This window comes from Pituophis catenifer, unplaced genomic scaffold, assembly GCF_029215685.1.
Source record: "Pituophis catenifer annectens isolate HBS135680 unplaced genomic scaffold, rPitCat1.0.hap2 SCAF_3, whole genome shotgun sequence".
In the NCBI taxonomy this organism is placed as follows: domain Eukaryota; kingdom Metazoa; phylum Chordata; class Lepidosauria; order Squamata; family Colubridae; genus Pituophis; species Pituophis catenifer.
The window spans coordinates 107,384,904-107,456,992 of record NW_027256883.1 but is presented as its reverse complement, the minus strand read 5'-3'; the positions used below and the strand labels follow the sequence as shown (position 1 = coordinate 107,456,992).

The following is a 72,089-nucleotide window of genomic DNA, read 5'->3' as shown; positions in this document are numbered from 1 at the left end:
CTACATGTAGTCCAGTGGTGGGTTTCAAATTTTTTTACTACTGGTTCTGTGGGTGTGGCTTGGTGGGTGTGGCTTGGTGGGCGTGGCAGAGGAAGGTTACTGCAAAATCCCCATTTCCTCCCGATCAACTGGGACTTGGGAGGCAGAGAATAGATGGGGGCATGGCCAGTCAGAATTTTTACTACCGGTTCTCCGAACTACTCAAAATTTCTGCTACCAGTTCTCCAGAACTGGTCAGAACCTGCTGAAACCCACCTCTGATGTAGTCCTCTAATGTCAATAGTGTGTCTTGAAATGAATCAAGATTTTTAAAATGTTTCATCCCTATGGGATTTAGTACTGTATTATCTAAATTATGAATAGTATTTATTTCTTGGATAATTGTATGCAATTTTTTTGTGAATCAAAGATGACTAAATCTGTTTTGGAAGCAAAGTATAAATGAAACAATTCTAAAAACGATCCTCCAAAATAAACCCAGAACTATTTTTTTAAATGGAAATTTGTTTGAAAGTATTTATACATTATATTAGGGAATAGCTTAATAAGTAACCCAGAGACATCTATTAGTAATTTGAATTACTCCCGAGGGATACAATCCTACATATCTGTAGTTGTAATCTAGAATTTCTGTTCATTCTATAGTTCCATAAATTTGATTGTTTCAATTGTAGGAATGTATTCACACATTGCTCTTAAACCATCATATGCTTTGTTTGTCTTAACATGAAATGCTAAGAAAAGGTATGAGTATCTAAGTCCACAGTTCCTTATTTTTAAATAAAAGTTTATTTAAAGGAGATTAAATATGAAACATAATAATTTTTGTAATATTTTATATATAATATGTATTTAATTTATTTAAAATTAATTTCAATGGTGTTTTATGCTTTAAATTGTAAATATTTTGATAATAAAATCATTATAGAACAAAATAATTTTGCATCATTGAATATGAATGTATTACACTGTTGTAACCAATAGAGACTTAGTTTATATCATTTTGCTAATATGCTATAAACTCAAAAAGAGTGCTTCCCTTTGATTGGGGTGGGAGATATTGAAGATTCTTCGGTAGATTATGTACTTGATTTATTAAGAAAAAAGACAGTGGCCGGTAGATGGCACCATTTAGACATAACTACTCATTGTTAAGCACAGCATATTACACTATACTTTGAGGATAGGGTATTTAGTAGAGGCATAAGCATTTGACAGATCAGTGAGATGCCAGACTATAGACAGTCTTTCAGGTTGCTCTTTAAAGAAACTTATAATGAGATATTTAGGTAGTTTTTGCACTCACTCAGCAACTCAACTGAAAATCCATTGATTATCTCATTTCTTTCCTTCACTGAAAGACAAAGTGAAAAGAAGGAAGTGATCTTTTTTCCCCATCCCTTTTATTAATTTGGGGGATTTTCCTCCAGAAGAAATGTCAGGATTACTAAATTGGATTTTGCTTTGTTTGTTCATTAAAACTCCTTTGTATGCTGCTCTAAGTGTTTTCTAATTTCTCTTTATACTTTGACATTTTGACTACTTTGAAAAATCAGATAAAATCTTATTTTTTTCTTATTTTCTAGCTTCAAATGATACAGTGCTTCATAAAGTAACCATACTTGCTCCATTCACACAACTCAGTAGGCTAAAGCTTGCTTAGCTTGCTATTCAAAAATAAACCCGTTTGAGTGAATATATGCATACATCTCTGTTTGCAACCATGTCTACATAGCTGTTAGAGAACTGAGCTTCTTTTAAGATGTTATCCTAACACTAAAAGAAAGGATAAAGGGAGACACAAATCTTTACCAGAAGTTGGACATGAACTTGAAAAGAATACAAAGGGGAGAACGGATCACAAGTTGAATTCAGCCTATGGAAAACAAATTATCCTATAATCCTTGTTATGGGAATTTGAGGTTTAAAAAAATGTTGATATTCTCACTCAGCTAGCCAAAAATAAGGAAAGTCAATGTCATCAAATAGAATGCATAGTTCTAGGGACTATATAGACATGCCCGGCTATTTTCTTAGAAACAATATGGTCATGGTTCACTGCTATTTTCTCCTGAGAAGTTCTTTCAATTCTCCTGACAGGTAGTCAGTCCTGGATTTTCCTAGCAGGTTCTCCACCAATTTCTTCTGTCCCTGCCTATTTTTTTTGAGATCAGTGGGGGGTAGACTCTCCTGCTTGTGGGCAGGACCAGGACAAAAAAGGGAGGACCACTTTAGCTGAAACGTAAATTACAATTTAGTTTTCAACTAATTGACTTGATACTATTTATCTGATCAATCTCCATGGCTTTAATAACAGTCTTCTGCCACATTCTTGGATGGAGCAGTGGAAGGAGCAGTGCAGTGGCTGACTGTAGTCTTGCAACTTGATTCCTACTTATATTTAACTGTACATACCACCTATGCAGAAGGTCCCTGCAGTAACAACCCTATTTTTGGATAGAATAACTATAATTTCTTATATGTTAAATTGTTGCTCATTACTTCCCCATTGTAGATTAAGGGGAAACGATTAGACCTTTGTAAATATGTAAGTCTTTCAGAAGCAGTTGGGTTATCATGGAAGGCATTTTCTTCTCACACTGTAGAGAACTTTTGAAATGTGCTACTTTCCTATCTCCATTAAAAGCGTCATTCTTGAAACCAATGTTGTTTGGCATATGAATGCTTTTAACAACTGCATTTCCATAATTGGAAACCAGAGGCTGTTGCTGTAGAAATAAAAGTATAGTCTCTGAGTCAAGTCAGAAAATGAGTTTTATGAAACAAGCCAGGATTGGGAGTGGGGTGGGATTGTTGAACTAACTTCCAAATCAAGCAAGCTTCTTATTTCTTATTTAAGTAGTCAGTCTCTAGACCATTCATTTGCAGAATACAAATAATGCTCGCATCAAGTGTAGCATCTCTTCAGCCTCAAAGGAATTTGAATTATGAGCAAATTGCCTCTTGAACTTTTCTATCCTGTTGGAAAAAATTTTCCTGTCGGAAAAATTGGAGAAGAAGAAAATGTATACCAACTTTCCCCCATTAAGTTTCATTTTTGCTTGTTTGTTTCTTTCACTACCATGCCAATACCTAGCCAATATTCTTCATTTTCAGTAATGCTTTGAACCTGGCATTTTTCTAAGGCATTGGATGGGAAGGGAGTAAATGATGGCCCCATAAATATTCTAGAAAGTGGATTTTTATTCGTTAAAAAAGGGAAAGCAATCCAAAATGTGTTGTACATCATCCAACAGTATTTGCAAAATTTTCTACATATTAATACTTCATCTTTATTCCAAAGATCAGAAGGAATGGAAGATAAAAAATTTACAAAATTTATCAAAATATTGTTATATTTCAGGATTTACTTATTTTCCAAGTTTTGCAAGGCAATTCACTGATACAAATTTAATCAAATATATATATTATCAATGTGCATAATCAAAGAAATGTGCACAAAATGTATATTAGAAAACATTTTTTATTCTGTGTTATGCAATACACACACACACACATATTGTATATTACAGAACAATATTTTATATTAGAATATATATTTGAAGAAATGTTGGTATATAGAATTTGTAATATTAACTGATGTATGATGTATAAATTGGTGACAGTAGAGTTCACAATGCCTTTTGGCTTATTCACTTAACCTGCATGATAGATAGAACTCCAGGGTTAAAACTGGGTGCTGTCTCCAGAATTCCCAACAAAATGTATGGGCGCACTTATGGAAAGTTCTTATTTTCCTCACGTTCATTACAATTCCTTGGGGGAGGGGATTGGTAGCAATCTTGGGCTTAAAGTTTAAGCTGCCCCTGTTCTGTGCTCATACCAGCTTGACTCTAAAATAGATTAAGAAAATCCTGTCTGAACTTAGACACTCTGGCAATAACCTACAAAATGTTCTGAACTGCCAGGTACTGGTATGTACTCTCACACACCGGTAGTAACCTTTCCCCCACACCTCATCCTTCCTTCTTAGTTCCTTGGTTCTTCTAACTCCTCCCCTATATCATAAAAAAGAAACCCATTTTCTTTCAGGTTGGGTTCTGGGTACAAACTTGATGGATAGGGTTTCTTTGGGTTCTTCTAATGGTAGCCCTGAATGAGCATGTTCAAAAATACTATATGTTACAATAAAATTCTAACAGGATACTTGTCCAGCATCTGCCTATGAGTGTGTGTGTGTGTGTATGTTTGTGTGTGTGTTTATGTGTAAAAATTATGAGAAGCCAGCCGTGGCAATATGACTAAAGCCAGATCCTTTTAATAGTGTCATATGCATGTTCAAAGCAGTAGGATGTCAGTCATGTTCCCATGATTGCCATCTTGATATTTTTATATCCCTCCTTTCCCCATAGTGCCACTGGACACAAGCTTTAAATAAAAGAACAACTCATGACAAAAAAAGAGAGAACTACTTAACATATAATCAAAATTGTCTCTGTTTGGAGCCCTTGCTGTAGTCAAAACCTTTTTTCTTCTTCTCAGCGCAGATCTTGCTATTTTTTTCTGTTTTTCACCTATACTTCACAACCCAAAATACTGCCAACTCTCAACAGTTACTCTTTCTATTTCAGAACTTCCTACCTTTTTCCAGTTGTCACAGTGAGGTAGAACAAGTGTTATTCTTTGATTGGTCCCAGTGACCATCTCTCATCAGTCTGGTCTTTTTAACATTCTCCAAATCTAAAAGAAAATTATTTTTTTTAGAAATTAATTACAAATTTAGAAAAGAATTGCAGAAATTAAAGTATATTCACCATTTTTATTTGTACGCTGCCCAGAGTACCTCTTGAGGGAGATGGATAGTTTCTAAATTTGATAATGAACAAACAAACAAACAAACAAACAAACAAACAAACAAACAAACAAGTAATCTATGAATGTGACTTTTAATTTCTTTAAAAATACATCCTCTGACTCATAATGACAAAACATATATTGACACAAACTGTGCTGCCCTTGTGGCCTTTAATATGGGAAGGTATAGAATAAGTGGAACCTGGCTTAATAATAACTGCAAGCGGAATCTAGGAGTCCTAGTGGACAACCACTTATGTAAATATGACCCTGCAGTGGGTTGCAGCTGCCAAAAAAGCCAACACAGTCCTAGGTTGCATTAACAGAGGGATAGAATCAAGATCACGTGAAGTGTTAGTACCACTTGGTAAGCGTACTTGGAATATTGCATCCAGTTTTGGTCGCCACAATATAATAAATATGTTGGGACTCTGAAAAAGAGTACAGAGAAGAGCAACAAAGATGATTACGGAACTGGAGGCTAAAACATATGAGGAACAGTTGCAGAAATTGGATATGTCTAGTCTAGTGAAAAAGACATGATAGCAGTGTTGCAATATTTGAGGGGCTGCCACAAAGAAGACGGGGGTCAACTTATTCTCCAAAGCACATGAAGGTAGGATAAGAAGCAATGAATGAAAAGTAATCAAGGAGAGAAGCAATTTAAAATTAAGGAAAAATTTCCTAACAGTGAGAACAATTAACCAGTGGAATGGCTTGTCTCCAGAAGTTATGGGTGCTCCATCACTGGAGGTTTTTAACAAGAGATTGGACAGCCATTTGTCTGAAAGGGTACAGAGTCTCCTGCTTGGGTGGAGGGCTGGACTGGAGGACCTCTGATGTCTCTTTCAACTCTATTAATCTGTTCTTTTATTCTTTCTATGATCATGTGTACCCATCCCACCAAGCCCAAAGAAAATCCAGAATGATAGCGGAACTCCTGTAATGGGCAGAGGGCTGGACTCCAAAGTCCCTTTCAACCCTAATAATCTATGTACTATGTTCTAACCTCACTTGCATGATTTGTACCATACAACACACTCCGAAGTACAAGTCAGCCAACTCCATTCTGCTTAATATCTTGTGCAAAGCAGACTTTAAAATTTTTCCAAATGGTGACTGTAGTCAATGAAATACTGGTCAGCTTCTTCCTATTCAACTATCCCTTGCAGAAATGAGGGGAATTTTAGTCTCCCTTCCTCCACTTTCATCTAAGCAGGAACCCAATTACAGAATGTAAAAATACAATTTAATACTCTTTGTTTTTCCAAAACCTTTGCACTGATTTCCTTCTTGGTTAGTCCCTCAGCTTTCCTTTCCTTGCACTGCTTCAAATTTTGATAGTAAAATCTAGAATGAAGCTAGCTTCTTAGGAATCTGCTTCTTCTCTCTTTTGTGTTAATGTAGGGTATTAGAAAAGGTGCTTTTATTTTATTTATTTACTTTTATCCCATCTTTATTATTTTTATAAATAATTCAAGGCAGCAAATACCTAATATTCCTTCCTCTTCCTATTTTCCCCATAAAAACAGTCTTGGTGAGTTGGGCTCACCAAGAGAGACTGACATTCCCAAAGTCACCCAGTTGGCTTTCATGCCTAAGGTGGGACTAGAACTGATGGCCCTATTCATTTTTTATATATTTATGAAATTATGAATAATAATATAATATAATATTATGAATATTAATGTGAAAAACTATGCAATTTATTTGCAAATGATCATAAATAAATCATAAATGGTTCTCCAAATTATCACTGAAAAATATATCTGGTTTGGTTCTGCAACTCAACAAGTGTTCTGTCCCCGTCTCACACACGCACACAAACAGATATCCAGGGGTTAAATAAAACTGACAGACAACAAATTCTTTCGATAAGAGGATTGGCAGCAACCCAGTAGCTGCTTGCCAAGAACTTTACCCATAAAGGGAGGGGTTCTTCCTCCGACAGATAAAGCCAAACAAGATACACACAGTTCAAGAATTGTCAAGTCCAGTCCGTATTAAATCCAAGGCAGATATCGTTGTTGCAAAGATACCATGTGACTCGCTAGTAGTTAGTTTTGTCCATCACAGAGTCTGAATGGCCACCTCACCCCCTTATATCCCCTGTGGGGTGTGGTCCAGTGACTCAGCTTAATCTCTGGCACGCCTCCTTTTCTGCTGCGTGCGCTTGTCTCTCTGACGCTGGTGTGGATCCAGCCAAGACTTATCTCCGTCACTGTCCAATTGTGAGGAGATACCTGGCTCCTGGCCAATCTCTTCTCCCTTGGGAGACACCTGAGGCATTGCCAGAGAGGAGGGTCCTGGAGAGGGAGGCCTGGCCAACTCCTCTCCTTCATGTTCAGAGCCTTCTCCCTCCGATAAGTCGGCCTCGAGGGTCGGAGTCACAACAACAAGACAGATACAGACTTCAGAGGATAATTAGAACTGCAGAAAAAACAATTACTACCAACCTGCCTTCCATTGAGGACCTGTGTACTACACGAGTCAAAAAGAGGGCTGTGAAAATATTTACAGACCCCTCACATCCTGGACATAAATTGTTTCAACTCCTACCCTCAAAACGACACAATAGAGCACTGCACACCAGAACAACTAGACACAAGAACAGTTTTTTCCCTAACGCCATCACTCTGCTAAACAAATATTTCCCTCAATGCTGTCAAACTATTCACTAAGGCTGCATTACTATTACTATTAGTCTTCTCATCGTTCCCATCACCCATCTCCTTTCACTTAAGACTGTATGACTGTAACTTTGTTGCTGGTATCCTTATGATTTACATTGACTGCTTCCTAATATGATTTGATTGCTTATTTGTTCCCTATGACTATCATTAAATGTTGTACCTAATGATTCTTGATGAATGTATCTTTTCCTTTATGTACACTGAGAGCATATGCACCAAAGACAAATTCCTTGTGTGTCCAATCACACTTGGCCAATAAAGAATTCTAGTTTAGTCTAGTCTAAAAAAAAATAGCATATTCTCCCAACAGCAGAAATTAAATGACTAATTGAAATGTGCTTGCTGACTGGAAGACGTTACTGTAGGGTGCTGTCTGGACTTCCTCTTCAGTCTTGCTTTGCCCTAATATCTCTTGGTGGCCTGGGCTGTGCAATTTCCCTTTCTCATGCCCAGAGGAGTCTCACTCAGCTTGTGACCTGTTCTGAAAACCAAGAAGTGGAGGCTCCTTTTCAGAGATCACACTGGGCTATTTCTCCTCTTTCTCAGGAAAGTTTGCCTCATGCTTTTCCATTACGTGCCTCTTCATGACCTTTCCTCTCTGGCAAGGAAAAGAGGGCAGAGCACATAGACTCTGATTCTTCTGCTCACACAAAAGATGGAATTGTTGGCAATCTGTGGCTCAGAGAGCATCGAATTGACTCAGCTTTCCCTGCCTGAGCTCTGAATGTGTTTTCTTCCTCAGGATACATCTCAGCATTACAGTGGTTCTCTTTTTCCCACCTCCCCCACTTTCACGCTATTTGCGGTGGGGGGGGGAAGTGCATTGTTCAATCAGAGGCTGAGACCGAATGAATGTGCCGGCAGCCTCTTGAATAACTCTAATCATATTCGGAACAAATCTCTCACACAGTAATGCTGGAAAACAAAGGATTCTAAGTGAGCCAAATACACTGAATGAAGAACATGGATGAAACGGAGAATCCCACAAAGTCCGTTACTTTTCCTTCTGCTCCACTGCATGAATGTCAAGAAGTTGGCACAGAACGCAGCTACAAACAGTACAAATATTTTTTGAGGCAAAAATCAAAGTGGGATGATGAGGAGCAGGAAGATGGTCTTAAATGATTCTTTGCATCTCACTTAACTGTTTTTCAACAGCAGCAGCTGGGCAGCCTCCATTCTTTCCCTTAGAAGCATAATGATCAACTATAATAAGGCATTCAAATATTTTTCAGTAAATTGATTAAATGAAAAAGTGTCTTATTCAGATCTTTTGGAGCCTGAGGGCATTACCAATATTAGCAGTATACAAGATAAGTTATGTTCTTTGATATTGCCACATACAAATGCTTGCAAATGAGTGATAAAAATGGAGCCAGCATTATAGTATATTATAATTGAAATGTTGGTGCCTATGTTTTGCATCCAAAATTTCCAATTTAGCTCCAACTGAAAATTTCTCAAGCAAAAGTTAGGTCAGTTTTTTTGCTCTGAGATTGCTAACCTTTTCATTTTCCATATTTCTTCCATAAAAGGTGATTAAATTATGCTGCTGCTCAGTTTGTCACTTCCTGAGTAATCAGTAGTGAAAGTGGTGAATATGAGATGTAGACCTCTATCCAATCTATCACTTGCTGGACTCACACTGCTTGTGTTTACATTGAAGATGATGCTGTGGAATAAACCTTGTGTCTGGAGGATTGTTCTGTGTACATGCTCAAAAGAAGTGAAATCAATGTGCTATTTCTCAATTTCCATGCATAATTTGGTTCCTTTTATGATGTGGATATTTTCAACATGACCTTGTCATAGATATTAGATATTTTTTAACAAGAGGAGGAAATAATTATTTCTGAGCAAATTCTCTGCAGTACAAAATGCTATACTTTTTTTGTCTCAAAGTGCATGCTCTTAATTAAGCTATCATCATAATCTGGTGCCAATATAAACTAGCTGCCCACAGAACAGTGTCAGTGGACTTTTATGGCTCTTGACTAATTATGTGGGTAAACATTAAGGGGAAATCATAAAGACAAATGTAATTATGTAAACTGGACATAATGCAGGGGTGAAATGCTCCCGGTTCGGACCGGCTCAGGCGAGTAGGTAGCAATGGCGGCGGGCAGTTCGGAGAACTGGTAGCAAAAATCCCTGCCCCCGCCCCCCATGCCCAGCTGAGCTGCACGATCATCAGAGCCTTTTTTTTTTCTTTTACATGGCTCTGATGAGCCAAGCTCTGACCATCCCAGCTGAGTTGCCTGCTAATCAGGCAACTCAGCTTGGATCGCCAGAGCCATGTAAAAGAAAAAAACTTTTTTCCTTTTAAATGGCTCTGATGATCCAAGCTCTGACGACCCCAGCTGAGTTGCCTGCTAATTGGTAGCAAAAATCCCTCCCCCTCCCCACCTCAGCTTGCTTACTTTAGCTGCTGGTCGTAACGCCTTGGTGTAATCCCTGCAATCCATTGCATCAGCAAGCAACTGAATCTCCCTGCCTGCAATCAAGCAGACAGGGAGTTGTGGACTTCAACTCCCAGAATTCCTCAGCCAGCAAAGCAAAGCTGGCTGAGGAATTCTGGGAGTTGAAGTCTACAAGTCTTAAAGTTGCCAAGGTTGGAGACCCCTGTTCTATTGGGTAACTTTTTTTCCCCTTTGGGAGCTTTAAAAAAATAGTTAATTGGGGTTTTTTTTAGTTGTTCTTTTTTTAGACCTAGCCATTTAAAGTTTAGGAAGTTTTAAATTTAGCTGCTTTAATATAAAAATAAAAATAAATAAAAATAAAATAATATTTGTGCAGCTTTCTGAGATTTAGTGTGTTTCTGTAGTGTTTCACTCTAACTACACAAACACACAAAATCTCACAAAGCTGTATGTGGAATTTTGTGTGTGTAAAGTGTGAAAGTTGGTTTTTTGGGGCTTTTTGTGACTGTGTGAGGTTCCTGCTTGTTGCAGGGGCCATTTTGGGTCTAACACAGCTGCTTTTACATTGTGGGTGAGCCAGTTGTGTTGTGTTGTGTTGTGTTGTGTTGTGTTGTGTTGTGTTGTGTTGTGTTGTGTGTAAAGTGTGAAAGTTGGTTTTTTGGGCTTTTTGTGGCTGTGTGAGGTTCCTGCTTGTTGCAGGGACCATTTTGGGTCTAGCACAGCTGCTTTTATATTGTGGGTGAGCCAGTTGTGTTGTGTTGTGTTTTGTAGGTTAAAAAAGGGCAAAGAAGTGACATTGACTTGGCTATGCCCACCTGACCAACAAGCCACGCCCCCCCAGTCACTTTACCACCAAGCCATGACCACTAATTAAGCCACGCCCATAGAACCGATAGCAAAAAATTTTAGATTTCACCCCTGACATAATGTAATTCTAATCTCAAGAAGAGAATGGTGAGTATCAATCTATTATCTATCTATCTATCTATCTATCTATCTATCTATCTATCTATCTATCATCATTTAATTTGAAAGAAGGAAGGAAAGGGTTACAATCCTAATTATTAGGACTCATATTAAGATTCATATCTTTTGTTGTTGTTCGGTCACTAAGTCATGCCCGACTCTATGCAACTCTATGGATCACAGCATGCCAGTCCCCCCTGCTCCCCCTCCTCCACTGTCTCCTGGAATCTGCCCACTGTGTTGATGACACTACCTAACATCTCATCCTTGGCCATCCCCTTCTCCTTTTGCATCCAATTTTTACCAACATCAGGATCTTTTCCAATGAGTTCTCTCTTCTCACCTGGTGACCAAAGTATTAGAACTTCAGCTTCAGTATTTGTCCTTCCAAAGAACAGTCAAGATTGGTGATCAGCCTTCCTTATGGTCCAACTCTCACAGCCATTTATTACTATTGGGAAAACCATAGCTTTAACTATACAGACCTTTGTCAGAAAGGTTTTGTGTCTTTGTAATATGTGTCTAGCTTTCCTCCCAAGGAGCAAGTGCCTTTTATTTCATGGCTGCAGTCACTCTCTAGAGCAGTGATGGCTAACCTTTTTGCCATCGCGTGCCAGGAGCCATTGGATGCCATCGTATGCCGGGGGGGTGTCGCACGTGCATGTGCCCACACCCATAATTCTATGGACCCTGCCCCCACATGTGCGAACCCCCCACTCCCCCCGCTCCTGGCACATGATGGCACGCTAGACCCGTTTTTTGCTCCACCTAGCCTCCAGAGCCTTTCTAGGAGTCTGGGGAGGGTGAAAACAGCCTCTCCCCCCCGGAGGCTCTTCGGAGGCCAGAAATGGCTGTTGGCAAATGGGCCATTTTCGGCCTCCGGAGGGCCTCTGGGGGTGGTGGGGAAGGCCATTTTCACCCTCCCCAGACTCCTAGAAAGTCTCTGGAGGCTGTTGAGAGAGAAAAACAGGCCTTCCCCTCTATTCCCCGAGATCCTCTGGAGGCAGGAAACAGCCTGTTTCCATACTTCTAGTGGGCCGAAAAGGCCTGAAAATCAGCTGGCCAGTGCGCACATGCGTGCCGAAGCTAAGCTCATGTGCCCACCGATATGGCTACATGTGCCACCTGTGGCATGCGTGTCATAGGTTTGCCATCACAGATCTAGAGTGATCTCAGAGCCCAAGAAAAGCCTCTAGAAAGAAAGTGTGAAAGAGTGTAGAGAAGAGCAACGAAGATGATTAGGGGATTGAAGACCAAAACATATGAAAAACAGTTACAGGAATTGGGTATATCTAATTTAGTGAAAATAAGGACTAGGGGTGACAGGATAGCAGTGTTCCAATATTTAAGGGGCTGCCACAAAGAAGAGGGGGTCGACCTATTCTCCAAAGCACCTGAAGGCAGGACAAGGAGCAATGGATGGAAACTAATCAAGGAGAGAACCAACCTGAAACTAAAGAGAAATTGCCTAATGGTGAGAACAATTAACTAGTGAAATGCTTTGCCTTCAAAAGTTGTGTGTGTTACAGCACTGTAGATCTTTAAGAAGAGATTGGATATACATTTGTAAGAGATTATATGGGTTTTCCTGCTTGAGCAGGAGGTTGGAGTAGAAGACCTCCAACTCTGTTATTCTGTATTCTGTAAAATAAAATCTGTCACTGCTTCCATTCCCTCCCCCCTCTATTTGCCAGGAAGTGACGGGATCAGATGCCATGATCTTAGTTTTTTAATGTTAAGTTTCAAGCCAATTTATGCATTATTTCATCCTCATCTTTATGTCATTGCAATATGTTATGATAATAATATGAGTCCTAAAATGAATCCTAACATTATTATGACTCACTGTAGAGCCTAGGCAGTAAAAACTTTGCTAACACAAATAAACAAAACAATTAAGCTGCCACTCCCCCCCTCCCTATGTCAGAAGTGACTGATAATTTTCAAGGAAAAATAGGCAGCTGTACCTACAATAAAGTACATCTGTTGAAAATTCTTAAGTAGGTCTAAGATGACTCAATGACGCTACTCATTAATGTTCAGTCTCATTAAAGTCTTAGCATTACAACTAAAGATCTCTTGAGGTTTAAATACCCTGTAAATTGGCTTGCTTTCTGGGGACAGATTGCTCGGGAAGTGCATTTTCTAAGGTAGGAAATGTTTAACATTTCTCTAGCATGTTATTTTATTTACGTACTTATATCTGAGAGTTTTGTTCTAAACTAGGATGAGTAAAATAGGAAGAGCTCTATTAGTAAAGATATACTTTAGCAGATAGGTACTCAGAGAGAAGTGTATTCTGCATGTGTTCTTAGGATGTCATAGTTTCATACTTCCCGCCTGGACTACTGCAATGCTCTCTACATGGGGCTCCCCTTGGGGTGCACCCGGAGGCTGCAGTTAGTCCAGAATGCGGCCGTGTGGGGGATTATGGGAGCGACGGGGCGTTCACATATGACACCTCTCCTGCGCGAGCTGCACTGGCTTCCTGTGTGTTTCAAGGTGTTGGTGACCACCTTTAAAGCACTCCATGGCTTAGGGCCGGGGTATCTGCGAGACCGCCTTCTGCCGCCAATAGCCTCCCACCGACCGGTTCGCTCGCACAGAGAGGGCCTCCTCAGGGTGCTGTCGGCCAGACAGTGCCGGCTGGCGACCCCCAGAGGGAGAGCCTTCTTTGTGGCAGCACCTGCCCTCTGGAATGACCTACCCCCTGAGATACGCACAATATCAGACCTCCGGACTTTTCGTCGGGCCCTGAAAACACACTTATTCCATCTAACTGGGCTGGCTTGATCCCATCCTCTCAGTTTTAATTGAATTCGGTTTTAATTGGGTTGTTTTAAATTTTGGGCCAAAATTAGTTAATTGATTTTTAAACTGTTTTTAAATTTTATATGCTATGTTTTATCTCGGCTGTACACCGCCCTGAGTCCCGCAGGAGAAGGGCGGTATAGAAATAAAATAAAATAAAATAAATAAATAGTTTAACATATCATTCTTGGTAATTGAATTAGTTGCTTAGGTTTCTGGGGTTAATTTCATTAATGTTCCCAGCAGGTACATCTTTAACACCCACATTTTAAGTGTGTTAAGTGGAAGGAAAAAGCAGGCTCCTCTGAAATCAAACTGTGTGAAAGCAGACATATAAATCTTAGACTGCATCTACTATCCTACTTATATTTTGTTTCTGTGCTTTCACAACAAATTCAGTGGCACAAGCAAGTAGCACACTAGCTCTTTCCTTTAAGTGTTACTCTTCTAAATAATCAAGGACATATTATTTCAAAACAGGTATTTAATATATCCTTTTTTCTTTAATTTTTTTTTTTAAATTTGATTTATATGCCGCCCTTCTCCGGAGACTCAGGGCGGCTTACAATGCGTTAAGCAATAGCCTTCATACTTTTGTATATTTATACAAAGTCAGCTTATTGCCCCCACAAACTGGGTCCTCATTTAACCTACCTTAGAAAGGATGGAAGGCTGAGTCAACCTTGAGCCTGGTAAGATTCGAACCTGCAGTAATTGCAGGCAGCTGTGTTAATAACAGGGTGCTTTAAACCACTGTACTACCAAGGCTCTTTTACCAGCAAGTCAGCTACGGGCCTGCTGGGCAATTGAATGGGGGGGGGGACTATCAGGAAATCTAGGGCCATGGACTGACAGGGAAATTGAAAATATCCTGAAAGAAATCTTACAAAATCTTAAAGAGTAGCTTAGAGAATTTAAAAGCAGGGGTGAAATCCAGCAGGTTCTGACAGTTCTGGAGAACCGGTAATGGACGTTTGAGCAATTCGGAGAACCAGCAAATACCACTTCTGGCTGGCCCCAGAATGGGGTGGGAATGGAGATTTCGCAGTATCCTTCCCCTGCCACGCCCACCAAGCCACGCCCACAGAACTTGTAGTTAAAAAAATTGGATTTCACCATTGCTTAAAAGCAAAATCTTACAAAAACTTAAAGAGTAGCTTAAAGAAAAGAAGGAAGTGGGAAGACATGATAAAAATATTTAACTTCTTTTTAACTTTCATTATTTCAGGTTTAATATTTAATTTTAGTAATGATAAAATGTTCCAATCAGGGTCAGCAGCTTTAAAAAGAATCATAAAATAAAATGCAGTACTTCAGAGAAATCACAAGATGGTGCTGGTTTGCTACAAATATCTAAATTCTATGCAGAGTTTTTCTACAAAAGAGACTGGAGAAGGTTCAAAACATAATTACGGATCTTAAGAACTTTGTACAGAAGACAGTAAATCTTCTTTAACATAGTTGAGGTTTGCTACAAGACTGACTTAAAACCCAATTTTCTATTTGTAAATACCAATAGATAGAATGAGATTTAACCTAGCATCTAACCTAGATAGAATAGACATTCCTTGCTTGACTTGGTTATCTATATCTTCAAAGGTAATGCTACCTGAATAATAGGGCTGAATGGGACTTTGGAAGTTTTCCAGTCCAACTCCTTGCTCAAGGCAGGAAAATTTACATTATTCCAGTCAAATGCTTGAAAACATCAATTTATCAGTTTATCAATATATTGATATTATTGATATTGATTTAAAAAGTGAACATAAAAACCCTGGACACAAACAGATATACATTCATACATGTATATGTATATGTATATGTATATGTATATGTATATGTATATGTATATGTATATGGTATATGGTATATGCATATGTATATGTATATGCTATATGGTATATGGTATATGCATATGCATATGCATATGCATATGCATATGCATATGCATATGCATATGCATATGTATAAGTAAATGTATATGTATATGTATATGTATATGTATATGTATATGTATATGTATATGTATATGTATATGTATATGTATATGTATATGTATATGTATAAATAAACTATTTCCCCAAAATTATGACAAAGGATCTTGTGTTCCCTGTTCTATTCATTGTACTTTTCTTTGGCAACTCTCATGGCCACAGAGAGGTAGGACAATTCTAGTAAATATGTGATTCCAGCAATACATCATCTTCTAAAAAATTTCTTTTACATTATAATTTAGTGTAATTTTTAAACCTTTAGTCCACATATTCTCCCATTGTTCAAGCATTGTATTATATTCAAAGTTCCTTATCCACTGAATCATGCAGTGCTTTACATATTCATTTTCCAAATTCAAGTTCAATAACAATTTGTAGAAATATGTTCATTATTACCATACAGTAGGTATGGTAGTAATTCTTTTTTAACAGATTCAAACCCATAATTCTTTTTAATCTAATTTAAAACTTTTTTCCAATTGTAAATATGTAAACCAATGGCAGACATCCTTCTGATTCTAACTCGTCCTTAGACTTGAGGATCATAAAATTAAAAGATATTATTTGACCATAAATCCACCAGTATGGCTTTGCTACCATTTCTTTTCTACAAAAAGCTTCTTTGGACAACATCCAAAGAGGCATCTTCATAGAAAACCTGACAAGTTGTCAAGTATTTAACACCAGACAAGTTGTCAAGAATGTATAAAGGCACTTCAGATGAACATTAGAAATGCAAATGTAAAGAAGAGACTTTTTATCATTTATGGTGGACATGTGATAAAGCAAAGAAATTTTGGGGTAGGATTCATATCCTAATATAGATTCTTAAAGTGAATATAAAGGTGGTGGACAAATTGCTGTAAACATTGATGAAGTTAACAGAGATGGCTAAGGACTGCTTTGATTAAAGAAAAAAGCACATCTACTTTTGTTTCTACTTGGAAACCGCTTCTGGACTTTGTGCTTGAGATGGGAAAAAAATGAAACTTTGATTTTGGGTTTTACTGATTAGATAGGTTTGTTGTTATAGAAATGGCTAGTTTATATTATTATGTAAAAGTAAAAAATTGAGGTTTGATATTATTATCTTATTCTACTGCACCAAAGGGAGTCAGAAGTCAATGCCTTTTCTTTCTTTTTCCCTTTTCTACACTTTTTCCTTCCCTGTTTATCCTACTATTTGCTTTTGTACTTTTGCATTTTATATTATAAACTAATAAAATAAATAAATAAATAAATAAATAAATAAATAAATAAATAAATAAATAAATATCTGACCCCAGCTACTCAACTAAAGCAAGAAGACACCTATATTGGGTAGCAGAAGTATGACAATAGCAAAGGCATCAGTTCATATTGTGTGGTAGAAGCAAATTGTAAACCACTCTTGTGTTTTACCAAAGAAACCACATGGATAAACAAAGTAAGGTGATTGATGATACAGTGCCATATGCTAGGTTCCTCAGGTTGGAATACTCGACATGTTTTTCAAGTTCTAGGTTAAGGTAAAGTGGAAGAAGAGACTAACCAGTTTGCATGATATAGTCTTGAACATATATTCACCATTTTCAAGGAAAACATCAGGAATCACTTTAAAGTCCTAACCTGATTTTAGTGGCAATGAGTGCACTGTTGAGAGACAAGGTTGGGGACAAATCAAGGTTGGGGACCTGAAAAAGGTCTAAGTGATTGTTAAGAATCAACACCAACTTGAAGGTACCTAACTAATCAACAAATTCAACAGGTCTACCACTTCTAAGCAAGCAGATGCAAATTGCAATGGAAAGGGTTTCCTGTTAATTGCAGTTCTGTTTTGTTATCAGGCAGAGAAGTCCATCTATCAAATTATGGCAATGTCAAAATAAAGTCTCAATCTTACATTTTAAAAACTCCTTATTGGATAATTGATAATATTATCTAATTTGTATCTCACAGAGATCAGCAAAGAATTACCTATTTATAATTTTAGCTATATGTCATTATTATTTACTCCACAAAGCACTGAACATTTCTGAAAACAAACACACTGAATAATATCCAACCCACTCTTATTCCCCCAGCTTTTGATTTGAGAGCTATACCAGTAAAGCGATACACTGATTGGTCTTCTCACTAATGAATTCAGCTATCAGGATACCATAAAGTAAGAATCCAGCTCCCTTTGAGGGAGATTTTAAGTTTGCTGCAAGCGAAGAGAAGGAGGGAGAGCGGGGAAGGAGGGAGGGAAAAGCAGCTCCAACTGTTTCTAACCAGCCAGCCAGCAGCTGCTGTCGCTATCTTGTGGTTAACGAAGATTTGCTTGCACATAATTTCTTCTCCACTTGAGGAGGCTGCTCTACCCTGAAATTGCTGGAAACTGCTGTCTTTGGGTCACGTTTGATCATGAGAAGAAAACATTTTTAAGGATTTTTGAAGCTGCAGGCACTGTTACTGTTCCAGTGAGGTGATGGATTGAAGATTAAACATGTACGGGGATCATCCACACTTCATGAAGTTTCACACAGACTTTGTGAGTAAGTACTACATGCACAGTTCTGGATTTCAGGTTTTCAACACAAATAGTAAGTTAGGTGCTTCTGTGCAGATGAACACTAGGTGGGAGGATGGGAACAGGCACTGGATTTATGTTCATGTTGAGGAAAAGAAAATGATGTTCCTACATCTACCAAGCTACTTGCTCATTCGGAAGATGCTCCTTCATCATTATATTACTGGAGCTCAGGAGATGGCCTTTTTTTTAAAAAAAAAGTTAATTCATAACCCTTCTTTTAGTTAGCTCATTGTGAGTTTATCTTTCAAAATTCAGTTGAATTATGATTCATGAGTTTAAAATCCCATATGAATTCTGTTGTCAGAATATAGTTGCCAGAAATGCATAAATAAAAGTCATTGCTTGATTATATTTTATCTCATTCAAACACTTGTAACATTGTTTTCAGCATTTATAGTGTCTATTGTTGATCACTGACGAATCGGTGCCTCATATTTTATAGGATGCACCCTTCTCTATTTCTCTATCTCAGATGCACACACATCAGAAGAAAAGATCTTACATCTGCAAGGGTTTCATTCACTTTTATAGGTCAGAATTCACTCTGATGATCTTGAAGTAGGGTAGCCACATAGTGGTATAACTTCTCAGTAAACTTAACAAGATAGGATAATGGGCTGTATGAGTATGCAACTTGCTTGCCTCAAAAAACAACCATCAGTTTAACCATTGTATAGTGTGAGAGATGGAAACACATGTACTATTGGACTGAGATATCAAAGATCTGCATTTATATATCTTTATATTTAGATCCAAAGTTGGATCTAAAATGTTAGCTTAATAATTGTGGGGCTTGGACTGTGGTTTCCACTATGTCACTCTCCTCTTTTTCCTCAAAAATGGAAGACACATTGACAGCATGCAGTTAACAGGGACAACAAAAATAAAATGACATTGTCACTTCTTAGTTTTATGAGGGTCAAGTATGGAGATAGCTAGATGGTGGCAGATCTGCATATTTCATAACATATAACTTATTCTTAATTAGCTATCTTGACTCTGTCTTATTCATCTTCAGACTATCAACCTGAAATGTTACAATAAGTGAGTGCTAATTACCATTTCAAATGACTGTTTTCCACATCACAAAAGTTACATAAAATTATACCAGTACTATGGTATTTTTCAGTGGTGAACATTGGGAGCTTTGTGAGACAAAGCATGGTTTTAGAAATGGTTGCAAACAGTTTCACCTGATAACTTCTGAAAGAAATTGACTCAGACTGATATGATGCTAATCACAATAGATAATCTAATTAGTGGTGTATTTAAAAAGGATTACTGTTGATGTTCAAGTCTAAAAGGCAGAAACTATCCACCATTTCAGGGCCTTCCCCATTCCTTCTAATGTTGGTTGCTGCAGTTGTTGCAATTAGTTTTGGTCTATATATTTAAATATAGTTCCAATTTTTCCACTGACCTTTATTGCTAGAACTTGGAGTTCATTTTTCTATTTTCAGCTAGGAGAGTAATGTCATTAGCACAGTGCAGCTTGTTGATATTTTTTCCTCCAGTTTTAAAACCATATTATCTTCTTCCAATTCAGCCTTTTTCAATAAATATTCAGCATATGTGTTTAATAACCAGGGACAGATTACAAAGTTTATGTCACTCCTTTGCCCACCTGGAGTTAGTCTGTTTTGTGAACATTCTGCCCATGACTTCAGACCTGTGCCTAGGTGTCACATAAGTAGAATGAGATGTTATGGGATTTTTATTTTACTGTGGACATTCCACAGCTTTGCATGATCAAGACCTTTCTGAAATCAATGAAGTACATATTGATTTATTTGGGGTTTTGCTTTTTCAATTATCCTGCTTGCATCAGCAACGATGCCCCTCTGCTCCTTGGCTTTTTCTAAAACCAAATTGATCATCTGGCACCTTCCCTGAAAACAGTTGCTGTCATCAGGCTGCAGTTTATAGTTGTTGATTTTGTGTATTGTTTTAACTGTATAATTGTAAGTTTGGATGTGTTGGGTGATTATAGAAATGAAGGAAGGAAGGAAGGAGGGAGGGAGGGAGGGAGGGAAGGAAGGAAGGAGTATTGCAGTGCCAAACTGAATAGGTTCTCAGCCCGCTTGCTTGGTCTAGGCCACCTCTGTAGAGTGTCCTGACAGCTGCCAGAACCAAGCAAGCATTGCTGCCCCTTCGGCATTTTCATGGGGAAAGGGAAAAGCTGAAGAGGTGCTACTATCCCTGAGCCACAGTATAAACCACTTGTGCTAAACACCACATTCTGGCAATGGCAGACAGCTGTGAAGTCTCTTTTCTTCCTTATATAGAGTTAGCCTGAGTGGTAATCTTAAATCTTAGACAATTGAAAACTGTACAAGGGCCATACAAAGTTTTATCAACTTCAAAGAATAAAAATCACTTTGCAATTCCCATAATTTGAAATCTTAGATACAGAATGTTTCCGAAGATATTTACATGAAATATAACAAAAGAAATATAAAAACAGTGGCTGACCATCCTTCAGTGTTTGTATATCAGTGCTTGTGAGAAGTAGGCATACATGGGTGCAAGTCTGTGTGTGTAGATATGTTTGTATGTTTGTACATTTATGCATGTATACAAGTCTCCTTTACATAATTCTTAGTTGTTGTTGCTTACATGGAAGAGTTTCATGTAGAGGTCAAGCATGACTGTCAAAATATGTTAGTGTTAGGGTACACTCCCTTCTTTAGTAAAAGCCACACTACATTAAGGACAACTAAGAAATTATTTGGAGGGTTTTTTTTCTGATATCCTGAAGAATATAGAAAGGGTTAATTCACTGTATCTTAACATGAAACAGTGCACAATTGTTTTATCAAATTTATTCCCCAAAAGCTGCTTAACAGAAAGGTTAGAGCTGGCCTGCTTCTTTTTCTGGTGAAGAGACGCAAGTCACATTCATCTCTTTCTGCCCTATCCACCTATTAATTTACTGTAGAAATTGTTCCTTTGATTGTGTTTTTACCTGAGATAAGAGTCAAATCTGATTTAAAAAATATATATAAGAAAAGATAAGAAAAGCTCAGCTTGCTAAATCACATTAAAAACATTTGTCAGAGTCAATGGAGTCTGGGCAGGTTTAATTCTGCACATGGAAAGACTATGCTCTATGTTCTAAGTCTTCATCTGTTTATTCCTCTCTCTTAAATTCTTTCAGTAAGTATGAGCAGCAGAAGATATAACCACCATGCCCTCCCTGGAAGTCTAACTCTTTAGTACAGTACTAGATGGAATGTAAATAGCACAGAAGGCTTACTTTTTTAAAAAAAGTTTTATTGGGTCAGCAAAGAAGATACTTTATATCATTCAGCTTAATTCAGAAAGCATGTAATCTGTCTTCCCATATGTTGCCTGTGCTGTTATTTTCTTTAAAGGTGAAACATTTCTTGAGAATTTCCCTTGGGAAATCTTGGCTGAAAAGCATAAAAGGAACACTTACTTGTCCATGAGTTGGAATGCCATTAGAATCAGAAAGCTGGGAACAGCAGGATCTGTGTCATAGGAAGGTTTCTGTAGGTTTCTTACCTCTAAACTTGTCTTTTTAAAATATTGGTAAATAATCAAAGATGACAGAAGTCTCCAGCATCCTATTTTTCCCCAAAAGAAAACTAAACCCTGTACTTCTGCTCATGAGCTTCTCCCTACTAAGGAATAAGAGAACATTTGATATAGAAAATATGCTCTTGTCTTCCCCTTTTTCTTTTTTCTTTCAGGTTTCCCAATTCATCCCAGGTCTGTACCTGGAAATCTGTCACCAAACGGGAACTCTGTTATAAACAGCAAATCCAACCAGCTGGAAGCATCTCTTGATGCATCAGAAATTCTGTCCATCCCCATGAGCTCCATAGGGTCTGGCAGTACAACAGGCTGTCCGCTTAGGAGAATCACGAGCCCTGTTGCGTCCCATGCTGTTCCTTTGACTTCTCCACCAGACATGAGTTTTGCTGTGCATACCAGCCCACAGGTAGGCACCAACTCTCATCATTTTTGTTTAGTATAATAAAATTGGCTTTTTTATTATTTCATATCCTCAACATAATTTTAATCCATGTGTGGAGTTCTTTCTATCTATGAGTTCTTTTTCTAAAATAAAGATTTAAATGTTCTTTTTCTGTTCTAGATTCAAGCCTGCCTTGTGCTTATATTTCTACAGATTACATCAATAAAAGGTTATGCAGTCTGGAAATAAAGAATAGCAATAGCAGTTAAAGACGCTTTATAGATTTATACTGGAATACAGGTTCTGTCTCTTTTTTACCCACTATTTACCAAGGCTCTTAATTTTTAAAGGTATTTCTTTCACAGTTGTTGAATGACAAAAAATAACTAGGGATACAGATGCTTTTCAGGATGGGGACTGATGGTTAAGATCACAAGTTGTGATACTCTCAATTATGCTAAATGGGTGTTTCCTGATCCTGACTGGCCATGTGGGAACAACGTCTAGTTCAACAATCTAGTTAAACAGGTAGTCTTCAACTTATGACCACAACTGAGCCCAAAATTTCTATTGCTAATCAAGGCAGTTCTTAAGTGAGTTATGCCCCATTTTATGACCTTTTTTGCCCTAGTTGTTAACTGCAATTGTTAAATGAATCATGCAGTTGTTAAGCAAATCTAGATTTCCCATTGATAGAATTGACAATCCAGACAATTTTATGTGACTGATTCTGCCACTGGAGACCAGATTCTTTCTGTCCTTTAGGCCACCTGAAGTTCCCCCAGCTTTAATGCCTGAGGTGGCATCTAATCTTTTATGGGATTCCATGTAGCAATATCCTAATAGTCGCTTTGTAGAACAATTTGGCTGAAGAGCAATGAAGTATAGAGTGGGGGCATAATATAGAATGTAGAGTGGGCCAAATCAGGGTCCATCCATTCTTGCATCCTTCTGCTGAAAGTTGCCTTTCAGTGGTGCTAGGGAATATGTTTTCTAAAGGATAATTGATTTCTCAACATTTTGTGAAATAAAAAAGAGGAGAAATAATAAGTAGGAAAAGAGTGGAACTGCTCTCTAACTATCCTCACTCAAAGATTTTATTTTTTGAAATTCTCTTTTTCATGTTATAGGCACATAGTTAATTAATTTACTTATTTATTTATTTGTCTAGATTAATTTATATGTTACCTTGTCTTATGTAGCTCACAGTAAAATTACTTTTGTCTAAATAGAGATTCAGCTAGGATACTGGGCTAAACTAATATTAGTTGATTAATCAACTAGTAGTAAAGCCAAGTAACCGGCCTAGGCTTTATTATTAGTTGATTAATCACAATGACTGCTGTTTGTATTTATTTATTTTGTAGATGTTTTTATTTTTTTTTAATGTTTTTCAAATTGTTTAATTTCTTTTATAATTCTAAGCCACCCAGAGTTACTTGGTTGACTTGGGCAGCTACAGAAATGAATGATGAATGAATGAATAAATAAATGTAGACTGAGAACTTCTGACTTATGGAACATTTTTGTCTTCTGAACGTATATTGTCCCCAAATAACCCCTTCCCCTGCCCAACCCCTTCCTCAACCTGAGGAAGAAAACAGTAAAAATTGTAAATGTGAATATAAAAATATATATTCACCAATGATGCAATGCAAATCTTGTATTGTGTAATCAAATGGCTGGTGATAATTCAACCACAGGCAGAAAATGAATGAGGTTTTTTTTAAGGGAAAGGGGAAAAAAAGTTAAAAGTACACTATGATAAGTTAATATATTTTTATTTTCATTCAGTTTCAGAAACCTGATGAATTAAAATGCAGCTTGCTAAATAGAATTTATCTCCACAGAACTCTTCTGACAAAAATCAAGAGCCCTTCCCTGGGGTAATTCTTTCTAGCACTGACGTAACTTATTTTTATGCTGTTTTGATAGCCCAGCAAGTTTATATTCATTTTTCTCGCTCCTGTTCTTCCCAGTGCTGAATCACTTGTGTGTGGAAGATACTCAAACAAAAACAACTCTGTTTACCAAATTTAGGTCCTTCTAGTTGTCATGAAATGGCTTTCAGAACAAGGTTGTAATGCCAAGCTGTCGTGTTGAGTAGTTCAAAGAAGTGTGCCACATTTGCTTTTCTGCTAATGGGATGAGGCAGCTGGTCCTAAGGGATTAGCAAGCAGCCAGCTAATGGATTTGGATTCAAGCTGCTGTCCCAAATGTCATACATCATTGAACTTAGCATGCGGGAACCAGGCTGCAAATATTTTTTTTAAGGAAACACTAACACCCTCTATATTAGAATTTGGAAATACAACCAGTGGTGGGTTGCTACCGGTTCGCTCCAGATTGGGCGAACCGGTAGCGATGGTGGGAGGCTCCGCCCACCCACCCAGATTGCACACGCATGCACAAACAAACCGGTAGCAAACTAAATTGAAACCCACTACTGAATACAACATAAGAGAAATGATAGGAACAAAATTAAGCCTCCTCTTCCTTCTTTTTCAAAGTATTAAAACACATCCTAGAATCAATGCAAAAATAAAGCAGGAGTCCACAATCAACTAAAATGGATTAAGTTAATAGCTATTTAACATTTTCTATCTCTGCTCTTGATTCTCTTTTGCTCTCTTTCAAGAAAAAAGGTATCATCTTTAAGGAAGACTAATTTATAAATTTACAGGCATTTTATTATATTGCTCATTTGCAACAATGTTTAAAGATGCTTCAATGGCTTTCTCCTTGTTGCCACACAGAGCAGTTCTGTATCTCATCTGCTATATATAGGGCACCAGATGCCCTAAGAAAACATACTACCATAATTTCTACACCCAAGCCTTCAAAACTATTTGGGGTGTAATAAATACTACTTTTCTTTTACCAGTGAAAGAATCACTGGCCCTGCTCAGGGGTGGGTTCTAAACTTTTTTATTACCGGTTCTGTGGGCGTGGTTTGATGGTCATATGACAATTCTTTAGGATTTAGCAGAAGTACTGGTCTACTAGGCTTTTAACTGCTTGCAGAGCTATACCGGTTTACCCATTTGTTTTTGGAGGCACTGGTCCCAAACAAAGAGAACCGGTACGGTGACGACATATCGTCACTGCTACCAGCTTGGCCGAACCGGGCTGAACCGGGAGGAACCCACCACTGGCCCTGCTCAATACTGCCTTTAGACTTGGAAAAGAAAAATATGACGTAAAGTGTTCACAAAGCTGTGAAGCTAATTTTTTTCTTCAAAGACCTCCTGAAGGTACAGGGGCCTGCAAAGGGTTCCTGCAAAGAAGAAAATGGATTGCTTATATAGAGTCCAGTCTTTCAAAGAAACGCTAGTTTGTTATAATTTGTTATAATTTCAAATATAAGACAGCTGAGTAGGAAATAAATCAGCTCAGCCAATGTAGTGAAATCATAGAGGTCCAAAGCTGCTTTCTAAGAAATTTTTTATAAGAAAAGGCCTTAATTCAGTTACAATTAAGAAAAAATATCCAGAAGAAGCTGCCAGTCAGGGATGGATTACGTATACTGAGCTGTCTCCTTGGATGGAGGAAATGTAGAGCTCTTCCTCCTATACTCACAGCAAATAGAATCAGCCCACAAGGAGCTACTACTATCCTTCTCACTGCCAGAGAGCCTGAGGGAAGGTATGGAATGCAAGTTCCCACTAGTGGTGCTGCTCTGCCATCTCCTGATCTCCTCCACTTTTCTGCCATCAGTCAGACTGGAAACCAAGTTATCTTGTTTAATTAATATAAAGAATAAATCTCTGTTTCCATGTCAGAAGCATAGTACAATTTTCCTTCAACCCTATCTTTTTAAAAAAAATCTTTGGAAAATGGAAGGTAACCTATCCATACTGTTTCACCACTGTTGATAGGGAAGTATATACAGGATATAGAACATACCATACTCATATGCAGAAGGGAACAGCCAGAGGATTGTGGCTGCTGCCTCCCAACCTCAGTGATCAGGAAATTCCAATTCTAAGGGAAGACTAATTATGTGCCTTACAGTGGGATGACTTATACCAATCAGGATAACAGTACTTCAGAAGGGAAACTGCTGATAAAATGCCATGTTTTCAATCTTGATTAGATTTTGGGATACTTAGAGTGGCACAGTAATTAGATTGCATTACTGTCGGCTAACTATGCTCACTGCCAGGAGTTCGATCCTGACTGGCTCAAGGTTGACTCAGCCTTCCATTCTTCTAGGCTAGTAAAATGAGGATCCAGATTGTTGGAGGCAATATGCTGACTCTGTAAACCACTTAGTGAGTGTTGTAAAGCACTATGAAATGGTATATAAGTGTAAGTGCTATTGCTATTTAAGCTGTAGAAAAGAAGGATGACAGGTTCAGGTACAGTGCCATAGGGAATATGGTCAGAAACTATTTCCCACTGTTAAAGAAACTTGGACCAGAAATAATGGGTAAAAGTTTCAGTTACCTAGATTTTATTTAAATGTAAATGCATTTAATTCTTATAATACTTGTATTTTGACTCAATATAATTATAATTCTTGTATTTAAAAGAATTACAATTAAATTGTGAAGGCACACTATCAAAACAGTCTACAGTCTGTATTCGTGGAAGCTTCTCCAAAAAGATCCAATCTAGAAGAAAGGAAAAATTTTCTGACAGCAAGACCAGTCAACCAGAAAGATGGCTCTATGCGCCTGGTGGTTGATTTTAGAGATTTCAATGCTGTTTGCGTACACAACTTATATCCCCTTCCCCTCATGAAAGACATGCTAGCTCACCTGGCCAAAGGGAAAGTTTTCACCAAACTACACCTCCGCGAAGCCTACTACCAGGTACGCATCAGGGAAGGAGATGAGTGGAAAACAGCATTCAACTGCCCCCTTAGGGACTTTCCAAGCCCTAATAGATTCAGGTTGCACAAGGTGCCTGATTAACCTACCCACAGTCCTAAAATTAGGGATCCAAGTAAAAAAGCTCAACCACCCAATTCAATTTGAACAAGTTGATGGGTCTCTAGTGGGGGGAACTTACGCCACACACCTGACTGAACCGTGAAGCTGGAGCTAGCAGATCACTGGGAAATCATCAGGTTCATAATAGCCCCCAAAATGACAGATCCAGTCATACTGGGACTCTCTTGGCTAGACAAATGGGGCCCCATCATTTCCTTTGAAGTTTGAATCATGGCTCATGAATTAATTAGGGCATCTTTCGGAAACTTGACACAATGGAATAGTTTGCCCCCCAAAAGTTGTTGGTGCTCCATCACTGGAGGTTTTAAAAAATAGACTGTAAAACCTTTTGACTGGGATAGTACAAGGCTCCCAACTTGAGCAGGGGTTTGGACTAGAAAACCACCCTATGATTTTATGTTCTAAATTGTGTGTTTACCATCTTTGAAGATTTGTAATCCTAGGCAAGCCCAGCACTGCTTTCACTACTACATTCTGTGCCATTTAAAGCTTCATCTAAATATGACTAAATGTTACATTCTTTATGCATTTCTAAAATATGTTTCATTCTGTAATACACAGTTTTAAAACGTTCTTTGGTACATTTGTTCATGTTAAAAACCAGAAAAATGGAACTCTGGAAATTAATTATATACAGACTTGCACATCATCCTAGGAATACAGATTGGGTAAATAAATAGCAGAATTCATAGTAGCCAAATTCCATGAATCTGAATATTTTTTTGAGTTATATTTGTTTTTATGGCCACCCCTTGCTGCTCTAGGCAATGTTAAGCAGACTATGGCAGGAAGTGGATTTTGAAGAAGCTAGACTGAAGGGGACTTCTGGCGGTAATGTCAGCGCAGCTGGATCTAGAGAACGGGGCTCCATTCTTGAAAATCCAGGATTCCCACCCAAGAAGCTGTTTTAGGCACTATTGATCTTGGAGAGATCAATAGAATAAGGAGGAACTTCCAAGGACCTCAGAGGGAAGGCAACCACTCCGAAGGTTCAGGAGAAACCTCCTAATTCGGGGCGGGAAAAAACCAGCCATTTCGGCTGGCCTGAGGTGTTGAAGCCGCACAGCAGGGAGGCAAAGATCAAACCAGGGAATTGCAACTGTATCCAGTGTGATTTGGAATCGATTGAAACAGAAACAAGTGAGTAAAGCACAGCAACAAGTGTATTAGAATAACGGAAAGAAAAGAGTGACCCCAAAGAAATTAGAGAGCGGCGACTGAAGATGACAGGGCGAAGGAAACTGACAGGCGGTGACTACGTGAAAGTGAGTGAGACTGTTTAAGATGAGGGATTTTAAACAACTTTAAGAGGAACCTACCAGACTGGGGATTCGGACTGATAGGAGAAGGAAGGTGCTTGGACTGCTTTGATAAAGAATTGCAGAGCGATAGATGAAAGTATCCAGGAAGGCATAGACAGGAAGACATAACAGTGAGAGTGAAAGTGAGAGCGGCGGCGCCATTGAAGCGGCGAGAGCAAGTGAGAGTGATGCATCAGAACAGCAAGAAGAAAAGCGGTGATTCGAGACAGCAGCGGAGGTTTTAAAACATAGATTTATGGACTAACTGATTAAAGACAGTGTATGGACAGTATTAAGAAGATAAAATTTGGATTGAGATTCTTGGCAACCGGGACTTTTTGGCTATTTGAGAAACTCGAGAGATATCAAGAAATCTGAGAGACATTAAGGACCTTATAATATAAGAAACCTACCACAAGAACTTTTTGCATTTAAGAGTGGAAAAGAACTATATAGTGACTATTGAGACTCTTGGCAACTGGGACTTTTTGGCTATTTGAGAAACTTGAGAGATATCAAGAAATCTGAGAGACATTAAGGACCTTATAATATAAGAAACCTACTACAAGAACTTTTTGCATTTAAGAATGGAAAAGAACTATATAGTGACTGTTGAACACTTTTATATTTATGCCAGATTAACTCTTTTAGTAAGTGCAAACTCTGATCAACTTTTTTGTGATTGTGTGACTCTGAATAATTGATATTTATTTAATTAAGGACATTTTAGGAATTAATTGATTAATTAAAATTAATAGAATCTCTGGGTGAATAGTAATACCTGAATAATTTAAGTAAAATAAGACTAAATATTTAATCCTTATTTATATATCTATATTAAGTATATAAACTTTTATATATTTATACTAGCAGTATCTGATTTGATAGACTTGATTAAATAGATTGATTATTTTATTGCATTACCTATACTAAGATTTAATGAAGTGCTAAAATCCTAAATTTTTCCCCTTGACTCCTTTACGTTATCTTCCCTACTCCCTCATTAGAATATATAAGAATATATAAGTTATATTGATATATTTAAATACTTAATTATTTATCGGGGTGTTAAGTGCTGAGAATATACATAGGAACAATAGATTAACTAACTTTGGAAGACCCATATGATTTAAGCTTTAGATACTATTATTGCCTATTGACAAAAAATATTAACACAAGTAACACTAACTGAAAAATAAAAAGATTGCTTAATCGTATGAAACTTTGTGAGAACCTATTAAAAAGAATTAACATGACAAGCACTGGTACAACCACCATAACCAAAACAACTAAAAAAATAACGCCAATCCAGTCATCCTCTAGGGCTTCTCCAGCTCAGCAGAGATCTATAGACACAATGTTAGGAACGGAAAAAGAGAAGACAGTTTCCATTTCCAGTATGCATAATATCCAATTAGCTCTGGCAATGATACAGGAAACGATGAGTAAGACCCAGGAAATGATTACCAACAATCATGAAGAAACAAGACGAAATCACGATGATTTGAAGTCCGATGTAGGAAAGATAAATGATAATATACAGAAAATAGACGATAAAATAGAGCAGATCCAGGAAAATATTATTAAGAACGAACAAAGGATTCAAAAGACGGAAATTAAAATGGAACAGACAGTGAAAAAAGTAGAAATGCTGGAACACCAACAGTTGGCAAGTAGCCGAGAGATGGAAGAGTCACTTACATTTCTGGAAATGGAAAAAGCCTCATTCTATTTAAGGTTCCAGAATATAACAGAGACCAAAGAGGAAGACTTGGGAGAGATTATGACGGGAATTTTTGCAGAGGCACTACAGAGAGATAAGAATGATATAAGAAGGGACATCGACGAAATCTACAGGGTGCATACTAATTATGCCCGCAGGAACAAACTCCCAAAAGAGGTACATGTCCGATTCACAAAAAAAAACAATAAAAGAGGTGATATACAGAAAAATGAGGGAAGAGGCGATGTACCACAAAGGGAAAGAAACAATTATATTAAAGCAAATCCCAAGACGTGTGAGAGACCAGAGGAAAAACTACAGCTTCCTTACATCACAACTGAACAAACATAAAGTGATGTTCCGTTGGTTATTACCAGATGGCATTTTGATCTCATGGCAAGATAAGAAAGTGAAGATAGATAACTTAGAGGGAGCCCAAAACTTTTTTGATCAGTATTTTGTCATGGAAGAAGAGCAAGAAACCAGAATAGGAAAATAAGAATCAGGAAGAACAACTCATAGAAGGAACGGAAGAAGAACAAGAGGGAAGAGAGAAATTGGAAAGAGGAAAATTGGAGAGAGAAGGAGCAAGGGGAAAAACACAACGAATAACAAGGAACACAAGCAAACAAAAGACAACTAATAAATAAAGAGGAAGATGGAACAGGAAATAAAAATGATTTCGATTAATATAAATGGATTGAATGCACCAATTAAAAGAACACGAACATTTGCCAAACTACATAAATTGGAGATGGACATAATTAGTCTACAAGAAGTCCACATTAAAAAGAGCCACCAAAAAATATTAGAAAACACAAGACTAGGGAATCTTTATACCTCACTATCAGACCAAAAAAAGGGGGGCATTGCGGTTTACATCAAGAAACATTTTAAAACAAAACAGATTTACTTAGATGATGAGGGAAGAATTCTAATGATTGAAATACAAACAGAATCCAAAACGATATTACTGATCTCGATCTATGCACCAAATGAAAACCAACGGTCCTTTTATAAAAATGTACACAATAAAGTTAAAGACTTTGACTATGAAAACATCTGCCTTGTAGGTGATTTCAATGCAATCTCAGACATTGGAAAAGACTACAAGAGCATCAAGAAAAATAAAACCAGGAAAAAAACCTTGTCAGATACTTTTATGGAAATGGCACAAGAGCTATGCCTACAAGATGCATGGAGAGAAATAAATAAGGGAAAACATCAATATACATTCTATTCTAATCCACATTTATCCTGGTCCAGGATAGATATGGCCTGGATGACAACAGACCTTAGAAAAGATTTGGAAGAAATAGAAATATCAACAAACATATGGGCAGACCATAACCCGCAAAAAATAATTTGGAAAGGATACCGGAAAAAAAAGAGATGGATGATGAATGTCGAAATCCTAAAAGAGAAAGACTATACACAAATGATAGAAAAAGAAATGAAAATTTTCTTTGAGATTAATTGTAAAGAACAAACCTCTCTCCAAAATCTGTGGGATACGGCAAAGACTTACATAAGAGTTCTGACAATAGCATACCTAGCGAAGAAAAATAAACAGCAGAAAAGAGACAAACTGTTTAAAGAACTTAAGGAACATGAACACAAATTACAAAATGAACCACAAAACAAAAAAGTCAGGGAAAAATTAGGTCTGATAAAACATGAAATAAATTTGATTACACAAATTGAAATAGCTAGGAAAATTAAATTAGTGAAACAAAACTATTTTGAACATGCTAACAAAACAGGCTGATGGTTGGCATATAAACTAAAGAAAGAAAAGGAAAAACGGACCATACATCGATTATAAGACAATACTGGAGAGATACAATACAGGAATAAGGATAAGAAAAACATAGCAAGAGCATTTTTCCAAAAACTATATGCACAGGAAGAACCTCCAGAAGAAGATATTAGACAATACTTAAGAGAAGCTGAGATTAAAGAACTAACAGAGACACATAGATACCTATTGGATAGACCAATTACAATGATAGAACTGAATGAGGCGAGGAAAAAACAGAAAAGAAATAAAACTCCGGGACCGGACGGAATACCAGCAGAGTTCTATAAGAATTGCCAGCACTCAATAGATGGAATTATGCTTGAAGTATTTAATGACGCAATGATGGAAGCCCAAATTCCAAACTCCTGGACGGAGGCTATCATTACGCTAATACCCAAAGAAGATGCAGATCATACACATATTCAAAATTATAGACTGATATCTTTGCTGAATGTGGACTACAAACTATTTACAACAATTATCACAGAAAGAATTAAGAAAATAATTAAAGATTATATACACCCGGACCAAAATGGCTTTATCCCAAGAGACAGCTAAAAAACAATATGAGGCTAATAATTGATGTACTAGAATACTATGAATCGAATGTAGATAAACAAGCGGCCTTAATTTTTCTAGATGCCCAAAAGGCATTTGACAATCTTAACTGGAAATTTCTTACTTTACAATTGGAAGCCATGAAATTTGGAGATAAATTTATAAATATGATAAAAAGAATATACTCTTGCCAGACAGCGAAAGTAACAATCAATGGTGACCTAACAGAACAATTCTCAATATCAAAAGGGGTGAGGCAGGGATGTCCCCTGTCCCCCCTATTATTTATATTAGCCCTGGAAACACTCCTAAAAGAAGTTAGAAGAGACAATGAAATAAAAGGCTTAAAGATCAAACACGAAGAGTATAAATTCCAAGCCTTCGCCGATGATATTGTATTTATCACAGAACATCCAATAACAACTGGTACCAAATTACTAGACAAGGTAGAGAAATACGGGAGAGTAGCTGGGCTCAAAATTAACAAACAGAAAACAAAAATATTGACCAAGAACCTCACTAATCAATAAGAAAAACAATTAGAAGAGAAATTAGGCATACAAATGACAAAAAGAGTAAAATACTTAGGGATATGGCTGACCAATAAAAGTTCATCAATCAGAGAAAATAATTACGATAAATTAACAAAACAAATTAAGAAAGATCTAGAAATTTGGAAAAAGTTACAGCTATCTCTTTTGGGAAGGATCGCCTCTATCAAAATGAATGTGTTGCCCCGAATATTATTCCTGTTCCAAGTGATCCCAATAAAACCGGGAAAGAACTTCTTTAAAGATTTTAATAAACTGATTACAGACTATATATGGCAAGGCAAGAAGGCAAGAATTAAACTAAAGCACCTACAAGACTCAAGAGAGAGGGGAGGTTTGACACTGCCTGACTGGGAAATATATTATAAAGCATCAGCATTAATTTGGATCAAGGAGTGGATGGAGCTCAAAAACCATAGATTGCTAAATTTGGAAGGATTTGATCTTCAGCGAGGATGGCATGCCTTCCTATGGGAGGGCACAGATAAAAGGCATGAATATTTTCAGAGACATACAATCAGACACGCACTATACCAAACATGGCAAAGTATTAAAAAGATACACTACAACAAAATCCCGGAGTGGTTGTCAACAATGGAAGCCCAGATCTATCCAAACGCTATGGATTATAATAAAACAAAGACCTATAAGGATCTGTTAAACAATCGAGGGGAACTGAGAACGAGGCAAGAACTAAAAGAGATGGGTACAGACATTGACTGGTGGCCATATGCACAAATAAAATCAAGATATAACAAAGATTTGGCTCAATTTGAATTCCAAAAAGGCCAAACCGATTTAGACAAAATTTTGCAAGGGACACAAGATAAATTGATTACAAAAATTTACAATTATTTACGAGGATACAAATTAGAAGAGGAGGTAGTAAAAGAAAATATGATAATGTGGGCAAAAAATTTCGGTTATAGTATTCAATTAGATCAATGGGAAAAACTATGGAGAATAAACCATAAATTGACAATGTCTGTACCGTATAAAGAAAACCTCTATAAAATGTTTTATAGGTGGCACTTGCCACCAGCCAGATTAGCAAGAATGTTCCCCGGCACCCCATCAACATGTTGGAAATGCAATCACCAAAAAGGCACCTATTATCATATGTGGTGGACCTGCCCAATGGCGAAACAATATTGGCAAAGGATTAAAATACAAATAGAGGAAATAATACACCAAAAAATAGAGTTAAGACCAGAAACCTTCCTACTAGGCATACTAAATGAACATTACGAAAAAGAAACAGCATATTTAATTATACATATCTTAACAGCAGCACGAATAATATACGCGCAACATTGGAAGAGTAGCGATATATCAACACCAGATAAAGTAATCAACAAAACTATGGAATGTGCAGAGCTAGATAGACTCACCAAGGAATTACAAAACAGGGAAGAACATGATTATTACTTAGTATGGGAAAAGTGGTATAGTTGGTTGAAAGAAAGGAAAGAGATGAAGTAATAGGAAGTAAATAAAGTGACCAAATAGATAGTATAAGTCGAAACAAAGGATAGATATAGGTCAATAAAGATTTATAGTGGACAGCAAGAAGGGAATGACCAAAGAAGGAAGAGTCAAATACAAATAGAAATGTATATTACAGTTGCGATAAACTGGACATGTATAGAAATTGATATTTACATATTTTTATGTTTTGTACATTTCACTGTCTTGTTTAGTTTGTTTTTATAAATAAAAAATTATTTTTTTTAAAAAAAGAAGAAGCTAGACTGAAGGAATATTGATAACATTTCTTCCTTCTGGGAAAGTGCAGTATTTAGTAGCACTTCCTAATCACTGTTGGTCTGTTCTGTGCTTAATGAACTCTGAATTGATTAATGGATTAATTAGTGCATGGAGGATATTTCATTAAGACTATACAGTTTTTCCATCTGTATACATTAATAGGATAAAGTTAATTTATCACTCAATCTTGCATCTGGACAAAAAGTGCAAGCTTTGAAATTTGAAAAAAGTGGTCTTCAAACTACTTTCCATAGAATGGTGGTTTTTTTGAAATCTATTAAAATTAAATTGAATTAATTGAATTTGGCCAAGTATGATTTGACACATAAGGAATTTGTCCCTGGTACAGAAGTACTCAGTGTGCATGCAAAGCAAAGCAAAGCGAAGCAAAGCAAAGCAAAGCAAAGCAGAGCAGAGCAGAGCAGAGCAGAGCAGAGCAGAGCAGAGCAAAGCGAAGCGAAGCGAAGCGAAGCGAAGCGAAGCAGAGCAGAGCAGAGCAGAGCAGAGCAGAGCAGAGCAAAGCAAAGCAAAGCAAAGCAAAGCAAAGCAAAGCAAAGCAAAGCAAAGCAAACAATTCCTCAGTGGGGCACTACCTTGACATGGTTGTGAGGCTTGTGTGCTCTGAGGAAGATGAGAGGTATGCCAGAGTTTCGACCATACCGGGCAGGTCTCATCAGAGAAGTCAAACAAAGACTGTCTCTCCCATAAAAAATATAGTGAGACGTAAATTTCAGAAAGCCATACTGGCTCAGATGTTACCGCTAGAAGTTGGAGTTGGAGTTCCTGGATACAATATCTGGTGAAAAATGAGCTACAGTACCCAGGACTGTTGGCTGAGCAATCAGGGCCAGCAGCTGTAGAACTACTGGAAGAAAAAATGTTTACCTATTGCAATGGTACAGTGATTGAAAACAAAGAAATAATGATCTGTTATTACAGATCAAGTCCAACACAAGAGAATATTTGCAACAAATGCATCAATTCTGGAAAGAACAACATCCAGAATCAGAAATAGCAGAACAGAGGTCAGAAGATCAAGGTTGATTTATAATACAAAATAAAGTATTCACAGAAGCAGAATTGGAAGAACTGCAAAGGTTCACCCAGGGCAAAGAAATTAAAGCCTTGTCAGAAGTAACTCAGAATGTAGAGGCAAACCAGGGGAGTTGGTAGTAGAGGAATCCAGCAGACATATACAATTGTTTTCATTTGGAAACCAGGCACCCACTCCTCTGCCTTAGGAAGTAAAGAAGTAAAAAAACTGAAACAAAGATTAACTGAACATCTGGAACAGCACAAAAACATCAGAATAAGGCTGCCTGCATTGAAGCTTGTTCTAAAGAAACAGCTAGCACAAGCGTTAAAATATGCAAATACTGCAATATCAAGTCTAAGCACCAACTCACTGTATGAAACAAACCAACTAATGTACAGCAAAGCTGCAGTTGTAACTGAATACCTTGGATGCAAAATCAAAGAGAAGGAAAAAAAGCACCTCAAAAATGGAAGATTAGACTGGAAAATAAGTTCAGTAAGTTGAGATCAGATGCAAGCAAGCTAGAACAGATGAAAGAAAAGAAGCTGAAGAACAAGAAGACCAAAGAATACTTAATCAAGAAATACTTCTTAGAAACAAGGAAGATTAAGAAAGCACTAGAAATAATAAAACAGCAAATAACAGCAATAGCCAAGAAGTTTAGCAGATACGAAACTTGTTAAGTTGGGCAATTGAGGAGGCAGAAGCAAGGCAGTGCATGACAACAGCTCTTTTATTCAGTGTGAGACTTCAGCAAAAACTACAGTAAGACAGCTCCCTTTATATACTTTGCTGGGCTGGGAGCTGACCAATCACAATTGACCCATTGTCTTTCAAATCTCCCACCAAAACCCCATACTTTACAAAACTTGAACTGCAAATTATAGGCAGAACCTCCAATTTCAATCCAATCAGAAACATTTCTACCAATCCATCAATGGAGAAACTGGTGAATCAGTCAGAACCTGACAAGGAAGAAAAGTGCAGTTCTGGGCACAGATATGGGATAACTCAAAGAAATACAACAAGGATGCAGAGGTGGATAAGAATAAAAAAGAAGTTGAAATGAAAGAACTAGTAATAACAGCAGAAATGGTACAGAAAAGAGCAAGAAAGATCAAGAATTGGTCAGCATCAGGTGAAGATAAACTGCATGCTTTTTGGTTGAAACATCTAACTGGTCTATATTCACTCATTGCCAAGCAGTGTAACAACATATTACAATGAGGTGAAATTGAAGAATGGCTAACATCTGGCAGTCCCTACCTAATAAGGAAAGATCCAGCAAAAGGGGCAGCACCAGGCAACTACAGGCCAATTACCTGTTTACCAACAACTTTCAAATTGTTAACTGGTTTGATAGCTGATGCAGTCCAATAGCATCTAGTTGAAAACAATCTCTTTCCACTTGAGCATAAAGGAAACTGCCCCAATAGCAGAGGAATAAAAGATCAACTCCTAATTGACAAAATGATTTTGGAAAATTGCAAGAGAAGGAAGACTAACCTGAATGTAGCATGGATTGACTACAAAAAGGCATTAAATTCTCTGCCACATGACTGGATAATCAAGTGCCTAGAAATAACAGGAATCAGTAGAAACATCAGAAGATTTGTGCAAAGATCGATGGCAGTTGCAGGTCAATGAAGAGCGCCTGGGAGAGGTTAATATTAAGAGAGGAATATTTCAAGGAGATTCACTATCACCACTACTGTTTGTCATTGCACTGTTGCACTGTTTCCTATGTCAACAATAATGAATAACTCAGTTATGGCTATAAAATATCAGACATCTGCTAGACTATGCCACCTCCTTTACCTGGACGTTCTGAAGCTATATAGAAAACTTCATCTGAAATAGAATTGCTGTTCAACACTGTCCATGTATATAGCCAAGATATTGCAATAGAGTTTGGATTGGACAAATGTGCCACACTCACTATCAAACAAGGAAAAACAGTGAAAACTGAAGGAATCAAGATGCCCTACGAAAATAACATTAAGAGTCTGGATGAAGATGATTATTACGGACTCTGGGGGAAAGGGGACTGTTAGAATGCCCTCTAGTGAGGGCTTCTCTATTAACACGCTGAGTAGGAGGGGCAGGTATGACGGAAGCAGGGGGCCATATCATGTGGTGGGGGGCACATGCTCGCTATCTCCGAGCGATTGCATACCCCGGTCCCCTTAGTTCTTCCCGTTCCCCAGGCTGCTTAGAGTCTCAGCGCCTGAGTCTCCGGCTGATGTTATGTAATGCCAGGTCCGTAGTAAATAAAGCCCCCCTCATTTGTGATCTTATTCAGGAGGGGGGAGCGGACCTGGCAGGTATCACGGAGACCTGGTTGGGCCATGAGGGGGGAGTTCCCCTCGTGGAGATGTGCCCATCAGGCTTCCGTGCATTTCATCAGCCGAGAGCTCAGGGCAGGGGCGGGGCAGTGGCGGTCATTCTAAAAGAAGGTCTTGATCCAAGGGAGACCACTGTACCTCAGATAGCCGGATGTGAGTCCCTTTTTGTGAAGTGGGGTCGTGGGGTGCAGATGGGTCTGTTGATCACGTACCTGGCTCCCTGCCACGTGGCAACGACCCTGCCCGAACTCCTCAATGTTATAGCCGAGGTGGCGGCTGATACCCCCAGACTTGTGGTCATGGGGGATTTCAACCTGCCATCCAGTGGTGAAACATCTGAGGTAGCTTGGGAGTTCATGGCTTCCATGACGGCCATGGACCTGACCCAAGTAATTCACGGCCCTACTCATATGGGGGGACACACTCTGGACTTAGTTTTTATCTCTGGTCAGTGGTTGAGTGGCCTTAATATAGGGGATGTAGATATTGAACCCTTGTCATGGTATGACCACTCACTCCTTTGACTTGACTTTCTGACCGCCGTACCCCATCGCAGGGAGGCAGAACCGACCAGGTGGTTCTGCCCCAGGCGCCTGATGGACCCTGATAGGTTCCAGATGGAGCTTGGGCCATTTCCTGAGACTCTAGCTCATGACTCGGCTGATGACCTGGTGGCCGCCTGGGATAGGGCAGCTGCCGGGGCTTTGGACCGGGTCGTGCCTTTGCGGCCTCTGACCCGGCACCGAACTCACTTAGCTCCTTGGTTTTCCGAGGAGCTGAGGGAGATGAAGCACCGGAAAAGACGCCTAGAGAGCGGTTGGAGGGCCAGTTGTTCCGAGTCTGACTTGACACTGGTAAGGTCTCATATTAAGACCTACCTAGTGGCGATAAAAGTGGTGAAATCTAGCTATTTTGCCGCTCTTATCGCATCATCAGATAACCGCCCAGCCGCCCTGTTTAGGGTGACCCGCTCCCTCCTCCATCTGGGAGCGCGGGAGGACCCCTTGCAGGGCCGAGCTGAGGATTTTGTACAGTATCTGGATGATAAAATAACTCAGATTCAGGAAGACTTGGCCACCGACTGGGTTAGTTCAGACGAGATGACTGAGGCAGGCCTTGAGAGTGTTATCTGGGAGGAGTTCGATCCTGTGGCTCCCGAGGACGTGGACAGGATCTTGGGGCGGCTGAACGCAACCACATGTTTATTGGACCCGTGTCCCTCCTGGTTGGTGCTGGCTTCCCGGGAGGTTACACGAGGCTGGCTCCAGGGGATTATTAATGCTTCTTTGAGCGAGGGTGTCCTGCCGGCCGCCTTGAAAGAGGCGGTGGTGAGGCCTCTCCTCAAGAAGCCATCCCTGGATCCGGCTGTTTTGGCTAACTATCGTCCAGTCTCCAACCTTCGCTTTATTGCGAAGGTTGTTGAGAGTGTGGTGGCGCGACAGCTTCCCCAGTACCTGGATGAAGCTGTCTATCTGGATCCACTCCAGTCCGGCTTCAGACCTGGGTACAGCACGGAAACGGCATTAGTCACGTTGGTGGATGATCTCTGGAGGGCCCGGGATAGGGGTTATTCCTCTATCCTGATCCTATTAGACCTCTCAGCGGTTTTTGATACCATCGACCATGGTATCATGTTGCGCCGGCTGGAGGGACTGGGAGTGGGGGGCACCATTTTGTGGTGGTTCTCCTCCTATCTCGCCGACCGGTCGCAATCCGTGTTGACAGGGGGGCAGCGGTCGACCCCAAGGCGCCTTGTTTGTGGGGTGCCGCAAGGGTCGGTCCCCTCGCCCCTCCTGTTCAACATTTATGTGAAGCCGTTGGGTGAGATCATCCGTGGTTTTGGGGTGAAGTTCCATCAGTACGCTGATGATACTCAGCTGTACATTTCCACCCCAGACCATCCCAATGATGCCTTGGAAGTGATGTCCCAGTGCCTGGAGGCCGTGCGGGTCTGGATGGGGAGAAACAGGCTTCGACTCAACCCTTCCAAGACCGAGTGGCTGTGGCTGCCGGCATCCCGGTATAGCCAGCTGACACCATCGCTGGTTATTGGGGGCGAATCATTGGCCCCCATGGAGAGGGCCCGCAACTTGGGTGTCCTCCTGGATGCGCGGCTGTCTTTAGAAGGGCATATGACAGCTGTGGCCAGGGGGGCTTTTTGTCAGGTTCACCTGATACGCCAGTTGCGCCCCTTTCTGGACCGGGACTCCCTACGCACGGTCACTCAAGCACTCGTCACTTCTCGTCTGGACTATTGTAACGCTCTCTACATGGGGCTCCCCTTGGGGTACACCCGGAGGCTCCAACTGGTGCAGAATGCGGCTGCACAGGGGATTATGGGAGCGACGGGGCGCTCCCATGTGACTTCTCTCCTGCGCGAGCTGCATTGGCTTCTGGTGGACTTCCAGGTGCGCTTCAAGGTGTTGGTGATCACCTTTAAAGCGCTCCATGGCTTAGGGCCAGGGTACTTACGGGACCGCCTTCTGCCACCAATAGCCTCCCACCGGCCGGTTCGCTCCCACAGAGAGGGCCTCCTCAGGGTGCCGTCGGCCAGATAATGCCGGCTGACGACCCCCAGGAGGAGAGCCTTCTCTGTGGTGGCACCTACCCTATGGAACAATCTACCCCCAGAGATACGAGTGATCTCCGACCTCCGGATTTTTTGTCGGGCCCTAAAAACTTATTTTTTTCAGTTAGCCAGTCTGTCTTGATTTTAGGGTTAGTTTTAAAATTTTAATATTGATTTTAATTGACAAGTTTTAAATTATGGGCCAAATTTATAAATTATTTTAACTTTATTTTTAACTGTGATGTTTGTATAGATGTTTTTATCTTGGCTGTTCACCGCCCTGAGTCTGAAAGGAGAAGGGCGGTATAGAAATTTGAATAATAAATAAATAATAAATAATAAATAAATTACAAGTACCTGGGTATCCTTCAAGCTGATAACATCAAGAACACTGAAGTCAAGAAAAAAAATTAGAGATGAATACATCAAGAGAGAGAAGAAGATCTTAAAGTCCAAACTCAGTGGATACCATCAAGGCAATCAACTCCTGGACAATTCCGGTCATTAGATATACAGCTGGAATAGTGGACTGGACTCAAGCAGAACTAAAAGCAATGGATAGGAAGACCAGAAAAATAATGACAATGAATCATGCCCTTCATCCTTGCATCAACATTGACAGACTCTACTTACCAAGGTAAATAGAAAAAGGGACTTTGGAAGAATATCTGAAGGACAATGAAGAAGATGCACTGAAGGTTAGTATGCCAGGAAGGCTTACTGATACTGGAGAGACCAAATTGGCCTACAAGAAAGACCAAATAAAAAATAGAATGAAGGCATGGGAAAACAAAGCACTATATGGCCAGTACATTAAAAAGAAAGCAGGGAAAGCACATAAAACCTGGCAATGGTTAAGAGCAGGAAAGTTAAAGAAAGAGACTGAGGGACTAATTCTGGTGACACAAGACCAAGCCTTAAGGACAAATGCATACAAAGCCAGAATTGAGAAGACAGCAAGTGCCATCTATGCTGAAGAAACAATGGACCACCTGGTAAACTGCTTCAAGGTTGCCCAGACTGACTACAAGCAGCAGCATGACAAAGTAGCAACAATGGTGCATTGGAAGATCTGCAAGAAATATCATTTGCCTGCAAGCAAGAACTGGTGGGACTATAAAATAGAGAAAGTTATAGAAAATGAAGAAGTTAAATTGCTCTGGGACTTCAAACAAACAGGCACCTGCCACATAACACCCCAGACTTAACAATTGTCAATAAGAAAAACAAAAAAGACAGGATAATGGATGTGGCAGTGCTTGGAGATAGCAGAATAAAAGAGGAAGAACTAGAGAAGATAACAAGCAAGGGTAGTACCAATAGTAATAGGAACCTTGGGTGCAATCCCAAAACAACTGGAGCACCACATGAACATCATTGGCATTGACAAATTCACCATCAGTCAATTGCAGAAGGCAGCTTTACTGGGAACAGCTTCCATCCTGTGACAATATCTGTAACACCATCAAACATCCATATCTGCCTATCCCAGGTCCTTGATTAAGGACTCGATAGGTAGACAAAAATGCTAAACCCAATCTGAACATCTGGCTGACTATGCGATGATTAATAATAAAATAAAATAAAATAAAATAAAATAAAATAAAATAATAAAATATATAAATAAAAAATAAATAAAAAAAATAATCAACTGGACTGTGGCTGAACTGGAAAACCTGGACTGGAAAACACATAAACTTTTGAACATGTACCACACTTTACATCCACGAAGTGACAGAGACAGGTTGTACCTGCCAAGAAGAATAGGGGGCAAAGAGCTATTGCAAATCCATCAAACTGTAGAAGAAGAAAAACAAAGTTTGAATGATTATGTGAACCAAAGCACAGAAAGATTGCTGCAGGCTGTGAAAATGGAGAACATTATAAAAACAACAGAAACAAAGGCAGAATATAAAGAAAAATAGTTAGATGACAGATTAAATGGATGGAAAACCAAAGCTCTGCATGGACAGCACTTGAAAAACATTGAAGAAAAATGTGATAACAACTTGACATGGGCATGGCTTAAGAGAGGAACCATCAAGAAAGAAACGGAAGGTTTAATACTTGCTGCTCAAGAACAAACACTACAAACTAATGCCATGAAAGTGAAGATACAAAAATCCACTGACAATCCAAACTGCCAACTTTGCAACGACAAAGTTGAAACTGTTTCACACTTAATATGTGAATGCAGCAAAATCACGCAAACTGATTATAAAGCTAGACATGATCGAGTTGCTAAATTAGTCCACTGGTCATTATGTAAACAATATGACATACCTGTACCTGAAAAGTAATGGGAGCACAAAGTGGAAAAAGTTATTGAAAATGAGACAGTGAAGATCTTGTGGGACTTTCAAATGCAGACGGATCATCATTTGGAATATAACATGCTAGATATCACGGTTGTTGAGGGCCGAAGCGTACAATTTTTATTGATATCATTGTACGAGGAGATGCCAGAGTCAAAGAAAAAGAACTGGAAAAAATCATGAAATATCATGACCTGGCCATCAAAGCTATGTAATTATGAATGAAACATGTAACAGTGATACCCATTATCATCAGGGCACTTGGTACCATGTCAAAGAATTTTATAAAATGCATCAAAAAATTGCACCTTCCTGCAATAACACCAGCAGAACTGCAAGAAGCTGCGCTACTTGGAACATCATACATGTTAAGAAGATACTTGGCTGATATCTAGGATGCTGGCAGCAACCTGTATCAACCATCAGCGCCAGTCAGTGATATTTGTGATACATTTTTAAATGTTCAGTTGACTGAGTTTCATATTTAATGAATAAAAGAGACAACAACAACAAAAATACCAAGAAAGGGGAGGAGTAAAGAAGATAATAAGGATAAATAATATTAGTACAGCCATACTACATAGGTAAATACACATAGGCATTAGACAGCACTGTAAGAATTAGATGTTCAGCAGAATGATGACACCGGAAAAAACTGTCTCTGTGTCTAGCTGTTTTGGCATGCAATGCACTATTTTGCTGTCCTGACAGGTGGAATTGAAACAGTTTATGTCCAGGATGTGAGGGGTCTGCAAACATCTTCCCAGCCCTCCTTCTGACCCATGCAATATACAGGTCTTCTATGGAAGGCTGGTTGTGATTGCTTTTTCTGCAGTCTAAACTATCCTTTGGAGTCTGTACCTGTCCTGTTTGGTTGCTATACCAAATGAGATAGTTATAAAAGTACAAATGACAGATTCAGTAATTCCTCTGTAGAACTGTATCAACAGCTCCTGGGGAGTCTGAACTTCCTGAGTTGATGCAGGAAAAACATTCTTTGCTGTGCCGTTTTAATGATGGTTTGTTTTTTTTTAATTTGATTTATATGTTGCCCTTCTCCGGAGACTCAGGGCGGCTTACAATGCGTTAAGCAATTTTAATGTCAAGGTTTTAATGTCAAGTGTCCCTTTCAAGTCCTGGGAGATTATAGAACCCAAAAATTTGAAGGACTCTATTGCTGATACTGTCCTGCCTAATATGGTAAGAGATGATAGAATAGAAGAGCTCCTCCTAAAATCCACTCTCACCTTTACAGTTTTAAACATGTTCCAGATTGTTACAGCTGTATCACAGGGCTGTTCAACCTCCCTTCTTATAGGCAATTTCATCACCATCTTGAATGAGGCCAATCACTGTTGTATCATCAGCAAACTTCAGTACTTTAACAGAGTTCCCTTGTGGTGCAGATATATATAGAGAAGAGCAATAAAGAGAGCACACAGTCCTAAGAAGCACCTGTACTAATTGCCCTGGTACTAGCTGTTTTTTTCTCTTGCTTCATCTGTTGTAAAAAAAGTGGAAACAAGATTTCTGGGACAAATAAAAACTCTCTGGTTTTATTCATGTTTATTTGTCTGGATTTTTAGAATATATATCATGTCATATCAGTGTTACTAAAAGAACCAAGCACACACACACCCTCGTGTTCTATTATCACACAGACACATTTAGGGTTTATATCAATCAGCAAATAAAGTACGTAAAATACTTCTTTTTCTTCTTTTGCCCTGTCCAACCCCTTTCAATCCCACATTGTTCCTTGAATTGCCAGGTTATGGTGGTTATTTTCTAAATTTACGTTAACAAATACTTTGTGAATGAAGTCTGCTTGATCACCGAAAGTATGATGCTCACATGTTCAGCTCCCATATGGAAATGCCAACAGGAGACTGATCCTTAATATTGGATCACAGATGGAACATCAATCTGAGGTTGTGTAACCCATTTTGCTCCCCCCCTCCATATGCTCCCATTTTAGTCCAGTATCATGAACAGCGCTGGAACCTCTGACGATACCAAGCCTTTGCCAAATTTCCAACGGATGGGAGCGATGAATTATTCATCCCCAAGTCCAGGATTCCTCACAAAGCATGTCTGCGCAATTTGTGGAGACAGATCGTCAGGTACCCACAGCTTGCATGTTAAGGGGACTGTCTGGGAAGTATTAAATAACTATTACAATATAATATTGCCTCAGGATTCTTTCCTCTTAGTTGGTCGTGCAGAAAGTATCTCTTGTGTTTCTTCATTCAGGGCAAAATCATTTTTAATGTATAGCTTTTGAGAACATTGGACTATTGTTTTATTTGAGGCCAAATTTCCAGCTTTTATGACCTGATGAGGGGGGTTAGCACTCTTGTAGTGCTAAAACATCCATGCCTCATATAATTACACCCCTTTCCCTGGTTGGCTGCTATTCTGATCACATCTGAGTTCTTCACAGTATTCTGTATCACAGTCTGGTCTGTTTCCTATACAGTTTTCTTAGTCCTCTCAGGCATATTGAGTGGTTCTGTATTTAACCATTTCTGAAACAAAATGCTCTGATAATTTGAATGCCCCAACTCAAAAGTGCAGAAAACATTTAAACTTGCTCATATATCCCAATTGGAATGTGCTGATGTGTATTGCTGTATTGCTAGGGAAGCACTATGGGGTGTACAGTTGTGAAGGCTGCAAAGGATTCTTTAAGCGGACAGTAAGAAAGGATCTTGTCTACACATGTCGAGATAATAAAGACTGTCTGATCGACAAGCGTCAGCGAAACCGTTGCCAGTATTGCCGTTATCAGAAATGTCTAGCAACAGGCATGAAAAGAGAAGGTATGTTGCTAAGATATACACATTCATACACATATGTGAACATATTATATATTAAGTATATACTTATACTCAGTGGTGGGATTCAGCCAGTTCGCACCACTTCGGGAGAACCGGTTGTTAACTTTCTAAGCAGTTTGGCACACTGGTTGTTGGAAGAAATCATTAGGGCAGAGAACTGGTTGTTAAATTGCCTGAATCCCACCACTGCTTATACTTAAGTATATACTATACTAAGATGTGCATACACAAACCATCCTTAATTACATCAGAAGAAACTCTCATAGCCCCATTGTTTTTGTTCTTCATCTGGAATAGATGAATCAATTCTTCATCAGTTGAAAGTCAGGCCACTGCTATGCAGTTTATTCTATATGTTTGATAATCTGCCACTTTGAAGGATATAGGAAATGTGTTCTGAAGTGCCACTGTGGCAGTCACAGAAAATGAAAGAAAACAAGATGCAATTCATAAATTAAAACTCTATCCAAGCAGGGCACTAGCTATAGAGATATTTGCCAAGTATTAAATTGATGTGGTTTTTTCCCCTAAACTGTCATTTTCCACAAGGAGGGAGGGAGGGAGGGAGGGAGGGAGGGAAAGGGCTATAGTTGTATAGTACAGGCCACTTAACCCAGCAGAGGAAGTAGATGAATGTTTTTTGCTGATCAGTTAAATAAGGTGTGCAGAAAACATACCTCTGTAGGGGGATTCTAATTATCCTGACATCAACTAGGAGACACCCTGCAGCAAGCGGAGCCGACTTCAAAATACTAAGAAGGAGATTAAGAAGAATTCCATGGGTAGAAATCCTAAACAGAAAAGCAATATTTGGCCAGAATTCTACAACTGCTGGGAATAATGATGGCTCAAAAACCAACATCAACACTCCAACAAGAGCTGTAGAGAAGACTGAAGGAAGAGAACAGCAATGTAACCTGCAAGATCAAATGCAACAACTGTGACCATCTATGTTGGGCAAAGAGGATGACAACTAAAAACAAGAATCCATGAGCACTGACTAGCAGCCAACCAGCATGACCACAAATCCCTGATCTTGATCCACAGTGACACCAAGCAACATCAGTTCGACTGGGATGGAACAAAACTCATTGGCCATGCCACCACATGCCATGTACACAAATGGTTGAAGCCTGGTATTCATCAAATAGGTCACTCAACAAACATATCGATCTGGAACCAGCCTACAAGCCCAAAAGGAGCCAGATTAATTGGACAACTAAGCTATGACAGCACCAACCACCTCCTCATTTGGTGACCTTCACAGGATGTGACTATCCAGCCATGTGACCAACCAACCATGTCTCCACTCAGGATAGACAAAAATGAACAATAATTGAGATAAGATTCTTCAACCAAAGTTCCGCTGAAGATGTTGTCTAGTCTGGCAACGAAATGTTTGGAAGCCAAACAGCAAGCTCGAAGAACAAACCACTTCCAACAAAAAGGAAAGTATTAAAAAAATGGAAAAAGATGCTCATAACTACAACAGAACTAGAATATAACCTACTTTGTAAGTTAGAAAAATGAGGTATAGATAGCATCGCCATTAGATGGATTTGTAACTGGCTAACAAACCATACTCAGTGTGTAGCCCTCAACAGAACTACACCTACATGGAGGGAAGGATGCAGTAGAATATCTCAACATTCTGTCCTTGGCCCAGTACTCTACAACATCTTCATGTCAACCATCTGATTAACAGACCTAATAAAAGCAGGCATCTTCAGGAACTTTAAAATCCCAAAAGCAAAACTTTATTGAGTACATTATTTTGGCACTGAAGAAAGCAAAACCAAGTTTTCCCACACAACCCTGCAGAGTTAAAATGAGTTTCATCCCCTCCTCCCATGGAATGGGTCACATTGTCCAACTAGGAATCAGCCTTTTGTTTTGATAACAGTCCATGTCTTGGCTGACACCTGCAGAAGTGTCCTTGACTCTCACAGTTGAAGATTGTAGCCTCCACATTCCATCTCACCCTTCCTTCCTCCCAGTTCTTTGGTAAGTTGAAAAGCAGTAATAGTCAGAAGAAGCTTAAGCGTTTTTCAGTCTTGACACTTCATAAATGACTTAGATGAGGGAATAGAAGGGGAACTCATCAAATTTGCAAATGACACCAAACTGAGGGGAATAGCTAAAACTTTAGAATCTAGACTCAATATTCAGAAGAATCTTGACAGACTTGGATATTGGGGCCTAGCCAACAAAATACAATTCAGTGTTGAGAAAAGTAAGGTCCTGCATTTAGGCAGGAAAAATATTCCTCACAGTCATTGCTGAGGAAAGTCTTATTAGAATAACTGTCTTAACATAGAAAAAAAATCTAAGGAAAAAGAAAAGCCTATTTTAAACTTAGACACCCTGCTGATGGGTGAGAGTCAGAGAAAATGTAAGGAAGTCACAGTATAATTATAGGATTACATTTCGGGACACAGAGTGGAGAGTGACAAAATTCTTGTGGACTTTTCTTTGTGCACTAAGCGGTTCAAGAAGAGAGGCAGAGAAGCAGAGAGCGGAGTGAGAATGAAGTGGAATCTACAAGCAGCAATGGTGGGAGTCTTGAAGATATGCCTGTAGAAAGGATTCTAGAAGCTGAAATGGCAGTTGAACCAAAGTCTGAATCATACAGTGATGTGAGTGCAGAAACTTCGGTAGGTGCAATTCATTTCAGTGCTGTTCCTTAGGCTGTAAGTAACTGTGAGTAATGTGTATAACATTGAATATCCTGAATACAAACATATGACTTAATGCACGTTCAGAAAAATGACTGTTTGGCAAGTGCACTATAGATTCATAATCTAAAATATTTTTTAACAACTGGTAATGATAGACATCTGGGGTCTTCTTATGACACATACAAGCAGAAACTTGAAAGTTAGGGCAACAGAATCTGTCCATTTTGGTTTCTCTTTGTCTAAGAAAGTACTAATCTGAAGTTGTTTGTTCTAGCTCTTTTTCCAGACATGTTCAAAGTGAACATATGTTGTTTGGATTTCCTCCTGATACACTGTATTTAGCTAAGTGTTAAATTACTAGAGTGTATTTACTTTAAATTTTTTTTTTTTGCTTTACTAACATTGCTTGGGTTGAATTCCCAATCTCAGGAATGTTCATATGCAATTGCAAATGTTTTCCTATTTATTTATTTCCTGACTATTATTTTTATAAGTAGCTCAGAGACTTCATCCTCCTATTTTCCCACAAAAACAACCCTGTCAGGTGGGTTGGGCTTCCAGCATGATAAAACCTTAACCTCTGCTCCTTCCCTCCCCTCACCAAAGCAAGAAAACAGAAGAAAAATAAGAGTTCAGCTTAATTCTGATCTGTTAATGCCAAAGAATTTTGTGAGCAAGCACTGGCAAAAGGGAGTAGTTAAATTCACAGAGGTCATCACCCATCCTGCTCAATGGGAGAGTTCCTTGCTTGGAACCAAACTGTCTTGAGCTGATCTCCTAGGATGAAATAGAAGAAAGATGCCCAAAATTCACTGCCTGGGCTGCTGTTCCTACAAAGTGCAAGCCTGGCATTTGGGCAGTGTTTCAGATTCTTAAGATGCAGTTCTGCTTGATATGGGTATGACTATGGATTGGATCTGCTTCAGATCCTGCTCTGTATTTGGCTTTCCTGCAGGGTCTATGATAATTCACCACGGCCAACTTGCCATGGCCATCTCACCGCAGGACAACTCGCTGCGGGACAAAAGTTACATTAATATCAAAGAAATGGTGGAATAGAATTATTTTAAAAAGGATGCAAAAGGAGGGACAGAATAAAATGTGAATGGCAAAAATTTAAATATTTTTTATTTATTTTAAATAATTACATAAAATTGTTACATTGTCCTGCAGCAAGTTGTCCTATGGCGAATTGGCTGTGGCGAGCTGTCCCGCAGCGAGTTGGCTGTGATGAGTTGGCCACAGCAAGTTGGCTGTGGCAAGTTGTCCCATTCCCTTTCTGCATTCCTAGTAGCCTAGCAGCAAAAGAAGAGTGAGAAGTTTAGGAACTAATGATAAATAGGCACCTCTGGCAAGAGGAGCATTCAAAAATCCTTGTAGCATCAGAATACACACACCTGATTTGTAATCTAATCCTTATATGATTAGTATGGAAATCCAGAAAAGCCATTGGCTAAATCCCTGAGCAAGCACAATTCTCTCCCACAGTTAAATGGGGGATTTCTAATACTTTTGTTTTTGGAAAACTTCTGGAGTTAACAGCAGCAGGGGGGAAATGTGCTCCAGGTTATCAGTTAAGTAGAACATCAGGTTTGCGCCACAGAAATCAGGATAATTCCTAGATGACATTAAATAATTATAGAATATTCCTTTTGCAGCCATATAGGGGTCTTAATGGAGTGTTACAGTCCATATGCAGTAGCTCAAAGGTAAGACTTTCAGAATTCAGGAAGCAAAATCTGGCACACCTAATTTACAGATACAGTAGGAAGTCAAACAGCGTGCAGTAAAGATTTTATTCTACTTTTATTTCTATTTATTCTATTTTCTATTCTATTTTAGATGCTTCTTACTCAATCCTTACAAGCTAGTTTCCTTGAAACTAGTTCTGCATTTTGAAAAGATCACCCTTATTTAAAGTTGCTCTCTCAATCCTTTTTAGTTTAAGCCATGAGAAACGCATCCATGATTCTTTTTGCTGTTCTGTTCCCTAATAAACAAACTACTATTTTAAACATACATTTTTGGTGCCAGGGTGTGTTTTATAATCTGCTTCAGATTCTGCTCTGTTGATTGGCCACCAGTTTCATGTCATAGTCTGACTTTTAGTCTTTTCAGTTGACAGAAAGGCAATTTTATTCTTTTTTTCTTCTTCTCTTTCCCTGGATGAGGAGATGGGGGAAAGGGGGCAGAAAATACCAATTGAAGACAAGAATTGCCCCATCACCCCAGACTGTCCTTGGGTAGATAGGCAAGATGGAAAGACTCTTACAATAGATTTAAAAGGGAGACTCTTGGTTTCTAAAATTAGGCTTATAAAAAATAGCCCAAACAAGGTGTTTTTGCTGGCTTATGTACTTGTTTCTCCCTTAGACCAATGATCCTGTCACCAATATTTGCCATGCAGCTGATAAACAGCTCTTCACATTGGTTGAATGGGCCAAGCGGATTCCGCACTTCTCAGACCTGACATTAGAAGACCAAGTTATCCTCCTCCGAGCAGGTAATGACTTGTAGGCTTCTCTTTGCCATTGCTCTCCTTGAATGATCAACACAGCACCAGGAACTGGAAAACTTGCATTATGTAGCTGTAGGTTGTAGCTGATGAATTATCCACTTGCACATTATCTCGTAAAAAGAAAATATACTTTTTTCTAAATTTTGCAAGGCGTTTTGTTCTCCCAGAAGATAAAGCATCTTCCCATTTTGGAAAAGAATGTGAACAGAATATAGCTAGAGACAAGGAATTGCTCAGCCCTTCAGAATTTGGGCAGCTATTCCGCTGCTTCACATTTTCATATGATCCAATCTTCCTACTTTCTCTATATCTAGTTTTCAGCTTAAATATTAGTACTTTTCAGCTGGTGGTCTGTAGAGATTCTCAGTCATTCAGGTCATGGTTTTCTGAATCTTATTTCATGCTGCATTCCTGAAATAAAGCCCAAGGTAGATGGTGGCTTTTCGAATTGTGAATGCAAACGAGCCTCAGAGATAAACAAGACAGAATGGTAGGATCTGTCCTGTCTCAAGGCTGAAAAGAAGTTCTTCATCTTGCCAGCCAGAGGGTAGTGGAACAGTTACTACCAGGGTGGTTAAGAGTAATATTGTGAACCTCTAATCTAATCCTCTAAATCAGGGGTCCTCAAATTTTTTAAACAGTGGGCCAATTCATGGTCCCTCAGACTGTTGGGGAGGTGGACTGGCTGGGTGGGCGTGGCCAGGTCATGTGACTAGGTGGGTGTGGCCAATTTAGCAGTCCATTAAACAAATGCACACAAATTAAACTTTAATTTGTTTTGCTCTTGGGAGTGTTTTATTTGCTTTTGTTTGCATGTTGCTCTTTTGGTTGACTTTTCTTTTTTATTATATCGTTTTTTCAGTTATTTAGGAGTCTAGTGGTCCACTTCAGGAAACTCAGTTTTGCAGCAATTCTTCTCAGCCCCAAGGAGCTTACAATCAACAAGTCTCTCTGTGTGTGTGTCTTGCTTCTCCCCCCCCTCTCTCTCTTTCTCTCTGTCTCTCTCTCTCTCTCTGCCTATCTTTTGGAGGCAGGGGAGGTAAAAAACAGGGCATGAGGATGCCCCGGAAGGCCTCTGTGTGCCCCATTTTTGGCCTGCAGAGTGCTACTGGAGGCAGGGGAGGCCAAACATGGGCCCATTTTTGGCCTCCAGGGGCATCTGTGCGCCCCGTTTTTCACCTCCACTGCCCCCAGAACCTCTCTGCAGGCCAAAAATGGGCCAAAACATGCCTTTTGGCCTCTTGGGGTGTCCATGCACCCCGTTTTTCACCTCCCCTGCCTCCAGAACAACTCTGCAGGCCAAAAACGGGCCAAAACGGGCCATTTCTTGGCCTCCCAGGGCATCTGCACACTTTGTTTTTCACCTCCCCTGTCTCCAGAACCTCTCTGCAGGCCAAAAATGGGCCAAAAATGTTGGCCTTACCTTCCAGTTCCAGTCCGTGGGGCTAGTGAAGGTAAATCCTGCGGTCAGCCAAAGGGTGGGGGCCGATGGGTGGGGCAATGTGGGCGGGAAAGCCTCGTGGTCTTGCACGGGCCGGATTAATGGCTTCGGCAGGCCATATATGGCCCACGGGCTGTAGTTTGAGGACCCCTGCTCTAAATTCTCACTATCTATGGACCAAAGACAGTCCTAGACTTACAACCATTTGTTTAGTGGCCATTCGAAGATACAATGGCGCTGAAAAAGGTGACTTATTGGTCACACATATGACCGTCGCAGCATCCCTGCAGTCATGTGAACAAAATTGTTTCTTATTTATGACTGTTGGTGTGAACCAGGCTCATGTGATCATCTTTTGCAAACTTCTGACAAACAAAGTCAATGGGGAAGTCAGATTCACTTAACAACAGTGTTTACTAATAACAACTGCAGTGGTTCACTTAACAACTGTGGCAACAAAGGTCATAAAAATGGGGCAAAACTCATTTAACAACTGTCTCACTTAGCAACAGAAATTTTGGGCTCAATTTGTGATCATAGGTCGTGGACTACCTTTATTTGGAAAAAAACATCTCCCTGATTGGATGTGATTGCACAACCCCCATGGATGCTGAGATATTGTCATGCTGGTTGTGTCATCCACGATCTGTAGAATCACACATCAAGTAAAATGACTGTCCTTTGTGCATTTCTTTAAAATGAGATTGAAAAGTATAAAAATAAGAACAATTTGATGGCATGTTAAAAAACAAATAGTTTATAGTTGAACAGTGACTATGCTGGGAAAAGAGTTTAATTCAAACAATTCCTCAACATACAGGTTTTCAATGGTTTGTTTGTAGGTTTGCTTGTCTTCTTAGTATTGGAAAGTAGTAAAACACATTTTTCTGCAATTGCACTGTGAAGTGATAAAGCCCAATAACTTCTTTTAAACATTTACTGGCTTACCTAGTATCTGCTGTCCCTACACAGACAGATTTTATTCAATAGCAAGTCATGTATTTGAATTCCCTGCAAAGTTTATGCCATGAGATACAAACCTTTTCTAAGAATGTGCAAAATGAGAAATAGGTTTTCAATAGCCATGCTATTACTTCAGGATCGGGCTATCTTTTGCCTTATTACTTATTTCAGTTTCTGTTTTTAAAAGGGATCTTCTTGATCTTTGTTGCTTATAAGCAATACCGGATTACTTGTTCTTTTGCAAACAAACTGTTACAGGGATGAAATGAAATAAATAAAACTTTGCATACTCTAGTGTAGCATAAATTGGTCCAGTCAAGTTAACAGCCAGATTATCAAGCAAAAATTTTTTAAAATTTTTTTCCAGAAAAAAATGTGTATATCACTCTTATTTCCTCTTTTAGGTTGGAATGAACTGCTGATTGCCTCTTTTTCCCATCGCTCTGTTTCTGTACAGGATGGGATCTTACTGGCCACCGGCTTACATGTGCATCGGAGCAGTGCACACAGCGCTGGAGTGGGCTCCATATTTGACAGGCATGTTTTTATTCTTAATTCCAGCATTTGCATTTTCCTAAATGACTTCCGGTTAGTTTTGATAGAGTAAGAAAAGCTTAAATAAATACTTCTGAAATTTGTAGGAAAGGAAAGCTGCCTGGATTTATGCAGGTCTAAATGCAATTTATGCAACTTCTCTGCTCTAATTTTGTTCCCTTCAAAAAAAATTTGATTTTAAGAAATAGCCTTGGGATTCATTTACACACCAATATATACCAAGTTGCTAGTTCCCTGGTTCGCATATTATTCTGCAATTTCTTATAGATGGCTGGTTTCTAGCATTATTTGTGTTACTTTTCTGCTGTAAAGCTCAAGGGAAATTTTAAAAAAATAATAAAGTGATGGTGACATTTTTTACCGACTATCCATTTCTTCTTACTATGGCCAAGGACAAGTATAAAAAACAGAAAGAGGGACACATAACTAAGACAGGATATCAGTAGACAGCCAGAATCTGCAAAGACGAAGTCAGGAAAGCAAAGGCTCAGAATGAACAAAGACTTGCAACAAAAGTCAAAGATAACAAAAAAAGTTTCTTCCAACATATAAATAACAAGAAAAAAGAAAAAATATCAAGGAAACAGTCGGTCCACTAAAGAGAGAAGATGGCAAGGAAGTAACAGGCAACAGAGAGAAAGCAGAGCTGCTTAACTCATCCTTTTCATCAGTCTTCATGCAAAAAGAAACTATAGCCCAACCTACAAGAAACATAACTGTAAAAAAACAGACTGGAAATAAAAGTTAAAATAAGTAAAAAAATAGTAAGAGAACACCTGTCTGATCTTGATGAATACAAATCACCAGGACCTGATGGATTACATCCCAGAGTTCTAAAGGAGCTGGCAGATGTCATCTCAGAACCATTGTACCACATCTTTCAAAAATTCTGGAACACCGGGGAATTACCAGAGGACTGGAAAAGAGCTGATGTGGTTCCCATCTTCAAAAAAAAAAAAGGGGGGGGGAAAGCAGACCCAGGAAACTACAGACCAATCAGCTTAACATCAATAACCGGGAAGATACTGGAAAAGATAATAAAAAAACAGATCTGCCAACACCTAGAAATGAGTAAAGTGAGTAAAGTAATAACTAGAAGTCAGCATAGGTTTGTTAAAAACAAATCATGCCAAACCAATCTTATTTCATTCTTAAACATAGTGACTACATTAGTAGACCATCAAAGTACTTTGGACATAATATACTTAGACTTCAGCAAGGCATTTGACAAAGTAGACCACAACCTACTTCTTTGTAAACTAGAAAAAAGTGGGATAGATAGCTTTATCACCAGATGGATTCACAACTGGCTAATAAACAGTACTCAACGAGTAGTACTTAATGGGTCTAAGTCTACATGGAGAGAAGTAAGCAGTGGGGTGTCACAAGGTTCCATCTTAGGCCCAGTACTCTTCAATATCTTCATAAATAGATGACAGAGTAGAAGGGGAACTCACCAAATTTGCAGATGATACTAAGATGGCAGGAATAGCTAACACCCTAGAACAGGGGTCGGCAACCTTAAACACTCAAAGAGCCACTTGGACCGGTTTCCTACAGAAAAAAAACACACAGGAAGCCACAAAACCTGGCTGGGCATGGCCAACTCGATGTCACTCACTCCCACCCAGTCACATGACCCCTAGCCATGACTACCCAGCCACAAAACCATTCTCTATGTCTCTCTCCCTATCTCCCCCTCTCTCCCTCCTCTTTCTGTATCTCTGTGTCTCTGTCCCTCTCCCTATCTTCCCCTCTTTCCCTCCTCTGTGTTTCTCTCCCTCTGTATCTCTCTCTCTCCCTCTCTCTACGTATCACTCTGTGTGTGTCTCTACATCCCCCCCCCCTCTCTCTCTCTCTCTGTGTGTGTGTGTGTGTGTGTGTGTGTGTGTCTGTCCCCCTCTCCCTTCAGGTGACCATCCTTCTTCTCCTCTCTCCTCTGGCCGGCTGTGGCTGAACCAGGAGCGTGTGCATGCATGAGGAGACCCTTCTCAAGCAAGTGCCAAAGCTCAGGAAAGGCGCATGCAGGGCAGGAAACAACTTGCTTAAGGAGGGTCTCCCTGCGCGTGCACATGCTCCCGGTTCAGCCACAGCTGGCCAGGGGGTCATGAGAGTAGGATAGGGGAGGAGAGTGTAGGAGTGAAGTGGCCCTGTACCTGCCTTCGCACCACATTTGCGCGTAAGGCAGCCTTCGCTTCCTGCTGTTTCGGGCTGGAGTCCAAAAAATAAGAGGGGTGAGGGGCGGGGCCAACCAGTGATGGGACAGAGAGCCACGACAGAGGGCCCAAAGAACCGCTTGCGGCTCCGGAGCTGCGGGTTGCTGACCCCTGCCCTAGAAGATAGGCTCAAGATCCACTGGGATCTTGACAGACTTGAACACTGGGCCCTATCTAACAAAATGAAATTCAATGTAGAGAAAAGTAAAGTCTTGCACTTAGGTAAGAAAAATCAAAAGCACACATATAAACTGCGGGAAACCAGGCTTAATAGCAGTGACTGTGAGAGAGATCTTGGAATCTTAGCGGACAACCAACTAAATATGAGCCGGCAGTGTGCAGCGGCAGCCAAAAAAGCCAATGCAATCCTAAATTGAATTAACAGAGGGATACGATCAAGATCAAGTGAAGTACTAATACCTCTTCATAAAGCCCTAGTAAATTCACACCTAGAGTACTGCATTCAGTTTTGGTCACCACGCTATAAAAAAAGATGTTGAGACTCTGGAAAGAGTGCAGAGAAGAGCAACCAGGATGATTAGGGGACTGGAGGGTAAAACATACGAAGAACGGTTGCAGGAACTGGGCATGGCCAGTCTAGTGAAGAGAAGGACCAGGGGAAACATGATAGCTATTTTCCAATACTTGAGGGGCTGCCACAGAGAGGAGATGGTCAAGCTGTTTTCCAAAGCACCTGAAGGCCAGACAAGGAATAATGGATGGAAACTGACCAAGGAGAGATTCAACCTAGAAATGAGGAGGAACTTTCTGACAGTGAGAATAATCAACCAATGGAACAGCTTGCCTTCGGAAGTAGTGGGAGCATCATCACTTAAGACTTTCAAGAAAAGATTGGACTGCCAGACTGTCAGAAATGGTGTAGGGTCTCCTGCTTGAGCGGGGGGTTGGACTAGATGACCTATAAGGTCCCTTCCAACTCTGTTAATCTGTTAATCTGTTAAGAGCATGAATGGAAATGATCCAGCTGCTCTGAATGGAACAGCATGTATGGATGAATTTAAATTCTTTCTGTTTACTGCCCATCAGCTGTAGTCTTGGGCAAAAGCCCCAGCTGAAGAACCCTAGTTAAATTCTCTTTATGAAAATATTAGTGGCCACTTTATTAAAACTGTACTGATTAACAAAAATATAGGATTTATTTTTTCTGCACAATTATATGTACATATTGCCTATATAAGACCATATCTTAATTGCATGTCTCCTTCCTCTGTGACATGATCATTATGAGACAATGTCAAATAATAATGGATATGGTTAATACAGGTCATATACAGAAAAAGTAATTCCTTTTTCTGATGAATGGAGTATGTTGATCTAATGAAGATATGGGAATATTTCAGTTTCCCCCTATATAGCCTAGATAACTAGATAATCTAATGAAAGAAAGAGATAATACAGACGCAATGCACAGGCATATTCTAAAGGTGCAAGCCATAGAAAGGATTAATAAAGAATATATCAGCGAGGTGGGAAAAAAAAAAACCCTGATATGATAGGCTGAAGATATTTTATGAAATTGTTTGGTGGAATTGTAAGAAAGTTAAGGCTTTTTGGATAAAAATATGGTGGGTTATGCAGAATGTTTTGAAGAAAAAAATTCAATTTTCTCCACAATTGTTTTTATTGGGTATAGTTAAGGGTTTTACACTGGACGAAACTAAGTTGATATTGTACATGATAACAGCAGCAAGATTATTGATAGGTAAATATTGGAAAAATGCAGCTTTACCCACTATTGAAGAATGGACTCTAAAGATGGCAGGTTTTGCGGAGATGGCGAAGATTTCAGCATACCTAAAAGATCGCTCACAAGAGACTTATGAATGGGAATGGAAAAAATGGATAGACTATGTGCAAAAAAAATACCAAGTTAGGAAGTATCAAAATGTTTTTTATTGAAAGTTATATAGAAATAGAAATAGAAATAGAAATAGAAATGTATGTATGAATTATGAAGAGGGGAAAAAATTATAGGGGTTTTGAGGGGTTCAAGTTTTTATAAAAAAAAAAAGGGGGGATTTTGAAGGGATTATATTCTATGGAAGTCAGGGGGTGAGGGTTAGGGGGGGTTAGGGGGGGTTAGGGTGGGGTTAGGGTGGGGGTGGCGGGGCGGGTTGGGGGGGAAAAAGTGGGGTGAAAATGTAATTGTAAAACTTTTGCAATAATAAAAAAAGATATTTTATGAAATCCATGTAGAATTAACACTGCAAACATAGCAGACAATAGGAGATTGGAAGGAATGATCTGTACTTCTAGTTGCTCAAACACAGGGGAGTCAAACTCAATTTCATTGAGAGCAGCATCAGGGTTGTGTTTGACCTTGGGGGGCCAGGGTGGGCACGGCCAGCTCAATGCCACTTGTGTCAGGGGCACCTGTGGTGGGCCGAGCCCTCTGCCAGCGAAAACAGGCTCCCAAGCTCTGTTTCAGCTGCAACGGCCTCCTGCAACCCTCTGTCAGCAAAAATGGAGCTTGGGAGTGCCGCCCACAGCCGCCCATTTTCACTGGCAGAGGCACTGTAGGCCAGTCCTTCACTGTTCCAGGGCAGTCCCGCGGACCAGATTTAAGCACCCCGCCGGCCGGATTGGCCCCTGGGCCTTGAGTTTGACACTCCTGCCCAAACAGATCAAAAAGATTAACACTTTATAAGAGTTTTTCATTTGTGGCTTTAGTTATAGCTTTTCCTAATTTAATTCAAATGTTCCTTTAGAATTGTCCTCCTTTGGAATAAATATATAAAATAATTGAGACAAAAATATGAAAGACACTGCAAAGTAATGAAGGCATGATATCACTTGACTGATACAGTTATTTGTTTATTGCATTTTGATATTGCCCCATTCCCAATAGAATCCTGGTGATGCACCACATAAAACATATTAAAACAGAATAAAAATTACACAAGAGTCTCTAAAATAGCCAGAATCATACTAACACAGTTCTAACATCTAACCATTAACAATTCTCTCAAAAGCTCTCTTTCCATCAACAGCTTAAAATCTGGCAGCAAAGGTGATATGCTGATTTCTACAAGAAGGCTGTTCCATAGAGTTGCAGACCTCATAGATAAGCTTCTTCCACCTTCCCCCAAATTTCTCACAAGAACACCCTTCTCTAGGACATGCAAACTGAATGAGTCGGTTTTAATTGAAACAGATAATTCTGCAGGTATTTGCATTCCAAAACATACAGGGCTTTTATCACTGCTTTGATTAAAATCCCAGCTTGAACAGGGATTTAAAAAAACAGTACTGAGCATCCATTTGCGTGAAGATTACTCTATTTCCCTGTTTAAAAAATGCAGGTTTTCCACAACTGTGAAAATAGATGGGAGAGCTACTGCAAAAATGCAGCGTGACTCTAATTGATTATAGTGTTGAATTGATGCTTCATTAAACAAATAAACAAAAAACCCCAAACCCAGCTCCTGGTAATTCCACACTACTTCACCACAGACTGGGACAACTTGCAGTGGTCAACTCGCCACAGAACAACTCGCTGCAGACAACTTGCCATGGGACAATTCTACATGGGATAACTCCATGTGATAAATGTTATTTGCCATGTTTCTTTGACATTATTTCCATTTTTGTGGAAATGGACAAAAATGAAAATAATGTTAAAGAAACAGTGGCAGATAACATCTATTGGGTTGAGTTACCCATGTGGAATTGCCCCATGGTGAGTTGGCCATGGCAAAATGGTTGTGGTGAGTTGTCCTAGACCCACTTAACCACTGCTTAGAGTAGAAGCACCAGTAATGCATGCATATAATTTGATTCACTCATTCTCCTTCTTCCTTGTCTCTCTTTGCAGGGTTCTTACTGAGTTGGTATCCAAAATGAAAGACATGCAGATGGATAAGTCTGAACTGGGGTGTTTGCGAGCCATTGTCTTGTTCAATCCAGGTTAAGTATTGAGTCTTGGGAAGGCTGCCATCTTCCCCAGGAAATTCTCATGCCTCTCTACACCCAGCTAATTTAGCCATTGACTACGCTGGTTTCTGAGGAGCAGAGAGTTTTTTTTTTCTTGTGACTTTTCATAATTGATTTCTTTTTGTTTGTTTGTTTTAATTGATGTTCAATGTTTGCCATTATCATGTTGCATTCACTGAGGCAGCAATGGTCTACAAGAAACAAAAAGGGTAAATGTATGGAAGAAGAGTTTCAAAGAAGAAAGAGAAATGGAATACTACACAGAGAAGAGTAATTGAATAGCAATAGGGGTGGGTGGGAGGGGGGTGGCAGAAGAAAAAAAGAGAAGGGATTATTTTTCACAAAATAGAAGGGAAAATGGGAATGCTGAGATTGTCCCAATGTTCAGTATTAACTATGTTACAACTTCTCAAGTTGCAGCTGTAACTATTCCATTATGTTATGAACAGCTACATACCCTTTCATAGATTTCTTAAAACAGATAACAAAGTTTATTTATATTTCATAAAATTGTTAGATTTTTTTCATATAATACCCAATTTAAGAATCAGTATGACTGTTTCTGATGATATTATTACTTGTCCTAGATGGTGCAGCACTTTCATCCCTAAGGATGAGTACAGCTTTTTTAAAAATTGGATACGGTTTTTTCAGGGACTGGAATATTGGTCCCTCTTTTTAATCATTTCCCTCTATTGTCACTGCATCAGATGCCAAAGGCCTGTCCAGTCCTGCAGAGGTAGAATTGCTACGTGAGAAAGTTTATGCTACTCTGGAGGCATACACAAAACAGAAGTATCCTGAGCAACCTGGAAGGTAAATAGAAATTGCTTAGGCTGCTTAATGCATAATGATATTAAGATGATACAAAATTATGTCAATCGTGATGTTTTTGTATCCTTAGCTTGAGGTTATATTGAACATCACATTGAGCTATCTAGAAGAATATTGAGTCATAAATAAAATAAATAAATGCTCTTTTTTTCCTGTGACTGAGCCTTCAACTCCAAACTGAAACTGGAAATGTTGTAAGTGTCTACAGGCAACCTAAAGAGAGAAAGAAGGAAAGAGGGAAGACAAGGGGTAAGTTAGGGTGAAGTGGAATATGAACTAAAATTGCCCAATTAGCCTCATGGTTAAAGCAGAGAATGATACTCAGTACTCTATGATCAAAAGTTAGATGTAATATTAAATGTTTTTAAGCATCTTTTGTCAATATTAAATACTTTGTTTCTGCTCTCTAGAATTACACTGTGTTATTTTTCTAGTACATAAGAATAGTACCGAGACATTATACAAGTAGATACATACTGTATTTCTTCTGGGTTTCCATTGCTCAAGAAGGGAAATAAATCATCCAAAGTGGTTTTGAAGTTTGCCATGGGAGTCAGAGGCAATTATTCCCAGGATGTTGCATTGTCTTTTTTCAGCTGAAGTTGGCAATCAAATCTTCTCTCTTTATTCCCGCCACCCCTCTAAAGACCTTATAAGGTTATTAGCGCACTTACCTTAATACAAATCCATTTTACTCCTTCTTCTGCTCCTCCTGCACTAATGGGTGAGAGTTTCTAAGGAAGGATATCCACAAGCACAAGATTTGGGGAATCCTACCTTGCAAGATTTGTGTTGGCAATGTTAATCTTACAACATTTTGGCTATACATAAACTAAAAGAGCCTTGGTAGTACAGTGGTCTAAGGCACCCTGTTATTAAGCTGGTTATTAAGACCAGATGCCTGCAATTACTGCAGGTTCGAATCTCACCAAGGCTCAAGGTTGACTCAGCCTTCCATCCTTTCTAAGGTAGGTAAATTGAGGACCCAGTTGTGGGGGCAATAAGCTGACTTTGTATAAATATACAAAAGAATGAAGGCTATTGCTTAGCACATTGTAAGCCGCCCTGAGTCTCCGGAGAAGGGCAGCATATAAATCAAATTAAAAAAAAAAAAAAGAAGCACAATCACAAATAATTCCAGAGAGGGAAAAAATTGGAAAAACAGCAGAAGGAGCTATTGTGACTAGACAAAGAGTTTGATGAATATCTAAAAATTAAAAAAGCATATATGGGAGGTGGAAATAGAAACAGGTCACCAAGAAAAAGTCAATTTGATAGCGTGAAAGGTGCCAGGAAAGCTAAATCTCAAAACGAGCTTGGCACAGGATACTAAGATTTTTTGAAAATAGGGAATTAAAGGAAAAGATTAAGTATATCAGAAGTTTGATGAAAACAGTACAAGGATAACAGGTAATAGAAAAAAGGCAAAACTGCTGAACTCATCTTTTTGCTTCATCTTTTCTGAAAAGAGGACTTGAGTTACATTGGATAACCGTAGGAGCTGAATGAAAGAGTAAGATTTCAGCTCAAGCGTAGACATGACATAGAATACCTATTGACTCTGAATAGGTTCAAATTCAAATCTGCATTTTAAGATATTGAAGAAACTTGCTCATGTCTAGCTTGAATATAATCCATTGCCTTTAAAATATCCTGGATGACATACCAGTTGATTGAAGGAGAACAAAGGTTTCCATCTTCAAAGAGGATGGTTCTCAAAGAACTAAAAATCAAGCACTTTGACATTAAGGATTCAAGAGCAGGCGAAAAAAAATCTGTAAGTATCTGTAAATAAAACAATGCAGTGGTTACTAGACGTTGACATGTCTTTGTTAAGAATTAGTGTCAGAGTGTGCACAGGGTGACTATGTGAGACAACCCAGGAGCTTCCCCTATCTCAGGTACATAGACTTTACCTTCCCCTTTAACAGCAGATTGTTGTCCATTAGCCAAACTAACAAATGTTTGCTTAGCTGGTCTCAAGCCAGAAAACATTTGTGGGTCATTTGCAATATGTTGACTCGCCCCACTGTCCAACAACCAAGTGTTTCTGGTGTTTTCAGACACTGTTGCTGCCAAGGAAAAAGATGACGATAAAGAACCACTCCTCATGTGTTGAGTAGCTCTATGACCTTGTCTTGCTGCTCCTCTGTTTCTCCTCTCAGGGCAGCATCTCTGGAGATGCTCTGTAGAACCACACGTGAAGCAACATTTCACCATGTAAACAGTCACAGCTGCTCTGATTGCATCTTGAGATGTTGCAGATGTTGGCCTGTGCTGAGCATTATCTCCTTCCTTTCCTTGTCACCTTTCAAGACGTTTCTGTTCTTCCTCCAGCAATCGGCCAGTCAAATACGTCATGGTTAAGTCCCTCTCTTGCATAGACTCTAGGCTAGTCACAAAAATGTCCCATGAAGTGTCCAACGAACTGAGCACCACATATACCTTGTGTGCCTCAGTAAACATCATTCCTCTTTCCTCTAACTTCATGTCTTTGTCTTTCTCATAGCCTGCATGTTCATACTTAGCCTGTGTGGACATGCTCTCCCCTGGCTTCAGTTGTGCTTTATACAGTCTCCTTATCAGCAACATTTTACTGCCGGCAGTCTCTCTAACATACACACTGCGCAAAGCCTCCCAGCACTCTTTTGCAGACCGGAGACCTGTACCAGCTGATGTATCACATGTATCAGCTGATTGTCCTCTAAAGCCAGAATTATGCTGGCTAATGCCTTTTCATTTCTTCTCCGGTCCCCATCATCCAGGACTGCTGGTGGATTAGTAACTATTGTCCACAAATCCTCCCTTCGGAGGTACCTCTCCATCTTTACACTCCAGGAGAGGTAGTCTGTCTCATTCAGCCGAGACACCACAAAACCTCCTCCCATTACACTGACGGAATCCATGTTGCCTGTTTACATTACAAGCCCCAACCACTAACAAACCAAGATGCACAACCTCTCTGGCTCTGGTGCAAGCTCTCACTGGGTTTCTCTTCTCTCTGGTTTCTCTAGTCACTCTGGCCTTCTCTCTGGACGGGTCCATAACCTGTCAGAGTGCGCACAGTGTGAGACAACCCAGGAGCAAATACAGTAAACAGAAGTTTGTATGTACAGTAAATAGTGGTTTTATCTACAAAGAATATATACATACACATACTTTAGTCAGACCTCAAACAAACAGCAATCAGCAATTACAGCACAGAAACACACACAAAGAGAGAGATACGCCCCAACAGGGCCTCTTCTTATTACAGGCTCTTAAAGTGATATCAGCTCAAACACCTTGCTGACTCATTCCCAATATTACATCATTGTAGCAGCTGGTCAGCTCTTAAATCGTTACCCTGACAATTAGTCTCATCAGATTAACCTAATCTCAATTTTTGAATTTGGCAAATCACCAGGAAATTCATTCAGTAGTAACATAGGATGCTTTAGCTGGCTCTAGAAATCTAAATGCATCCAAGGTCAGTCAATATTTACTGACTATTCTGTTGTCAAGCTCAGACTCAGATCCTGCCTTTTAATCATCTATTTGAAATGATGAAGTGGAACATGGCCTCCACTCCAGGAAGACTAAACCAATCTAGGAACGGAGTATTTTATCTTTTTCTGTTACTTGCTATCTTTTGCCATCTTCCCAGAGTAGCTAGAATGTCAGGATGGCCTCCTTTCATTATCCAAGAAAGAAAAACCCCGACTCCATTTTCATAGAGAAAGGTAACTTTTACTGGATAAGAACTGAATGCAGTCAAAGAAAAGCAAGGTCTGAAGCAAAGGCGCGAAAATCACGTATAGAAAGTATCCCCTCCAACTGTCCAGCGTAAATCATCCAATCCACAGGTTCTCCAGGGGTCATGTGGGAGCAAACGTCTGGCAGTGTCATCCTCTTGCTATGCCACGGCCATTGACCTTGAGACGTTATCAGCTTCAAAGAAAACGCTGCAGCAAAGAATTACTTTCCTTTTCCTCCAGTTCACTTACCCCTCTCAAGAATCCCAAGAGCTGCCCCCTCCCCCCGTTTCATGGCAGCCGAGCAAGCAAGCAATGAAAGAGCGGAGGCTGACATAGTGTACTGCTTCTTTTCTCTTGGTTTCATTTTGAACATATTTAAGAGCACTTGAATTTTTCTTCACATGCTTCTTTAATTTCCACTCATTTTTTTCTGACACCGTCTCTGCAAATTTGGACTACGTCTGTGTGTTGTTTGATGACCTTTTCCCCTTACCTATATGTGTGTGTATGTGTGTCATTTTAAATCAGATTTTCATCAGATTTTTGGCAGAGATACACTGGCTTGTTTCTATTGTTGAATATTGGATTTGAGAAGGATTTTGCTTTTAGCATCTTCATTTTAAGGAACTCTTTGGCCTATTTTTCTTACTAACTTACTAACTTCTCAGGCCATTGAAAATGATTTGGAGCTGATTTTCATGACCAGCTTTTTCCAGTACATGTACTGGCCCATTTCTAGAGGGCAGGAATGCACAACATCATCCTGTACTACTACTATTACTATTATGTGATTGATCACTAACCAAGGTAGTCACTGAATGAGGAATGGCTGTATATACAAGTTCACTGATAAAACAGTGGAAGACTGGTCTAGTCTGGTTTAGTTCAATCTTTTTAAGTGCAATTGACAAGAAGTCGGACACTTCCTACTTCCAGCCCAAGGGACAGAAAAATTGTAATACTTGTGATGTTTACTTTTTGATTGTCCCCCCCCCCACCTGCACTGGTAAAGAAATGGGTAGATCCACCAATAAGAGAGTTTAATTAATTAGATGTATACTCTGCCTTTCAAAGCAGTATATATAGTGTTCTTGCCTCCTGTTTTCCCCATAACATGGGTTATAATGAGATAAAGCAACCGGCCAATAGACACCCAGACTTTCATGCCTAAGGGAGGACTAAAATGCCTGGTATCCTGATTTATAATCCAGCAACCCAGACAGAACACCAGGTCATCACTGGGGTCAAAGCAGAATAATGGACTGAAATTCAGACAGGGATTTCTGAAGCCAGCCATTTCAGCCTGGCGTTGTAGTGCTGTAAAGTGGAAAATTCCTGAGAGCTATTTTTAAATAGAATACAAAAAATGGAGAAGGGTGAGGGATGAATATAAATGTGGCTGGATGTGGGCTAGTACTCCAGTGTATTTGGCCCTGAAAACTTATCTAGGAAAAAATACAGTTCTTTGTTTGAAAGAGAATCCCCACATAAACATTTTATAATTTTTATGTTGTCCTATTCTGCCATCTGCTGGACAACATTTAGACTGCTAAAATAAAAAACAAACACATTTTCTGAATTATTTTAAAATCCTTTTTGTGTTCTTCATCTCCTTTTTTTGAGCAGCAGTATTTTAAACCAGCCAATTAATACTTCTTGTTCAATATGCATAATTAACAGAGTAGTATCATACAGAGATGACTTACAGAGAAAAGAGACCTCTAACTGAAGAGAATACTGGCATTTGAAATGTATTCCCATAGCATTTCAAATTATTCAATTTTAATTATATTATGGCAAATTTAGTAATAGATAGAAGGGGGGAGATAATACTAAATTTTACACATACATAAACACACCACATACCCTTAATTTCATTAAAGAATTTTTTAAAAGGAAGATAACTAATACAAATGAATATAAAGAAAGAAAAAGAAATCAAGGAGAAAGTTTAAAATGCAAGAAAAAAAATAGAAAATAAAGAAAAAAGATATAAAGAAATAGTTTCTAATCTTTTTTTACAGCAGTTATAAGTACAATTATCATAAATTTACCACTTACTCTTTGGTTACAATATAACTCTCATCTTCCTGTAATCTAATTAGCAATAATAATTAGCAAATCCCAATTAGCAATAAAAGTACATATTGTCTTTTTTCTAATTAAATAAGTCAATTTAGCCATTTCAGCAACTCCTATCATATTTACCAACTATTCCTCCATTGTGGGTAATGTCGAATTTTCCCATCTTTATGCAAATAATAATCTTGCTGTAGTTATCATGTACAAAAACAATGTTCAATGACATTTTTCCAACTGTTTGTCCATCAAACCTGAGACAAAAAACTCAATTGTATATCCTCCTTTAAAATCCTCTGAATCAACGTGTATATCTGAATTTAAAAAAAATGTAGCTTTTTTACCCATCCACTGAACATGATAAAATGATACGTCCCTTCTTGTTATTCAGATTTCCAACATATATATTTCTAGACAATTTCTCTGAAGATATGTATCAACAGTAAACAATTTTATGAATTATAAAAATAATAATATAAAAAATCTCTTTAAGGTTATAACATAGCATATATACACGAAGTTTTAAATACAAGTTTAAGAACGTTTTAAATGTAATAAACATCAAAAGGGTGATTAAAACTTTGATTTTAGAAAGTTACAAATGGACTAAGGATCCAGATAAATTTAAAATAAGTTTTTGGAATTAAAAAGAACACATTAACTTGACTTATAGTTACAGAATAAAGCAAAATATTCTAATATTAGGCAAATTGAAGGATATTTTTGATACAATGGACTCTGAAGGTTACTAGTGTCAACAGAGATATCTGCCTCTATGAAAAGACTGCATCTAAAAATCTTATGGAGGAGGAACAAGTTCTACTTGACAAGACTGAGTTGAAAGTGTATTTACAAATGCATTTATTTATTTAGCATATGGCAATGTTACATTAACTGGGAGACTACAATGCTAGTGCAGAGTAGTGGTTTGGCTGCCTGTTAGCTACCCCTGTTTGGTTCCCACTCATGTGCTTCCCAAGGTGTGCCACATGAGGGCGAGACGTGTGGCTTTTCTGCAGCAGCAGCATCCAAGGCCCACTCCCTCCACTGAAGCTGCTTTACCAACAGGCATCACAACCTGGAAGGTTCAGCATCAGCAGGATTCTGACTGTCTGCACGAAGTGCCACCTCTTCACCCCAATGAAGTGGGGTATTTATTTACTCTTGTGCAGCATGCTAGGAGGGCAGAAGCTGAACCAAGTGACGGGAGCTCACCACACCACACAGTGCGAGGATTTGAACCACTGAAGCAAAGATGATCTCCAGCATCATTAAGCGACTAAGTCACCATCCCTCCCATCTTTATAAATGACAGGCTACAACATGGAAAAAGATGTTACACTGAACATATAAAAGAAGTCTAATATCTTCATTAAAAGCAATATACAAATGATGCTCAAATAATATATCAAGAGAGTCATCTGATAATTTTCTTATATTAGATTTACAAAAGAGTTATTGTTAAAGTTTTGAAGAATCTTGAGGGGAGGGACAAAGAAACAATGAAAAGAGAATTTTACATCATTATTTGTTGTTGACCACTAAAAATCAAGACTGTTAGAAGTAAGAGGAATATAAATTTAATTCATTTGATCAAGGTTAAAATTCCTCATAACTCTTAAAATGATTGAAAGGACTGAAATGACAATGCATTATGGATTTGTTTATAGTTAAGAGATGTTATATGGGAAGAAGATATCATTTCTGCATTGTTAAGAGGAGGTAATAAGTTACTAGAATTATTTATGCTTGTTGGGATGTCACTTCTTTATTTCTTTATTTCTTTTTTATATCCTTTTGTCTTTCTATTTTTTCTTTTTTGCACCTTCCATTTCTTTTTATAGTTATATCTTTTTAATCTGTATTAATGTTTTTGTAATTGTAATCTTTAATAAAATATACACATATGTGTGTGTGTGTATACACACACACACACACACACACATACACAATTCTCTCTCTCTCTCTCTCTTTGTCTCTCTCTCTCTCTCTCTGTGTATGTGTATGTGTGTATAAAATCAATGGCATCCAAAGGACATATGGTTTTAACAATGTCAGATATCATAGCACTTGCATGCAGACTTCTGCTAGCTTGCTTCCAACCCAGTTCAGAAAATGTGGGTTCTCTTTGACCTTGGTGTTACTAGCAGCCATTGATTACAGATTTTCCTCCCCCCTCTCTCTCCCTCCCTCCCTCTCTCTCTCCCCTCTCCCTCTTTCTCTCTCTCTCTCTCTCACCTTCCTTTCTTCCTTTCTTCCTTCCTCCCTTCCCTCCCTCCCTCCCTCCCTCCCTCCCTCCTTCTTCCAGATTTGCTAAACTACTTCTCAGGCTGCCTGCATTGCGATCTATTGGTCTGAAGTGCCTGGAACATCTCTTCTTCTTCAAGCTAATAGGTGATACCCCTATTGACACCTTTCTTATGGAGATGTTAGAGACACCTCTGCAAATCACCTAATGAGGACAGAATGCTAACAAGAAAGCACAAATGACACCACTGAAGAGGTTTTGTTCCTGATCTGCCTGCTTTCACCCATTCCATTCTCCTGAACGTCTGTATGGAATGACTTTCAGAAAGGAATAGGAACTCCTATAAATGTTTAGCTTTTAAAAAAATGGAATGTTGTTCATATGCAAACTTTTAAATAGCAGCTAGGAGGAACAGGGCATCTTGCAGTTCATCAAAAATTATTTGTAGCTCATCAAAAAAAAAAACTTGTATAAATGATTGAGTTTAAATTATTTTTTCACTTCCCAAAAGATGAGAAATAAAATAATATATGAGTAATTAGTATGGAAGTCATTGCTGAGGTCCTGCTTTCTGGGTGTTCTGGAGAATGGAGTCAGGGAACTTCTCTTACAACATGTCATTTATATCCTTGTATACTTGTGTTCGTATTTTACCCAGAAAATAAATAAATAAATAAATAAATAAATAAATAAATAAATAAATAAATAAATAAATACACACACACACACACACACGATAAGAAACTTGCATTGGATATTGTTGACATCATAATTCCAAGATGGAACAGGATAATTTGGAATAGACTTCCATTCGTTTACATGATCTGAATCTGGGCCTGTTTTATTTTAGATAGCAAAACCACATCCATGACTCTAGATTTTCTTTTGTTATTTTGTTGTGACAATATTTATAAATAACCTTTTCGACATGTTTCAGGTTCATACTACAACATAACTTCACATGGAAATGAAATCAATTCCTCAAAGGGACAATATTTTCACAATTACTTTGTACATATTCCTGCTGCACTTTGTTATGCGCAAGGAGGACAATACCCAAATGTCCAAACCTATCTGGAAGTAGAGGAGTTTATTCAGTTAAAATTCTCATTACATAGAATGCTCAAATCAGAACAAGGAGGTTGAACTATTTGGCTTAAAAACAAACTTTCATGATGTGGCTTCTTTTCTCTTGTGTTCCTAGTGGAAGCATTCTTAACATTTTGCTGGAAGTCTATCAACCCAGAAAATTCTTGCATTACTCTTATGAGGCACCAGAGGGCTCCCACACACAAAAGGATAGCAGAAAAGGAAGGATTGGAAATAGGGAGGTGGAAAAAGAAGAAGAAAAATTAGAATATTTAAAAGCTAAAACTGAAAGATGGTGGTCTCCATAACAACCGTCAAATGAGGATGACAAGTACTATGTGTTGTATGACTGTAGTTATGTTTTACAACAAAAAGCATACACACTTCTTATCATTCCTTATGTCCACATTTAACATTTCTTCTGCATTATACGATTCTGTTTTTTAAATAGTTTATGAAATTGCTGCTTATAGTGCATCCTATTCTTTTCTAATTTTTTATTATAAAAAAGCGGTGAGAGGAAATTATACTTTATTTGTATAAAGCGCGAAATAACCCAATCAGAAGAGTGACTATAAAACTAAAGTTTATATTATTGTGCACTTGAATTAAACAGAGAAGTTACATTTTTCATACATCTCTGTGATCAAATACTCTACCTTCAAGATAAATAAATGATTAACATGCAGCAAAATGTCATAATGATAAGCTAATACAAAAAAGTCCTAAATGTCTGAAGTGTTGCACCCCACAATTATCTTTGGGCTATCTCAAATATCTCAAATCATGTATTTCAGGATGATTAAAGATTTTGTCTCATCCAGCCAAAGCTTTCTTCATAGCCATAGAACAAAAGTATGTCATAACTACTTATTGAAAATGAGGAGGAATGCCTAAATAGCTGAACTTCTGCACCTCAAAATACTCTTACGGCACTCCCAAATTATATGTCCGCATATGCAGAAGCATAACCTTAGTGTCATACCACCTTTGTGTCGTCTGATCATAAAACATGAATCAGGCCTTAAAAATTTAATTATCTTCATTTGTTTTGGTAAAGCTACATTTTCTTTTGTCCTCTGTAAGTATATTAATAAAATAATAATAACTTTATTGTCATTGTACAATATACACAGTATACGCATACGCATACACAGTATATACACAGTATACGCATACAACGAAATTCACTTAACACCCAAAGACCAGGTCCAACACACATAACAATCCCAAACACCCCCCCCCCCCACCACCACAAATTCCCTACCCCTAAACCACCCAAACATCCAACAACAGACCAATTAAAGGGCCACCATCAGTGAGCTAGTTCAATGTTGAGTGCAATTATAGCTCCGGGATAAAAACTAATACTGAGTTTGATTTAGAATTTCCAAATAAACATGGGAGGGGGGAGTCTTACAGGGAGATCTTTTGTTCAATCAACCAGCAGATTATTTGACATCCAACCAGAAAATTATCTGACATCACCTTCTTCACTAATAATTATACACAGTGGTGGGATTCAGCTAGTTTATACTGGTTCGGTCGAACCAGTTGTTAACTTTGTGTGCAGTTCGGTGAACCGGCTGAATCACCATATGGCTCACCCCTCCCCCTCTCAGGTACTCCTCGGTTGGCCTCTCCTGAGCCCATTTTGGCATCTCGGCGCTCCTCTAACCGCCCCTCCCTTGCACCCAAATCCAAAGCAAGCCAAATCCGCACAGGCAAAATCCCAAGGCAACTCTGACAAGGCACTTGGAGGGAAGGGCTGGAACTACTAAAAAGGCAGCCAAATTAAGTGCCTGAAGGACCCCATCCAT

The 72,089-nt window shown here is 38.9% G+C and overlaps 1 protein-coding gene across 1 annotated transcript; it reads left to right on the top strand.

Annotated features, from left to right (window-relative positions):
- Positions 1-18,166: 18,166 nt before the first annotated feature.
- On the top strand, positions 18,167-69,388 carry RXRG (retinoid X receptor gamma). Its single transcript, XM_070939187.1, has 10 exons — positions 18,167-18,263; positions 21,967-22,217; positions 45,096-45,240; positions 45,760-45,939; positions 48,442-48,611; positions 51,009-51,138; positions 53,962-54,094; positions 60,164-60,255; positions 60,993-61,098; positions 69,241-69,388. The coding sequence occupies exons 1-10, from the start codon at positions 18,167-18,169 to the stop codon at positions 69,386-69,388; spliced, it is 1,452 nt and encodes a 483-aa protein (XP_070795288.1).
- The last annotated feature ends 2,701 nt before the right edge of the window (positions 69,389-72,089 follow it).

Coding starts and splice junctions, on each gene's coding strand:
- RXRG (XM_070939187.1), top strand. CDS start 18,167: ATGTACGGGGATCATCCACACTTCATGAAGTTTCACACAGACTTTGTG. Junction 54,095..60,163: donor GTGGGCTCCATATTTGACAG/GCATGTTTTTAT, acceptor CTCTCTTTGCAG/GGTTCTTACTGAGTTGGTAT. Junction 61,099..69,240: donor TATCCTGAGCAACCTGGAAG/GTAAATAGAAAT, acceptor TCCTTCTTCCAG/ATTTGCTAAACTACTTCTCA.